This window comes from Lynx rufus, unplaced genomic scaffold, assembly GCF_022079265.1.
Source record: "Lynx rufus isolate CCGP_SWC_20201006 ecotype Redwood Valley unplaced genomic scaffold, mLynRuf1.p SCAF_17, whole genome shotgun sequence".
NCBI classification, from domain to species: domain Eukaryota; kingdom Metazoa; phylum Chordata; class Mammalia; order Carnivora; family Felidae; genus Lynx; species Lynx rufus.
The window spans coordinates 26,720,518-26,791,062 of NW_025814831.1; the positions used below are offsets into that span (position 1 = coordinate 26,720,518).

General features: G+C 49.8%; 1 protein-coding gene and 1 non-coding gene across 3 annotated transcripts; both read right to left on the reverse strand.

Moving 5' to 3' along the window:
- Positions 1 to 8,922: 8,922 nt before the first annotated feature.
- Positions 8,923 to 8,996, reverse strand: TRNAE-CUC (transfer RNA glutamic acid (anticodon CUC)). Its single transcript has one exon. It is a non-coding gene; the product is annotated as a tRNA-Glu (tRNA).
- Positions 8,997 to 27,764: 18,768 nt separating this feature from the next.
- LRRC74A (leucine rich repeat containing 74A) lies at positions 27,765 to 60,705 on the reverse strand. Of its 2 annotated transcripts, none has more exons than XM_047080306.1 (14): positions 60,589 to 60,705; positions 58,717 to 58,845; positions 55,853 to 56,025; positions 52,993 to 53,100; positions 51,899 to 51,995; positions 47,611 to 47,660; positions 47,153 to 47,234; positions 42,505 to 42,590; positions 41,872 to 42,066; positions 38,423 to 38,518; positions 35,023 to 35,169; positions 32,617 to 32,724; positions 32,405 to 32,487; positions 27,765 to 28,612 (listed from the first exon to the last, which is right to left on the reverse strand). In XM_047080306.1, exons 1-14 carry the CDS (start codon positions 60,623 to 60,625, stop codon positions 28,486 to 28,488), a joined length of 1,518 nt encoding a protein of 505 aa, XP_046936262.1. In that variant the 5' UTR covers positions 60,626 to 60,705; the 3' UTR covers positions 27,765 to 28,485. The 2 variants fall into 2 exon arrangements, with proteins under 2 accessions (XP_046936262.1, XP_046936263.1); XM_047080307.1 differs by lacking the exon at positions 27,765 to 28,612 and adding an exon at positions 28,681 to 30,054 and having other exon boundaries at positions 60,589 to 60,625.
- Positions 60,706 to 70,545: the final 9,840 nt, after the last annotated feature.

A 70,545-nucleotide genomic window follows, 5' to 3' on the forward strand; every position in this document is an offset into this window, starting at 1 on the left:
CCTGGGGCTACAATTTATTTACCTTATTATTTATTTTTAAGAAAAGATTATTTGTAAGTAATCTCTTACACCCACGGTAGGGCTCAAACTCACAACCCCAAGATTAAGAATTGCAAGTTCTCCCAACTGAGCCAGCCAGGCGCCCCTATTTATCTTATTTTTTTTTAAGTAACCTCTACACCCAATGTAGGGCTTGAACTCATGACCTGGAGATCAAGAGTCTCATGCTCTACCGACTGAACTAGCCACGTGCCCCTCTAATGTCTCTTTTAAATTTTTTTTTAATGTTTATTTATTTTTGACAGAGAGAGAGAGAGAGAGACAGAGAGACAGGGGAGGAGCAGAGAGAGAGGGAGTCACAGAATCCGAAGCAGGCTCCAGGCTCTGAGCTGTCAGCACAGAGCCCGAGGCGGGGCTCGAACTCACAGACTGTGAGATCATGACCTGAGCCAAAGTTGGATGCTCAACCGACTAAGCCACCCAGGCGCCCCCTTCTTTAAAAATAAAAATTTTTTTTTAATGTTTATTTATCTAATGTCTCTTTTAAAAGGTAGCCCCAGTTACCTGGGTGGCTCAGTCAGTTAAGCATCTGACTTTGGTTCAGGTCATGATCTCACGGTTTGTTGAGTTCAAGCCCTGAGTCAGGCTCTCTGTTGACAGCTTGGAGCCTGTTTGAGATTCTGTATCTCCCCCTCTTTCTGCCCCTCCCCTACTCACACTCTGTCTCTGTCTCTGTCTCTCTCTCTCAAAAATAAATAAACATTTAAGAAATAAAAAATAAAAGGTAGCTTCGGGGTAGGGGGAGCGGCTGGCTGGCTCAGTCGGTAGAGCGTGAGACTCTTAATCTCTAGGTCACAAGTTCGAGGCCCATGTTGGGTGTAGAGATTACTTTAAAAACTGAAAACATTAGAAGAGACATAAGAGCAGATCTTAGAAGCGTGTTCAGGAGGAAAGGACTAGAAACATGTCATGTGATGAGCAATCACAGGAAGTAAGAGAGTAATTAACATTTGGTGAGTGTCTAAATGTTAAGGTACTTTGCATGGAGGTGCTTTAATCACTCCAGAAACCCTTGAGAAAAGCACACTTATCCTCTTTAAACAAATGAGCAAAGAGGAGCTCAAAGAGCTCAAGAACATCTCCTAAAGTGACCCCACTAAGGAAGTAGTGGGGCTGGACTTGGAGTTGGGAGCCTATCTGACCACCCCTCCCAAGTCGAGACCTGAGCCTCTCCATACAAGAATTTGGTCTAGAGAAAGCTTTTGAAGCAACTGCTGTTGTCTGCCCTGTGACCATTCTCCCTTTTTTCTTTACCAATAGTGCTTGGCATCATTTTATTTTTATTTGAGGCAGCGATGTTCAAATGGAAGCAAATAAACAGAAGACGTCCTCTGCTCCGGTGCAACTTGTGGAGCCCATGTGACATAATTCTGGCCTGTAGGACACGAACAGAAGTCTGCTGGGTCTTTCTGGGAAGGTTTTGTTTCCTTGTTGCTTTTCTTTTTCTTCCTGCTTGGAGTGTAGACTGGAGTCTGGAGGTGCAGGAGCCACGTTGCAACCATGAGGCAACCCCAAGGATAAAAGGTACCTATCATGGACGGTGGAGCAGATAGGTAGAAAGGAATGGGGACACTGAGGTGGTCATGGAGCTGTCGCCCCAGCTCTGGGCCACCCACCCAGCCCTACTGTAATGCAAAGAGCTCTCTTCCTCTGCGTTTGGTTAAGCCGCCTTAGTCTGGTTTCTGTTTCCGTGCAGCTGAACTCAATCCCTACTAGTAAAAAGGGAGATGCCAGCTCTCCTTGAACACCTGAAGGACTGTCTTTGGAAGTGGGCTTGGACTTTTCCTCTGTTGCTAGTGACTGCAGAAGGTTTCGGGAAACAGAAACCGGCTTGGGCAGATGGAGGAAGAACCTTCCAGCTCTGCTCTTGGTTCTTGGCTCAATGGAAAAGTTGACAGTGAGTCAGGGGCAGTCCGCACCCAGGGGAGAGTCTGAGCAGAAACTGGATGACCCTAAGTGGGGCCAGATGCGGAAACAATGTTTGGATCAGATAACAGGCAAATCGCTGACGTCTACATATCTGAACATGTGACAGGGTCTGTCAACACATGACCCTCCTAATAACGAGTCTGCAGGATTGTATATATGCACATGTAAGGGAATAAGCTTCCCCTGATAAAACAATTCCCGGTACAGGGGTAGCCCTGGAGGGAGAATCACAGTGGTTGGGGGATGGTGGCTGGCTTAGATAACCTGGTTATTCTGATTTTGTATTTTCCCTCGGGGGTCTCCCTCTTCTGTCATGTTATCTCCCAGGGGGTCTAGCACTCAAAATCCCCGCAGTTACAAGTGGCATAAAGTCCCCCAAAGGATTATTGACCCAATTAAAAAGTCTTAGGGGTTGTGGTTTTCAGGCATGGCTGGATCGGGGTGCCCCGATGCTGTCATCAGGAACTTTTTTCCTTTCCTCTCTCAGTGCCGCTTTTCCCTGAGTGGGCTTCGTTCTGAGGCAGTTTCTCACCTGGCAGTGGCCAGATGGCAATGTCACACTTGCGTCACAGCAACCCCAGCAGTGAAACAGTCTTTTTTCTCCAGTCATTCAGCAAAAATGCTGACGAGGGCTGTCGTTGGCTCAGCGAGGTCACATGCCCTCTCTTGGCCAATCATGGAAGTCAAGGACACACAGTGCTGCCATTGATTATGTCAGAGTCATGTGCTCCTCGACGGAGTCTGGTGAGATGTCTGCCCTACCTCCACTGAAGGGAGGGAAGGAGGGGGTCCCACCCTGAAGAAGGCCCATCCGTGCTGGTCAGGGTAAAGCAACAGATATCTCTCTAGTGTAGGCATGCAGCCTCCCTTTCACAGTCTGGCTGAAGGCTAGTCCCTGATCTTGGTGTCCATGCACGTGGTCAAAACTGTCCAAGTCTTTCTCTAAGGGAGAAAAGGAGGACCAGTTAAAGACTCATTAGGAAGCATAAACGCAGCCTGGCTCACCAGGTAAAAGTTTATGACTTCAATATCCAGCTCAGCTGGGACCTCGATGCTGTTTGCAGGAACTTCTACCGGCTTTTTCTGCCTTTAGTTCTCCACCTGCCATTGCAAGGCACTGGTAGAACTTCCCCAAATGAAGACGCTAGGCTTTTCGACATGTGGATTTGATGTGACTCAGCCAAGAAGACTTCTAACCCTGCTGCCCACTTAAACCTCGCTCTTGGGGTTCTGGAGACCACCGCCTCTCCAGCCCCTTCACGGAAAAGGAAAGAGGTGCTGCCTTGACTCCCTCATCAGCAGGCCATTCTGGTATGTATGTATGTATGTATGTATGTATGTATTTTTATTGCTTTAATCAGAGTAATAGGTTTTTAAAAATCAAATACACTAGGGGACTTATAATGAAACCTCCAGAGGCAACTATCTTTATTATTATTTTTTAATTTTTATTTTTTTAACTTAAAAAAATTTTTTTTTCAGTAGTTTTTATGCCCAGTGTGGGATTTGAACTCAAAACTCCAAGATCAGGAGTTGCACATTCTGCTGCCCGAGCCAGCCAGGTGCCCCTACATTTCACTTTTTCAGTAATTTGTTATGCTATTTACCTCCAGATTTCTCAATGTACTGTATATTTTTTTATTTTATTTATTTTTTGATGTCTTTTTTTACACTTTATTTTAGAGATAGAGAGTGTGAGTGGGGAAGAGGGGTAGAGAGAGAGAGAGAAAGAGAGAAAGAGAGAAAGAGAGAGGGAGAGAGAGAGAGAATCCTAAGCAGGCTTCACACTCAGTGCAGAGCCCGATGTGGAGCTCTATTTCATGATTGTGAGATCATGACCTGAGCCAAAACCAAGAGTCAGATGCTCAACGGACTGAGCTACCTAGGCTCCCCTAAAGATGTTGTATATAATATATATAACATTTAATATGTGTTAGATATTTTTGTATATTTAGATATTTATAATATTTTAGATATTATCAGTTGACTTTCTATAGTGGAATCTTAGGATTTAGGTCTCTAACTACACACCCTACTCCTCAGCCTAACACACCTGTTCTCTGACATTTTTGCTGAAACCACTATTTAGTGTTTACATTATTATGTGCGTGTAAAACTAGTTCACAGCTGAGCCCTGTAGTGCACCATGATTATATTTCCTCTCTTATGCAACTTGGAGTTACTAGATTTGCCTCTTTCTTTCTTTTTTGTCTGCTTGGTTAGCTGTTTGGGTTTTTTTTTTTTTTTTTTTTTCTCCTCTCTCTGGGAGCTCTGTCCTGCTTCAAGCTGAACTAGCTAACTCTGCCATCATCCTAGAATGCTCCTTCCCTCCATCATCCTGGGGATCCTTTATTCCTTTCTCTTTTTGGTGGCACAAATCCTTCCTTTCTTCCTGAAAAAGTGTGCCTTAGAAGTAAATATTTTGAGGCCTTGCATGTCTGAAACCTTTGCGTTCTCACCTCACACTGACTGATAGCAGTTGGGCTGGATATAGAATTGTGGGCTGGACACAGTTTTTTCCTCAGCACCTTGAAAGCATTGTTCGTTGTGACTGTTCCAGTGTCACAGTGGCGAGGACCGATGCAAATGTTTATTGAATGAGTGAGTGACCCCGGGAGTGCTTGTCACATTCAGGTTGGTGAAGCTATAGACCTTGACACCCTGACTTAGCACGTGTTGCTCTGCTGTCATCATTGTCCACCCCTGGCTTCCGTGTTTTGTGAGGGGCAGGGCTCTCACCCTAACTGTTCTCTGGAGGGATAAGTCCAAAAGGTTCTATGGCTGGGCTCTGGGAAGCTTTCAGCCTGGTTAGTGCTGGTTCCGTTCCCCGAGCTGCTACAGAGGTCTACTACGTTCAAACACTCCCGGAGACCGCTGGTTGCCTGCCAGCCTCTTCCTTTTTGCAGGTGGAGGCAGTTCAGGCCGCCCCTGCATGTGAAGGGTCCTGTGGCCGAGGCGGCTCCTGCCAACTAGCTCCTGACTCATCACAGTTCCCTGCACCTGTGAGCCAGCCCATAAGAATAACTCTCAAGACACTTCTCCTCTCTGTTTCCACTGCCCCTGCCGTGGCTCAGGCCGTGACATCTCTCTCCTGGAGTACTCCTATAGTCTCCTAAACACGCCCTATGGTCTCTTCAAAACATGTCCACGAATCTTTGACGCTCTTCCTTCCGAAAGGCGGAGGCTGACTCCTCTCCCCTTGAGTATAGGCTGGACTTACGGACTTACTTCTAACAATGGAATTACCCTCCAAACCACGGCCAAAGTAATCTATCTAAAATGAAAATCTGAGCAAGTACTTAACATTTTTTCAACTTGAAGTATAGGTGAGGAGGTGACATATGATATTAAGTTAGTTTCAGGTGTACAATGTGTAGTGATGCAGCACATGTACATTACAAGATGCTCATCACAATAAGTATCTGACAATATTATTGGCTATATTCCCTGTGCTGTGCTGTGCTGTGCTGTGCTGTACTTCTTAATCCCCTGCACCCGCTTAGCCCACAATCAAGTAGTTTTCCTTCTAAAATTCTGCCCGTGCCTACTCACAACTCTCAAGGAGAAATCCTAACTCCTTTGCTTCGCACTCAAGGCCCCCTCTATCCCACCTGGTCTCTTGCCCTCACTCCAGGGCTTTGTTCCAGCAACACTTCTCACGCTCCCTCACGCGGAACTCGTGGCACTGCCCTAACCGGGCCATGCATATGTCTTTGGGCCCCTGTCCATGTTGTTCTCTCTGCCTGGACTGACCCACATTTCCCTCTTTCTCGAACTAACCAGCTAACTAACTAGCGTCCCAACAAATTAACTAACAAGAGTAGCTTGGGTGCTGGTCGATCGTGAGCCCTACCGACCCTTGGCACCACTGATCCTTCACCTCCTGGGATTTGAACTAACAACATAAAGCCAAAGGGGGAGGGTGGCGAGAGTACGTAGCAATGGATTCCTGCTCAGAAACCCTTTGTGACTTGTCCTTGAGATAACCAGGAGATACTGGTTGGTTTGGGCATGCTCACGCACTATCCCGTAATTGCTCTCAAGTCAGCGCATGTCTGTGCATCTGACTTCCTTATGACAAGCTCCATGGTGAAACCCATTTATTTTACCCCTTCTTCCTCTGCTGTGCCCATTCTACCCTCTCTTCCCGGTTGGCGCCTGGTACCCAGGGTGTGCCTACCTGGTGAATGTAGAGGGAGAGCTGGGTGAGGAAGGCTGCGTGGCTTGCTGACTCCGGAAGGAGAGCCACCCTCTCTGTTCCCCTCCCGGTCGCACACAGCCTCATTGCCCCACTGTCAGGTTAGGTCAGCTTGCCTAGAAGCAGTGAGGTGGGGATTCTTGCACACGTGAGTTTTTGAGGGAGGGCTCTCAGGTGACTGCCAGGGGAGTGAGGGGAGCAGGAGGGGGCAGGGAAGATCTTGGCATCTTGGTGTGTTCGGCTGAGGTACGGCCTCAGCTGTTTTTTGGGGGAGCTCTGGAGTAGGAGCAGCGCCACGAAATCGGTCACATCGTGAGGCAAGGAGACTGGCCTTTTGTGTCCCAGTATTGGTCAGTCATTGCCTCAGTCAGGAAACAACCAGCATTTCAGGCTGTGCAGCTCCAGTAGGCCGGGGGCAATTCTCAGAAGAAGGGGTCAGCTGTGAGCATCTCACCCCCACAGTGCTTGGGGGTGGGGGGGCCAGCCTGGCGCAGGGATCTGGGTCACTATGCCCAGCAACTTGGGTGCACAGCTCCCGGCCTGAAGGTGCCTCTCTGGGCCCACCGGCACCCAAGATTTAGGCTGCCGGAAGCCTGCGGCTGAGTTGGGGGCTCAAAACAGGCCTCTAGTTTGCCCAAGGAACTGCTTACAAAAGAAGGCTTTGTAGCGGACTGAATCATGTCCCCATCACATTCTCGTCCACCTGGCACCCCAGTATATGAAATAGGGTCTTCGCCGATGTTTTAAGTTAAGGTATAATTTATATAAGGTATAATCTGTCCCAGATTATATAAGGTATAATTTATATAAGGTATAATCTGTCCCAGATTTGGGATGGGCCCTAAATCCAATGGTGAGTGTCCTTATACGAAGGGAAGACACACAGAGACACACAGGAAAGAACCACGTGACAGCAAAGGTGGAGATTGGAGCGATGTGCCTACAAGGCAAGGAACGCTAGGAACCACCAGAAGCTGGAAGAGGCAAGGAAAGATGCCCTCCTGGGGCCTTCAGGAGGAGTATGGCCCTGCCAGCATCTTGGTTTTGGACTTTTGGCTTCTTGAGCTGCGAAAGAATAAATTTCTGTTGTCTTGAGCCATGTGGTTTGCAGTCATGGGATAGGCAGTCCTTGGGAACTCACCCAGGCCCTCAGGCCTGACGCAGGGGCGAATACAACACCCCAGGCTGGGAGTCTCCCTGCCACCAACTTCTTGTGTAACCTGGGCAATCCTTTGCCTTCTCTGAGCCTCGCTTTCCTCACTTGTAGGCAATCTGCCAGTCCTAAATCTGGCGTGAGGGCGTGAGGTTCCCCCGAAATTCCCAGGCTGAGAAGTCTTAAAGACACCCCGATTCCCAAGTACCCTCCACTCACCCCTGGTCCGGGGTGCGGGCCCAGACCTGGGTCAGGTGACTCCAACACATCTGCTCTGCTCCCGAGGCCCCACGTAGGCATCCCTGGAAGAGCAGGTTTCTGAGGAACCTTCTAGCTCTAGGTCTGTGAGAAAAGACTGAGAAAAGCACACCAGAATGGGTAGCTGGCTGCAGGATCTGTTGTTAAAACAGAACAACTCCCTAAGTGGCACATTTTAACGTACTAAGCTGACGTGAGGGTTTCTAAGACCGAGATGGAAAAACATCTGGGGCAGAGTTTCTCCAGCTCTCTGTGGTCATGGGCCAATTGTTAAGTGCAGGAGGGCTGTGCGGTGCCTTCTCATGGGCGCGAAAACAACGCGGTAGATCTACACTAAAGTGCCCGCAGATGCACGGGACACCCTGGAAAAGGCGGGGTGCGAGCAGTGGTCTCTGGAATGGGGTCCTGGGGCTGGCGGGCTGCCCATAACCTTCCTATTGTCTCCTCTCTACAGGTTTTGAATTTTTTACCCTCTGCATGTATAACTTAAAGAAAAAAAAAATCAGCATGCTTCAAAGCAAAAAGGAAAATGCCCTCGTGCTTGCAAATAAACACGGAAGAAAGAGAAAGGAGTTTCTCGGCTCCTCCCTTTCCCCACGTGGCCAGCCCTCTCGGCAGTTCCCCTGTGAGTCTATCCATATATTTGTGCACCTGCCTCCTGCAGCGCCAGGTGCCCGGCAAGGCCAAGCGTTAAGGGTGGGAGGTAGGCTTGGCACCCCTGGAGCCCGGGAGCTGGGAGTGCAAGATTCCACACACAGGCAGCCATGCGTGGGCAACAGAGGCTGAAAAGTAGCCACAAGAGGCAACACACGGAGGCCAGCTGGAGGGGGCCCATATTTCATTCCATAGCATAAAGCTTTGTACTCAAAAACTTTTTTAATTAGCGAAATTGCCAAATGAGTGGTGGAGACAGCAAGTCCTGTGGGCTCCAGGGGAGGACAGAGGGCTGTGAACGGACCCCCGGGAGCACTTGTCCAGGGGGAAATTCTGAGCTGGGCAGATCAGGTGGGGAGGGGAGGTGACCGGGGTCAGGTATGTTGCTGGGTCCTGGGACTGGGGCGTTTTGCCCCATTTGGGCACCCGCTCCCCAAGTGGCACATTTTAACGTACCACGTTGACGTGAGGGTTTCTAAGATGAAGAAGGAAAAAACATCTGGAGCAGAGCTTCTCCAACTTTCTGTGGTCACGGGCCAATTGTTTTCCTAATGTGTAATCAATGACGAGCCGTTTCTTTTGTAAAACATAACACAAAAGAATTGCTGGAAGAAAATGAAATGAACAAGGGACATAAAATACAAGCCAATTTTTTTTGAAGTAGGCTCCATGCCCAACGTGGGGCTTGAACTCACAACCCTGAGAGTGAGAGTCACATGCTCTACCGACTGAGCCAGCAGGCGCCCCCCCCAATTTTTTTTATTAGATTCAACTGACATAAAACCGTTCTGTCGAATTGCTGTGACAGTATCTAAATGCTTGGGGACGGTTCTCGGACTTCTCTCATCCTGGATCTGAGCAAGCAGCGTGCACGGCGTGCCAGACCACGCTTCGAGCAGCCCTGCTCCAGAGAGAGAGAGCCTCAGCGAGCGAGGTGGCGAAAGCTTCAGAGAAGATGGCCAAAGAGTGGGGCTTTGAGAGCGCTCCTTCCCAACCGCCCCCACGCCCCCGCCCCTTCCGGGCTTCGCCCACATCCTGGTGTCTGATGCTCCTGCTGGGAGAAGCCCCTGGAGAATCAGGCAGGCCAAGCTGGGATGAGTGGTGTCCTGGCATGTTCATTCTTCAGGATGCCTACACATTGTGTTATTTAAGTACTTGTTCAACATTTGTTCGGAGGAGAGGCTGAGTCCTGCCTGGGGCGCAGGGGTAGGAGAAGGAGGCTGGCAGAGGCTTCAGTTTCTCCTGGACTCTCCTTGGCGCTTTGGTCCTGCCCCCAGGTTTTCGACCCCTCTTCCTCAGTGAATGCCCTGCTGGTGACCAGACTATCCTCTTTGGAAGGTGGCTCGGGATGGAGCATATTCCTTGGTGAAAGTCTCTCCCTGGCCCTAGGCAGCTTGTCCCAGTGGGTCCTGTGGTCTCCTGAGGTCTCTCCTTCCTGGAGAGGTGCTGGAGAAGGCAGCCTGCTCAGTCGTGTTAGGACCCGTGATGTTTTAGCACCCAGAATGTGAGCCTCCTCCTGGTTTAGTATCTGGACAGCTGCCCAGCAGGCCTCCTTTAATGACTCTGTTAGGGGGTAGCTTATTAACCTGTTTCCCTGCCGTGATGCGGCAATGATAATAAGAATAAAAATAACTACCCTTGTCTGACTCTGAGCCAGGCACTGGGCTCAACACCTTACGTGCACTATCTTGTCTGTCTCACAACCCTGGGAGGGTGAGTGCTGCTCCCATTTTACAGACAAGCAAACTGTGGCTCCACTTTTAAGCAACCTGCCGAGGTCACACAGGTGGTGGCTGGGAGAGGCAGGTAAGGCCAAGTCTGTCTGACGCTGAGCCCCCATTCTGCACCAGGGCGTGCAGGCCTCCAATGAGTGGGGAGGAAGAAGAACCCAGAGTGGGATCTAGGTGTTGGTCTGAAAGGAGCTGGGCCAGCGCAGGCTACAGAAAGCTGAGCAGGGGCAGAACTGAGAGTGACGGTCACCTTCTCCATCTCCTTGGGAGAGGAAGCGGGCAGCCCCCAGCTCCCCCGCCGCAGTGCACACTTTGACTCTGGGCTCAGGGGACACTGGCGGGTACCGACCTCTCCGCCTGGCTTCCACAGGAGGTTTTACACTCAGCCCTCTCGCGGGGCTATAAGGTGCTGGGCAAGCGCCAGCTTTAGGGTGATTTTACCCCAGGACACTCCTCAGCCAGCCAGCTGCAAGATGATGAATAAACTTGGGGCTTTTGCATTTTGTAAAAGGTTAAAAATAAAATGATTGGGGGATGTGATCAGGCAAGACCCCTTCCTTTGCCCCTTTTCCCAGCAACCCCCCCGGAGAGAGAAGGTCTTCAGGTCAGAGGGAAAGAAAGCAGCTGCAGTGAGACAATGAACATCTGGGCTGGGTGTGGGCAGTAACACAACGATACAACGAACATCTGGGCGCTATGCCTGGCCCTTCTCACCTCTTCCCGGCTGCACTGAACCCTCAGCAGGGCAGACGCTGGAGGCCCCACTTATGTTTGGATAAAGAGCAGGGGGACAACCCCCCTGGTGTCCCCATGTTGCTCCGAAAGCAAAGGGACCTTCTTACAAGGTGAGAAGCTAAGATGTCTCCTGTGATTCTTTTCTGCAAGGTGCAGGGGATCCTTTCTGGTCACCGGGGAAGGAGAGAGTGACAAGTCCGTGGGGGAGCTGCAGTAATACGTCCCTCAATAACGCGCACCTCACGGGGCGCCGGGGTGGCTCAGTTGGTTAAGCGTCCGACTTTGGCTCGGGTCACGATCTCTCTGTTTGTGAGTTCGAGCCCTGCGTCGGGCTCTGTTGCTGACAGCTCAGAGCCTGGAGCCTGCTTTGGATTCTGTGTCTCCCTCTCTCTCTGCCCCTCCCCTGCTCATGCTCTGTCTCTCTCTGTCTAAAAACTAAATAAAAACATTAAAAAAAATAAAAAAAAAAAGAACCTTGTTAGACTCCACGTCAGCTCCATACGTACAAACGACGGATGTTGCGTAGAATATAAAAGTCATGAAGCACGATTGACAAATGCCATGTGTGAACCCACCATGTCACTTGAGGACTATGCACAGCGTTTTCTCCTCACCGTGACCTGTGAGGTCAGTATGATTGCTCCCATTACAGACAACTCAATGAGTCAAGTTCGCAGGAACCAGCGAGGGGCTGAGTCAGGATTTACGCGCTGTTGGTCTGATGCCAAAGCCTGTGCCCTTCCTCTTCCCTCGCTCGCTCTCTAGGGGTGAGAGTTCCCTGCCCACTCCGTCTGTGCCCTCATTTTCTGTAGGACTGTAGACTCACCCCTCCCGAGGTGTCTGTACCCTGCTGAATCACAGAGTTTGAAGGGGCTCCCGATGCTGAGCTGGGTCACCCCAGGCTCTGGGTACCCTGTGGTGTCGAGGACGCAGAGGAGCCCTCAACGGTCTTGCTCTGTACCCCCTCAGCAGCCAAATGGCGATGTTGCAGCTGCCAAGAGCTGAAAACACCCACTTTGTCAGCCGTTTCCAGGTTTAGCACACAAAGCTGCTGGCCACAGGGAAAAGACTGGGGTTTGCATCGTCCATTGTTGGGTGACCTGGGCCAGGTGTCCAGAAGCTAAAGTTTGGTCCCCGTCATTTGATTTTCTCTCATTCCCTCCCCCACCCCATGCAAATGGGGGTACCGATTGTTCCTGGCAAGCCAGGGGCTCAGTTCACTGAGGGAGGGAAGTCCCCTCCCAAGAGACCTGTTCTAAAGGGGGAGCGGGGTTCTTTTACCCTTGGCTCCCTGGCTGGCATTTAATGGGTACAGCATTGCTGAGACTGAAATACTTACATTCCAGTTGGTACATAGCTGCCCAAACCTCCCCACCAAACCCCCCACCACTGTCCCAGTCACTCTCCCAGGGAACTCTGGGACATCTCCCAGATCCCACAACTACAGGGACATCTCTGGGGCCTCCAGGACCCTGACCCACTGCCAAGGACAGTGCCCATTCTGAGTGCTGAGGCTGTGCTGCTGGGGTCATTAAAATATTTGAATATCCCCCCTCGTGGGACCTATTGTCTCAGGGTTGAGGAAAGGCCATTTTGAGGGAAGTTAGGGGTTCTGGGTTCAAGCTCTGTCTCCAGTAAGCCGTGTGACCTTGGACACACAGTCTTTCTCCTCTCTGGGCCTCAGTTTCTTTACCTGTAAAACGAGGGCACTGGACCAGATGAGTCCTAAAGGCTTTGATAGAACCCTGTGATTCCTCCCTCTCTCTCCCAAGCAAGTGTCTGGGGAGGGGGTGTAGAGAGGGAGGAGGGAGGGTGGCGGGGGGGGGGGGCGAGGGAGAGTGGCAAATCCCCAGTTTCCTTGCCACCAAGCCTCATCTCCAAAAGTGACAGGACCTGCTGCCTTCAGGCTTTAAATCGAGGTGATCCCTGGTCTGGCAGTGTCTGAGCCCCTTTCTGTGACCCTTCCCCCTTCTGCCCTGCACAGTTCACAGCAGCATGGGCCTCAGATCCTCTGTCTGCCTGGCGGGCTTCCCCAGGCACAGCCAGGCAGGGCCGCTTCGCTCTGAGCAGCTCCCCTTCCTCATTGTCACCCCCCTGCTCCTCCAATCCTGGTCCTAGGCTCAGCCCTGCCGGTCCCAGCTCCAGAGGCCCCAGTGAGGACACAGACTGTGTGCTCCCAAAGCGCAGGCTGAGGTGAGGGTGGGACCAGAGGGGAAGGGCTGGTGTGTGGCAGCTGGAGGGGAAGGGGTTGGAGGGGAGGAGGCAGCCCCTCCCCCCACCCTGCTGAGCTGGCCGTCCTGGGGCGCTGGCGGCAATGTCACTCCTAGCGCCCCCAGTCCCCAAAAGCAAGGCCAGCCAGGTGGTCCTGCCCCCACTTTTTCATCAAAGCCCCAAGTCCCACGGGCCAGGAGGCAAGGGGCTTTCTCACGGGAAGGGGTGGCAAATTATGTGTGGGCCATGTTGGGGTTGCTGATCTGTGATTTGCACCTCGAGGGAAAGAGAGCCGTGACAGATGAATCCTTGTGGATGTGGGAGCTTTTCCGCCCTCTCCAAGGGAATACGGTTGGTCTGTGGATTAGCTGCACCACTTGGGTGCTGTAAAATGCAGATCTCCGGGCCCTCGGACCGAAGGGGAAGGGCTTATGCCTTCACTTTTCATAGGCTTCCCGCCCCTCTGATTCTGATGCACACTGAAGTTTGAGAACTTGGGAGAAAGCTAGTTGCACTCTAATAAGCTTTCCAAGCTTCTCCACTAGAACATCTAGATAGAGATTTTCTTTCTTTTTTTTTTTTTTTTTTTTTAAGAGGGGGCAGGGGCAGAGAGAGGGGGCGAGGAGGGAGAGAGAGAATCCGGAGCAGGGCTCCATGCTGTTAACACGGAGCCTGCCTCGGGGCTCTAACTCACGGAGATCATGACCTGAGCCGAAATCAAGAGTCAGAGGCTTAACTGACGGAGCCACCTAGGTGCCCCCAGAGATGTCTTTTTTTGCAACTATAACCTGGAATTCTCTAGCCCTGCAGAGTCTTCTGGGCCTGTTATCTCCTGCTTTCCTCTCAGCTTAGGGTGGACCCCAAATGCTCACCAGCACTGCATTCGAACTGTGGCCTCCCCGCCCCAGTGCTGAGTCTAGCTCGGCCAGCCCGTTCCGGCTCCTCCTAGTCCTGTCCATGGACAGTCATGCCGTCCTCCACTACCACCCCACAGTGCTCTGCTTCTCACAGGGCTGGCCTCATGCCCACATTCCTTCGAAATTCCCATCTGGTGTTCTTCCACGGATGATTGTAAGCTGCCCGGAGGATGGATTCCTAATCCTGTGGGCATGTACCCGTGGGAGGTCCAAGGATGGTCTACAGAGGGTCAGCAGAACCCCTGAAATTGCAACATTGGGGGAGGCTGCGTTTTTCTGGGGCCACTTCATAGTTTTCATAAGAGTCTGTGTCCTAGAATATACTAAGAGACACTTTAAGGATGGGGACTTTTTTCTTTTAATGTTTATTTTTATTTATTTGTTTGTTTACTTATGTTGTGAGAGAGAGAGAGCATGCCAGGGAGGAACAGAGAGAGAGGGGGACAGAGGATCCAAAGAAGGCTCCATGCTGTCAGTGTAGAGCCCGACGTGAGGCTTGAACTCATGAACCGTGAGATCGAGACCTGAGCCGAAGTCAGATGCTTAACGGGCTGAGCCACCCAGGCGCCCCCAACAGGGACTTTATCTTGGACATCTTTGTGTTTCTTGAGGTGCCACTCACCATGGAGTTTTGCACAGGACGTGTGTAATCATGACATTCACTGGGTTGTTTCTGGTCAGGGGCGACGGGGAAATGCCATTACCATGGTTAAGAAGAGAGCAGTACTTTTCCTTTCCGAAATATCTTTACGTCCGTCATCTTGGGGAGTAAACATACGACGCGTGGGCTTGGCAGCAGCAGCGTTTTCCCCCGAGACGGGAAGGTGTGGGGAATGGATGGACACGAAAGACGCCCCTCGGCAGGCCTCCCATTGAATTCGTGGAAAGAAAGAGAGGTCCGCCAGCCTTACCTCCAGTGCTCCGCGCTCGCTTTTCACCCTGCGCCAGAAGGGATGCCATCCAGGAAACAAGACGTGGGAGAGACAAAAACATGGCCAGAGGAGGGTAAAGTGGAATCTGCCAGGCGGGCTTCCGCACGGGTTGTGTTGAGACAGGAGAGGATTATGAAATGCTCAGATGCGGAAGGATCAAGGACAGGATCTCTTGTAGGGGGGGCACGGTCGGAGAGGAGTGAGTCTCGGGCAGGTGGCGGAGTTTGGTGAGGAGAGGGCACAGCCTTGGAGCCAGGCTGAGCTGACGGGTGTGTAGCAGGGTCCCAGCTTCCGCTGAAGACCTGTCTGTGCAGGAAGGCCTTCTAGAAATCTGTGGAGTGGGTCCGTGAGTTATGATTCATCTCCAGGGAGAGGGTCATGTAGCAAGTGCTAGGACCTAGAGGCATCCGGGGGTGGGGGTAATACGAGGATTCCTGTCACACTTGAGCCATGTAGAAACTAGAGGCAGAAATGGAAGGGAATGTGGAAAATTATAGCGGGAAGAATTCTTATTAAAAATGGTTTGTGTCGGGGCGCCTGGGTGGCGCAGTCGGTTGAGCGTCCGACTTCAGCCAGGTCACGATCTCGCGGTCCGTGAGTTCGAGCCCCGCGTCAGGCTCTGGGCTGATGGCTCGGAGCCTGGAGCCTGTTTCCGATTCTGTGTCTCCCTCTCTCTCTGCCCCTCCCCCGTTCATGCTCTGTCTCTCTCTGTCCCAAAAATAAATAAAAAACGTTGAAAAAAAAAAAAAAAGGTTTGTGTCAGTGGGAGCGCAAGCAGCCCGGCTTTGGGGGCTTTTCCAGAGTGAGACACGGCAAGAACAGAGACATTCTCTCCCTGGAATTGGGTACATGGATAGGAGCATGATTGTAACTCCAGGTAGGGCAGTGTCCTTAAGAATAGGGATGGGGCAAGTGTCACTGGTGCCCACACAGTTAACCCCCAGGTGCCACCTGGTGATGAATTGGCCTGGTCTGTGAATGCACTCAAGATGCCCTGAATTTTCCAGAAGTTCCTGATAAGGATTAGGGGGCACTTTGCAGAGGCCTTGGGTCCTGGATTAGTGACTAGGGGTGAAGGTCAGGAAGATCTGGTGAGAGGTGGGAGTGGTCAGCAGGTGTGTGTGTGTGTGTGTGTGTGTGTGTGTGTGTGTGTGCAGAGGACCATGCTTTGTTTTCAGACCCTCAAAAGCCCTGCGGATGTGGAGGCCTGTCCAGAGGCGCCCTCCTCTTATTAAAGGAGGTGAGGAGTGAAGATTTGTGTCCTGCAGCTCTTGCAGATTTGAGAGATCAGGACATGAATCAAGGTGCTTAGCATTCTTTCAACAATGGAAGGAGCTCGTACTGGGCCTCCAGGGACAGTTGACATTTGATCGGCATCCGTGGTAGCCGGCCTCACTACTGAGGCAAGGCAAGGGAGGGAAACACAACTCACTGTGTTGGTGACCAGAGCTGCAGCCGGGCCTGGGAAGCTCTGGCAAGGACCTGTCCAGATCCCCTTCTAGTTTGATAACACCCTACGTCTGAGAACCAGGCCTGGAATTGACACTGGGCGATGTGGGGGACGCAACTTGGGTCCGGGGCAGAGTTACCACCATGGAAAGGGCTAGTATCAGTTGACCAAGGGCTTCCCTTGCAGCCAGGCCTGGTGCCAGGCCCCTCATGAGCCTTATTGAGGTTGTGTTCACAGTGACCCCAGGAAGGGGCCGTGCGCTCCTGCTTATAGGGAAGCCAGCTGCAGCTGGGGGTCAAGTGTTTGGCCCGAGCTCCCGAGGCCAGCGAGCGGCAAAGCTGAGATCTGAGTCCAGAGCTCCGCTCGGCTTTGGGCCATTGCTGAGCTGTCCAGGGAGGGCCTCCAGGAAGCTGGCAGCAGAGGCCTCGCTCTGTCCTACCACGAGCTGCTGATGTCACCCGGCGTTTCAGTGCTTCTGCTTCCCTATCTGCGAAAACGGGAGGGAAGCAGCCCGGGAGCCACAGCGCCAGCCTGAGCCGGGAGAAGGAAGGGGGCAGGAGGCGGTTGTGAGCCTTGAGAACCGGGACTGCTGCTGGGAAGCCCGGCCGGGACCCAAGTTTGAACAGATTAAGTTCATCTACCCTTCTGCCTAGGTTCTTGCCCCCTGACAAAAGCAAATCTTCACCGCCGATTACACCGAATCCCTCCCTTGCCCTTTCCTTGGGGTTTTACTCCAGGTGGGCCAAGCCCGAACTTCCCACAAGTGTGAAGGACAAAAACCTGATGTGAGGGAGGCCCGCCCTCTCCAGGCCTCCTGGGACATCTTCGTGGGAGGGGATTAGCCGCCTGGGATCCCGGGAGATGCCAAGGAGGGAGTCTCGGTGGCCTCAGGGACAGAAGGTGGGGATGTCGAGGCAGGCCCTGCCCAGTCTCCTGGCCTCTGCCTAAGTTGGCCAGTCCCTGCCAGGGAGGGCAGACGGCACTGGGCCCAGCTTCTGACAGCCAGGCCAGGCTCCAGGCTGGGCCCCTGGCAGATCCTGGAGGCTGAGCCTCCCTCTTTCCCCCTGCACAACACACACAGGGTTGGGCCCCCTCTCCACCCTCTTCTGGGAGCTTGGATTCTCCCCAGCCCTGGCCCAGGATGCAGGGCCACTCCCCTCCGGCCAGCTCTTTCCCGGCACCGTCTGACCCCAGACCAGCTGTGAGTGAGGTAGGGAGGCCGCAGGAGTCCCTGGCAGGCTTCTGGGGGATGAAAACTAGCAGTCTGCCTGGTCCAAGCAGGCAGGCTCGGGCGGGGGGCTGGGGGGGGGGGTGGAGGGGGTGGCGGGGGCAAGGCGAGCAGGCCCTGGCAGCATTCTGGAGGAATTTCTGAATTACTTCCTGGCTGGAGACCAGAGGCCAGAGCAGGCCTGGGCTGGTCCTGCTGGCTAAGGACCTAGAGGAGACTTTCTCCTGGTTCTGAGGCCTCACCACCTCCTGCCTCTTTGCCCCACTTCCCTCCGCCTGCCCGCCTCAGAACTGAAGCCTCCTGCAATGGCGAGTTCCAGCTGAGGGGGGTCACCAGTGCTCCCCACTACCTCATTTGTGCAAGAGGCAACCAGGGCCTAAGGAGGAGGGGCTTGTCCTCTCCTGGCCCCTGCCCTTCTTTCTTCTCGGACTTACGGGCAACCTGTTGAAGTCAGAGCCGTTCTCGATCTCTCCACTCTTCTGAAAACACACACTCCATCTGGCCAAGAGAGGAGGCCCTCTCTGGTTTCTGGATCTTCACTGTGTTGTTGCAGAGAGGATGGTGGGTTGGCTGTTCCCATGCTGACCTTCCACCTGGGAAAACTGAGGCAGCAAGGAGACTGGAGCCTCAGGATCCCATGCAGTCCCACCCACCTGAGACGACGAGGGAGGGCCGGCAGTGATAGCAGGGCTCAGGGGCTCCCCTTAGCTGCCCATGTGCGCCAGCCCCAGAGCTCTGGGTGGGAGGTCAGGTCCCCGTCAGTCAGCCGTCCTTCCCGAGGGGAGGGAGCAGAGGCCTGCAGGGCTGCTTTGCCAGCTCCAAACCAGGCCTCCACGTGGCCAAGTTGCTTCATTCTTTGTCACCTCTGCACAGTAGCCGGCTCAGCTACCAGCTGGCAGGGTGACTGCCCTTGGGGCCGTGGCGTCCCGAGCCAGGGGAGCGGTGGGACCTGGGTCCAGGAGTGTACTGACTCCGGAATACTGTTTTGACTCCAGGAGCTGAAGTTCGGCCAAGGTCAGGGAAAGCAGGCAGGCCCTGCCCGGGGACTGGAACCCACCCATTGGCTGCGTGACAATGCCCGGCCAGAGGGAAGGTGGGCCTGAAGGGAACAGAAACCAGCGCTGCTCCGCCCTGGCAGGCCCCGTGGGCGCAAGCCTCTGCAAGACCCTCCTTTCTGCAGCCTCGTCCCCAGGTTTCCAGGCCTGCAATCAGCCTCCTGAAGTGGAGGCTGATTGTGGCCACCATTCCTCCCATCAGGAGGCACTTAGGGCCTGGTGACGGGCTTAGTGGCCCGTGGGTGGTGTCTCATTTATTCTCAGAGAAGCCACGGGAGGTGGGTCCTATTGTCCCAGTAATGAGAGTCTGATTAACTGAATGACTGGTGCCAGTCCCCACGGCTGCCATGCTGTCCCGGAGCACTCCTACCATGGCGACGTTCGGGTGGCTGTTTGTTTCTGTGAGCCTCCCTGATTGTGGTTTCAGCTCCGTGTCACCCAGTGGAGCTGCTGTGTGAATTCACATCTGGCCGACTGTGATGCTTAAGGCTGTCACCCTCCTGCCACACGCAGCACCCAGCACGTAGCAGGACCTCATAGATGGTAAGGGGAGGAAGGAAGAGAGGAAGGGAAGGAGGGAGGAAGGGGGCGGCTGAGTGAGGACTGCGGCATAGGCCAGCCTGACACAAAGCGTGCGCCCCTAACCATTGGACGACACTACCTCGCTCTCACTGAGGGCTCCCTGCCAAGCTGACGTGGGTCCTTGTAGCAAACCCAAACGGGGCTCTGCACCCAGTCGAGGCTGGAAAGGGGGCAGGACTGACCTTGGCATCATGGAAGGAGCTTGGGGTGAGGAGGAATGACGCTTTGTCACCCTCGCCACCCCCGGTCAGGGTCCCTACCACTGAGCTCTTGGGAAGACCCCTTCTTCGTGGGAGACCCCATGGGCCAGCTGGTTCCTGGCTGACTTCTTGCCTCCCTAGCCCTGGGAGGCTGGGGTCTTGGCAGGTGGAAGAGTCTATCTCTGTGTGGGTGGGTAGCAGGGTGGGTGTCTGCAAGGAGGCCTGTTCTAGAAGAAACATCTGCGTTTACAGCATGTTTCCAATCTGGCCCCATGGAACGATTCAGTCCTCGGCTTTCCCCATGCACTTGGAATTTCTGCTTTCGGAGTTGTGCTGGAGCCACAACCTCTGGGCCAATACTTCTGTCATCTCAGGCATCTGTGGGCGTTCACCCCAGACGTGTTTACACACGGGCACTGCCAGGCGGCTGGGATGCTGTGTCCCCCAGAGCGGCTCACAGGAAACCCAACAGCTGGGCTGAGAGCAGGGATCCCTTCACTCCGTCTTCCATTCTTTCAATGTATTCATCAGATATCGCTGAGCCCCTACTCTGTGCCAGGCATGTTGCTAACTACGCGTGGAGATCGCAGATGGGAACACAGTCCCGGCTTCCAGGGGCTCTCAGTCCAGCAGGAGAGGGCCGTGTGTCACCAGACAGTGGTCGCACAGTGATGCTGTGCACAGGAAGCACGGGGAGGGTGATCTGTGTCTCCTAGGATGCTTTGGTACAAGTAACAGGACTCAACTCAAAGAAGCCTAAGACAGAAAGACACTTATTGGTTCATTTCACAGGCGAGTGTGAGGCAGGGTTGCCTAGCAACTTAGTGATGTCATTGAAGTCGGGCGAGTCCCATCTTTCTGCCCTGCTGCCCTCAGCCTTTTTGGTGATGCCCCCTCCAGTTCGCACGACGGATGCCACAATGTGAAGCATCACGTCCTCACACAGCCATGCCCAGGAGCAGAGTGGAAGGCAGGCTCTCTCGGTGCCTGTTCCTCTTATCAAAGAGGAAAGATTTTCCCAGAAGCCCCTAGTGGCCTGCCTTTCGCATCTCAGAACCCCATTGGGTCACATGGGCACAGCTCATTGCAAGGGAGGCTGGGAAAGCGAGGGCCAGGCATTGTCAGTTCTCACTAGAAGACAGGGAGGGGCACCTGCCTGCCCCCTGCTCCATTTAGTGTCAGTTTGTTGAGACTGCTACAAAGGAACAGTGTGGACTGGGTGGCGTATAAGCAACAGAAGTTTCTCTCTCCACAGTTCTGCAGGCTGGAATAATGAGGTGCCACCGCGTTTGCGGTCTGAGGAGCTGGTCCCTGGTTTACAGATGGCCATCTCTGTGTCTTCACATGGTGGGGGGGCAAGGGAACGTTCTGGGAGTTTCTCTTATAAAGGCATTATTCCCATTCATGAGGGCTCTACCGTCGTGATCTAATCACACCCCAGAGGCTCATCTCCTAATGCTGCCACCTTGGGGTTTAAACACACGGATTTGGGGGAGCACAAACACTCCATCTACAGCGGGGTTCCTGTGTGCATCACAGATTCGGCAGCACCCTTGGCCTCTACCTCCTCGATGCACCCTTCCCCAAGCTATGACGGCCAAAAAACGTCTCCAGACGTTGCCAAATGTTCTTTCGGGGTGAGGGGGTGGGATCACCCCCGGTCGAGAACCATCGATCTAGTCTTCCTTAAGCCATGTTGAGAAGCTAGGGAAGGTTGGCCCTGACTGAACTGAGCTCTGAAGAGGAGGGCTTCTGTAGCTGAGTGAAGGGTCCCCTCCCCCCTCCTCCCTCCTCCTCTCCCCGACTCTCCTCCTCCTCACATTCCGGCAAATGCATGTTGATAAACCCTCACATTTGTATACAGCTTTACAGTTCATAATGTGCTCTCGTTTATTTCCTCTTACTTGTTCCTCGGGAGGCGGGTGGGGGAGGGGTAGCGGGCAGCTACCCCAGCCGTGGAGACCATGAGGTTTACCACCTCTGGTCCCCTCCCAGCCCAAGAGTCTTTGGCTGGTGTGACAGCACCGAGCTAAGGACTCCTGCGGGGCCCCGATGGGAGATTTGATATTTAGGGCCCCCTCCTGTCCCTTTCTTCCCGTCGCTTTTGCCCTCAGCCTGTCCGAGCTCTCCCTGTCCTGCCCACCCACCGACACTGTTCCTAGGAGAGGTTTTGGAGTGAGTCTTTGTGGCTTGGCTGCTTTCCCTGCACCCTGGCCCCCCCCCCACCCCCCGTCTCTCTGCTCAGCCCCTCAGGGGCCTCCGCTGGTCTCCTGGCACTAAATGCCATCTCTACCACACCCAGTTCCCCCCAAGCATACACCCCTGTCCCGATGCTTCCCCCAGAGCCCATTCTTGGACCCGTGTGACTCCTCCCTGCACCATCTAATAACCCCCTGAATTAATTGATTTTCCTTCTCCCCACCTCCAACACCCGAATCTGCTCCTTCAGAGACTTTTCTGTTTCAGCGATGAAGACTTCATTCTTCCAGGTGCTCGGGGCCCCAAACCTTGGGTCACCTTTGGCTGCTCTCTTTCTGCACCGTCCACATCTTATCTGCTGGGGGAATCTTGTTGGCACCACCTTTAAATATACCCAAGGTTCTGCCACCCCCATCGCCTCCACAGGTCCCCCTTCACCTCTGGGTTATTGTAATAGCCTCGCAAGTGACTCTCCTGATTCTGCCCTTGAGTCTCTAAAGTCAGTCTTTTTTTTTTTTTTTTTTTTTTTGATGTTTATTTATTTTTGAGAGAGAGAGAGAGAGACTGAGCACAAGCCGGGGAGGGACAGAGACAGAGGGAGACAGAATCTGAAGCAGGCTCCCTGCTGTGCTGACAGCTCAGAGCCAGACGCGGGGCTAGAACCCACAAAATGCAAGATCATGACCTGAGCTGAAGTTGGACACTCTCCAGGCGCCTCCCTAAAGTCTGTCTTCACGCAGCAGCGGCCCAAACACCCTTCCAAAAGATGTCTGAGTATGCCCTCTGCTGCCCAAACCCTGCAAGGGCGCCCTTCACCCAGACCCCGTGTTCTATCCTGGCCTTCAGGGCCCCACCTGGGCTGGCCCTTCCCTCTCACCTCACCCCTCACACCGAGCAGTCTCCTCCCCTCACTCAGCTCCAGCTGCACGGGCTCGTTCACTGGTCCTGCACGGCTTTTGCTTGGGGCCTTTGCTCTCCCTGGAAAGCTCTTCCTCCAGACGTCCTTCAAGTCACTGTTCAAATACCTCTTTTTACACCCCCAACAATGCACCTCCTGAACCTCCTTCCCTGGCTCATCCCCCACCCTCATAGCTCTTATTATCTTCTAACTTACTGTATGACTCACTTATCGATTGTATTTATTGTTTGTGGTCAGTCTCTTCTTGCTGGAATGTCATCAACTCCATGTAAGGGATGGCTTTTGTTTTTACTAACTGATGTATCCCAACATACCCACAGCAGCCGTGGACACCAGTTAAGCCCCTAATAAATGTTTGTTGAATTTACTTGAAGTCGTTTACACTTTAGTATAAATAAATGTACGTAATTTCCCCCACCCCATCCCTCAGACTTGCATTCCCCACTAATTTTTAAGAAAAGGTTATTTCCTGCCTCACAGGGCCCTTACGAAAGGCATTTTAGGGGCTGTGAGTTTTACAGTCTTGAAATAATGGCAAGTGGATTGAGAAACCACTGTGAAGCCAGGACTCAAGGAAGAAGAGAGATCTCCCTGGTTCCTCAAAGGGCAGAGGGGACAGGCTCCAGGGTGTGGCAGAGAGGAAGGGACAGCGTCCTGCACACGTACCTGGTCATGGTGCGGCTTCAACTGGTTGCTCCGAGGACTGTGGTGGGGAGAGAGGGGTTGGAGCTGAGTCTTTCTAGCCTGTTTTCATGGCAGGATGGACTCAGGAGGCAAGTGGGACTCCCCATTCCCAAGCGTCTGGCCGCTGCTGGCGGTGATGCAGGCAGAGGCGGAATCACCTCCACCCCTAAAGAAGCTGAAAAGTCTGGAGCTGAGAAGACCGTCACTCAGTGAGACCCTCTACCAAGGCCTGGGCTGATGTTCAGGCCACTGTCAGCTTTTAGAAGATGTGTGGATTTCTCCCCAATTCCAAATAAACATCCACTTACTATACCTCATATTGTATTTGTAATTTTTTATTTCTTAAAGAGGTCCCCCAGATTGCAGAGCTCAGCCACCACAGAACCTGGACGACCCCTGGGTGGAGAAACTTGCTCTCCAGGCAGGTGGAGAGTTCCGGCCCATGCTCCTCCGGTATGACCAGTATCGCCGAAGCCGGTTGCACCGCTGCCCTTTTCGTCTGAATTTGATTTCCTGGAGCCAGTTTGGGGTCCTGCTTTCTTCTTCTCTACTCTCCCCAGACCCCCCACCCGACCCCACCCGACCCCACCCGACCCCACCTTAGAGAGCGGAAGCTTTCGGAGGTGGAGGATTTGTGAGGTTGGAGCGCCCTCTGCTGGGAAATCGGAGGTTCAGCCAGGAGAGGTACAAGCCGAGAGTGACCCGGTTTGGCCTTTAGGATGCCTGAAAGTATCCTTTCTTGCTTTCATCCTTTCTGGGGGTTAGTACACAGGTAAGCTCCTCTTGTTGGGCACCGACCCCCTCTTGTTGGTCATGGACATATTTAAAACATTTTTTAAAATGTTTATTTTTGAGAGAGAGAGAGCGAGAGCGAGCGAGAGCGAGCGAGCATGAGCGGGGGAGGGGCAGAGAGCGTGCGAGACACAGAATCCAAAGCAGGCTCCAAGCTCTGAGCTGTCAGCACAGAGCCGGACAAGGGGCTCGAACTCACAAACCGCAAGATCATGACCTGTGAAATCATGACCTGAGCTGAAGTCAGACGCTTAACCGACTGAGCCACCCGACACCCCCCGTTCCTGGACGTATTTGGGTACACGCACCATGTCTCCATAATTCAAATGTGAGCATACATTTGTACACACGTGCTCCTTTTCCATCATACCTTGGGCAGCATCTCTAGAGTGAGCTTTGGAGTCCACAGGTGAAGGGCTCAGTCCCCTACAGACTACTTCAGATGCCAGCTGCAATGGGGTCCCCTGGGATATCTGCACTTCTGATCTGCCAGCTACAACGGGGTGAGGGGGGTTCCCAGGACCCCCTCGGGTTTGATAACTCACTGGAACAATCCACAGAACTCGCGGAAAGTGCTATGATCATGAGTATAGTTTTATTAGAAAGGATCTGGCTCAGGGTCAGGCAAATGGAGGTGTGTGCAGGGCAAGCCCTGAAAGGGGGTGCAGAGAGCTTCCATGCCCTCCCACCCCAGGACATCCAGGTGTTCACCTCCCGTGAAGCTCCCCTGAGCGGCGCTGTCCAGACTTTCCACTGGAGTTAACTCTAGGGAGGCAGGATTGCACACTGGCTGCGCACTAGAACTCAATCTCTAACCACCTCTACTCCCAGGTTGGTCTTTCCCAGCTACCAGCATCCCTGAGCGATCTAAGGGCCCACTCAGCCCTCATTAGCATAACAAAGACAGTCTGGCCACTCAGGAAGTTCCAAGGGTTTTTATTATTTTTTTAGTTACTTTTTAAAATGAGACTCTTTTCTTTTTGATAAATGTTTATTTATTTTGAGAGACAGAGAGAGAGAGCATCTCAAGCAGACTCCACGCTATCAGCACTCAGCCCCATGAGGGCTCTATCCACAATCCTGAGATCATGACCTGAGCTGAAATCAAGAGCCTGACGCTTGGCGCCCGGTTGGTTCAGTCAGTTAAGTGTCCAACTTCGACCCAGGTCATGATTTCGCAATTTGTGAGTTCGAGCCCCGTGTCAAGCTCTGTGCTGACAGCTCAGAGCCTGGAGCCTGCTTCGGATTCTGTGTCTCCCTCTCTCTCTCTGCCCCTCCTCTGCTCGCGTTCTGTCTCTGTCTCTCTCTCTCTCAAAAATAAATAAACATTACAAAAAAAAAAAAAAAGAGCCAGACGCTTAACGGACTGAGCCATGCAGGTGGCCCCCAAGGGTTTTTAAGGCTTGGTAGCAGTCTGGGAGAAAAACGTGGTATGTTGATTTATACTACGACGCGTGTACACATACACACACACACACACACACACACACAGACACACACACACACACACACACACACACAGGAGTCTTGTCTTACTCATCCTGGCCACCATGGCAGCCAGCCGGTCAGCCCTCCTCCAGCTGATCCACAGACTCCCTAAGGTGGTGGCCAGACAGCAAAAGCAGTCTTCCCAGGGTCACACCATGGACCCTCCTTAAAGGCACCACTGGGCCTCAAGGTGGGCCTCCCAGCCTCCTGGTCCCCCTCCCCCTCCAGGATGTCTGCTTCCTGAAGGAGAACTGTTCCCTTCCTGTAGTTCAAGGCCACTGGTCTGCAGCCAGGATTTAGGTCGCAGGCTTGCCTTGCCAATCATTGTTTTCTTTTGCTTAAAACAAAACAAATCAAAACAAAACCAATCCAGAGCCCCCGCTTGGCAAAGCAGCCTGGTCCCTCGAGGACACTGCAGCTGCCACTGTGGCCACACAGCAACCCTGCAGCTCACCCCGCCGAGCCGCGGGTTCTGTATCCTGGCCCATCCCACCAGTACTGATGTGGAAATGTCGGGGTTTGGAGCTGACGGCCAGGAAATAATTCTTGAGACGTCTTGGGTGCAAAAAGGTGGTTTTATTAAAGCACGGGGACAGGACCCGTGGGCAGAAAGAACTGTGCTGGGGTTGTGACGGGTGACTGAATATATGCCTTCAGGTTGGGAGGAGGTTAGGGATAGAGTAATTCTCCAAGGTATTTTGGAAGCAAGGTTTCCAGGACTTTGAGGGGGCTAGCTGCTGTTAGGAAAAGGTCAGTTATTACTGTTTAGTAAACAGTCATGAGGCTCTTCAGATGTCTGTCAGTGAGCCATATGCTTGGAGGATGACGGTTAACATATATTTGGCGGGGGGGGGGGGGCGGGAAGAGATAAAGGAAGTTTCTAAAGGAATTTTTATATGTTAAAGTAGACTTAGAGGATTCTGGGAAGTAGGCTAAGATTGCCTTTTGCCTTTAGCAAAGTATCGCATTGAGGCAGCAGAGTTCCTGGCGAATGTCACTCTGCCTGTGTCAAGGACTTGTTGATGGGCTGTAGGTCGTAAGGGAATTTAAGTTTTCATTTGCCTGTGTTTCCCGCATCAGTCTCGCCACCGCTCTGAGGCCACGCATCCAGCTGCTGTGTTGCAGCTGTTAGAGAGAATTTACTGTGGCCTTTGGTTTTTGGGGATGCTAGCTCTGGATTCTCGTTCTGAGCGTCTGGTGGAGGTGTGATCCTAGGTCCCGGCTGCAAGTCACAGCCACCCCTCCCCCGAGGTGAGGCATTCCCAGCCGAGGAAAAGGGGTTCGGACCTCAGTGGCCAAGAAAAATGCCAGCTCTTTACCGTGTCCCCTGCGTTGTCCACATGGCGCTGCTAGTCCCTGGTCCACCCTCCTCCCTCTAATTCCTAAGATTCTGGATGAATTCTTTTGATTTGATGCAAGCCTTAAACCAAACCCTGAGATGAGAATACTTCCCATGATGTTTCAAAGGCCCAGTACTTAGATATTTCAAAGATGGCTGCTTGGTGTGGCCCCTCTTGTGCCCTGCAGGACCTAGGCCTCCCCTCCCCCCACCTCTCGGAAAGGAAAGCCACTGTGATGAGGTCATCCTTCTAGGAAGCACTTATTGTATGCTAGGCCTTGGGTTTCACCGGCACAATCTCATTAAATCGTGGGGGAGGGGAGACCATTATCATTTCTATTGACGGGTGAGGAAACGGAGATTCAGAAAGGTTGAGTGGCTCAAAGTCACAGAGCTGCTAAGTGGGAAAGCCAGGCGCAATTCAAACCTCAAAATGTCCGGTGCCAGAACCCCGTATGCTTAACTGCTTTATGACGCGGGTGCACAGAGCTTTCCATGTGCTTCCTTCTGTCTTCCCATCCCACCTCCCCTGGCACAATTTCTGCTCAATACTGGGAGCAGGGACGGCCTGTCAACCTGACCTTCAGCAATCAGCCACACTAGAACAGTATCTTCCGCCTTTGCCTCCCTCCTGGCCTGCAGCTCGTGCTTGCTTATCAATCTAGTTCCTCACTCTGTTGTAGACACAGTGTAGACAGAGTAAGTGCATTTAAACTCCCCGGTCTGGATGTGGAGCTGCTGCACAGAAGCCGCAGGGGGCAGGGAAGCACAGTGGGTAAGACCCCAGGGAGCCAGAGCTATATTGTTAGGGCCTGAATCTCCGCCTCCCCACTTACTAGCAAGAAAGCTTGAGTGAGATGCTTAACTTCTCCATGCTTCCGTTTCCCCAACTGTAAAATAGGATAATAAAGTCTTCCTGCACCGGGTTTCTGTGAGGAACAAAAAGCTACCACATGACGCTCACCGAATTAGGGCAGGTTAGGAGGGGCACAGCCAGGTGCTGATTCCCTCGCTTGTAGCCTGACCTCCTTCAGTGCTGGGCACGCAGTCCAATGCCTCTGGGTCATTTTGACCCGCTGGGCTCTCCTACTTTGCAAGATTCCTCTACCTCCACCTTGGGCTTGCAGCTCCCGCCCACCAGCCTCCAGACTGGGCAAGTTGATAGAGGATGAGTTCCTCGTGCAGTCCTATCCAAATGAAACACTGTCTCCTCTTGTGGTTTTGCGGGGCTCCAGGGTGGACTGACTGGGGGAGGGGACTGAATATTTACGGAGTTTTTACCCGCCCACCCCTGATTTTCTGCCTCACAGTACGGGTGCAAAGTTCCCTGTTAGAAACCGCAATTCACAACGAGGACATTGAGCGTTGGAGAGGTTTGCCCAAGTGTCAGGCTGCTGGACACTCCCGGGCTCAGATTTCATGTGTCGGGCTTTTGGGGGGTGGTGGGCAGAAGTTTGGGAGATCACAGAAAGTACAAAGGCTGCAAAGCGTTCTGTAAGGATATGGAAGCGGTGTGTTCACCAGGAATTTGAAGCTGACCTGACACCTAGTGGCCACTAGTCGGAATTACTCCAACTTTGGGAAGGTTCCCAGACTATTGCAGGCAGGTTTTGACTCTCGTCCTTCACTTTCTTGGGATTGGTAATGTTGAGGGTTGGCCTGGAGGATTGGGGGCGAGGGGGTGGATTTTAGCTTCCCTATATCTCCATAATTTCCCCAAAGCTACCCAAACAAAACATAACATTTGATCAGAAAATTGCTGCCTTTCATTTTTATGCAAGAGATGCATTAAAAGCATCTGGAGAAAACTTTGCTGTTTTTATTGATCCATAACATAATCCACAATTTTTGATACCCCCTGGCTTCATAGTCTTCAGGGTTCCACCCAGACACCAGCAGCTGCTGGACAAGAGACTTGGTGGGGGAAATTTATAGATTATAATAAACCTAAATGACACGGCTCCTGATTTTAAGGGGATTCGATTTATTTGTGGAGTCAAAGACATCTACATACCCTGACAAGTATGAGAGATGTGAGTTTCAGCCCACGAACCCCTTAGTGCATTTCTTTATTTTCTTTTATTATCCTAATTTTGACTCTGAGCCCCTCTGTCACCCAATTAATGGAAATTCAACTTCGGGCTAAGACCTTGAATAAGGAAGGGAAAGGGGAAAATGCACTGCGGGGAGGGGGTATAAATTATTTCAAATAATGATTCTGCCACACGGGCAGAGAGGCCTCAGCCTCCGCTCCAGCCCTGGTGAAGCAAAGGGAAAGCCAAAGGCAGTGACTGGATTCCGAGATGCCGTTTCAGCATGCGTCACACATCAGGGCTCTAAAGGGTCGGTTCCCGGTCACCCCCAAACTTTCCCACTTTTCCACCACTTGCCCCCCAAAATTGCCAGGTGAATGTGTTTGTTCACCCCATAGGTCTCTATTGAGCATCTCCTATGTGTCAGGCACTGTGTGGTGGTACAGCGATGTGTGATTCAGTCCCTGCCCTTGTGCATCCACAGAGACGACTGGCGGGGCTAATCAGAACCCGCCAGTTACCCATCCCCGCACCTGCTCAGCGCATGCTGTTCTTGACTATCCCTGCTCTTGTGCTCAGCAATTCGTGTCCTCTTAGCTTCCAAGGAATTTTAAAAAGAAATGTAGAACAGTATATTCCCAGAACAGATTGGGAAGCCTTAATTTCGGCTGTCCTACTTTTTTCCGATGGAAGCGTAAGGCTCCACGCTCAGGTGGCGAGGTGGCACCGGGCTATGACTACATGCCAGGTCTGTCTCCCATCCTGGGCTCTCTCCACATGACCCCTCAGCATTTGCTTCTAAAGCACCCCCCCCCCCGGGTGCCCCACGTCCTTGTTCCTGAGCATCTGCTCCCTCTCCACTGCCTCCCGCGTCTCCAAAATCTCTCTCCTGGATACAGTTTACATTTACTAGGATGACTGCCTTTGTGCACTGATCTCCAACACCACCCCCCCCCCCCAAACTGCTCTTTTCCTGCTGCCTAGCAACGCCATTGCATTCCCAATTTGTCTTCCGGCTCCTACTAAGGCCATCAAGGATGCGCCCCCTGCTGGTCGCCAAAACCAAAGGCGCTGCTCCAGTTGCGGGGGGTGGGGGGGGTGGGGGCACGCCACCTGCAGCCCAGAGACGTGGGGACCCAGGCAGACTTTATTGGCTCGCTCGCAGTCTGGCCTTGGTGTTTGTCTACGGAGGTGTCAGAACAGATCTTCGCCTCCTGAATGCCACCAATCGACTTGCCAGGACCTCTCCGTCGCGGCGACTTCTTTTCAGACCAGACTTGTTGCTACCGCTTCTCTGTTTTTAGGAAACTGGTTTGAAAGGTAAGGGGATAATGCTGAGTGCCAATGCCGCCTGATTGAAGGGAGTGTTTAGGCAGACTCAAATCCAAGCAGGATCATTTGTAAACCCATCGCAGCAGGAGGGTTGAACATGGGTAAGTTTTGGTGTCGGCCCGGGGAGGGGGCAGAAGAATCGGTTTTTGCCATTGGCAAGGAAGGGTTTAGCAGTCGACTGAAATTTAGAATGTGCACACCCTTTGGCCCAGCGATTGCCCTGGATCCGCTCCACCTTGTTAGAGAAACGTGTGGGCAAACACCATCTACAAAAGGATGCTGGTTATAGTATTATTTGTAGTAGCAAAACAATGGAAATAATTTAAATGTCCCTAACAATGAGATAAATAAGGAGACTTCTGTGCTATGAAATAGCACGCGGCAGTTAAAAAAGACTGAGATGGATCTAAATGCACAAACACGGAAAGATTGCCAAGACATACTGGAAGGCAGAGCAAATTCAGAGGAACGTGATAGCATGATTCTATTTAGGATAAACAAGAAACCGTGTGTTTGTCAGTGTGAGGGTACAATAATGTATAATAAAACATATGTGTACTCGGAGCCTAGCACATGCCAGGTAATGTTCTAAATGCTTTACAGGCATTAATCCATTTACTCCTCAAAAGCTCCGATGCCATGGGTACTATTATTAGCTCCACGGTACAGATGGGGAAATTGAAGCTTACGGAGATTGGGTAACTTGCACAGGAGTGGAGCTGGGCTTGGAACTCAGGCAGTCTGGCCTCAGAGCCCACGTTTTAAACCACGACACCACACACACTCACGTGTGCACGCACACATGCACACTCGATGGCAAGTATGGGAAAGGCACGGAAATGTGCGCTGGGACTGTTCATGGGAGGCAGCATGTACCGTGGAGAAGAGATAAAAAAAGAACCTTCACTTTCTTCTTGCTATACTTCTGTGGATTTAGAATTTTTACAAGTAGATATTATTTGTAACAAAAATGAAAATAAAAAATTCACGCAACAATAAAAATGACCGCTCTGCTCTTCAATGAGAATAGAGCTGAGGGACAATTTGAGGTGCCCACGAGAGACCGCCCCCTCAGTTCCCAAGACACGGGGACCCAGACCCCAGTATTGCCTCTTGATGGCCACTTGACCTCATCTGCAAAGCTGAAGGGTTTGCTGGACCTGGAACCTGGTCTCTTGGCCTCTGCCTGGGCACTTCCCACCAGCTTCCCAAGGACAACAAGCACCACTTTAGGGGGGGCAGGTGGGGAGTTTCAGGACAGAGACGCGGTGTGGGGGACGTGCAAGCCTGAGACATCTTCAGAAAGAGCCCCCTTGCTGGGTGACATGTGCCAGCCTCTTATGCACATTGTCCCTACTCTATCCTTACAAAGCCGCTTGGGTGCTGTGGTTACACCCCATTCTAAAGACTTGGAGACTAAGAGCCCTGTGAAGAGCTGCCCCCTCCCTAGAAGCAAGGTGTGCAGATGGGTCCGGCTGCCTTTCCTATCTTTGCCCTGGCTTCTCCCCGTGGCAAGTATTGAAGAGGGCACAGAACAGAGGTACAGGGTGGGGAGGCTCGGGGGGCAGGACCAGAGGGGGGTCCCTCTGATAGAGCTCCCTAAGGACTGGTGTCTAAGACAAGAGGTTGCTGGGTCAGTTGGGAGCCTTCATCCTTCACTGCGTACGGGTGATGACAGAACCGGGCACCTGGGCCACATATGGGTCGTGACAGTGCTGGGCACCTGGGCCACATATGGGCGATGACAGCGTCAGGCACCTGGGCAGGTTTGGGGCCCCACAGAGTACTTGGCCCGAGGTAGGGGCTCACAGGTGTTCTTACAGTTCTTACTGTTACACAGGCCCTTTCCTGTCTCTTTAAGGAATTGAGCCCAAGTCACAACGGCATCATCCCCTAGGCCACAGCAGAGCTGAGTGGCTGCAGTTTCCCAGCCACGTGAGGCTCACGCTTCTGCACTTGCTTCTTGCCCAAGTAATCCTCCTCTTTGAGCTACCCAGGCACCTGCCACAGACCTCTCACCATGCCAGGGCCTACCCACGTGCTCTGTTACGTCCCCTCCTACTTGGCTTTGACACTGTGTCCCCAGAATCTGGTCCCACAGCCAACAGCACACGGTTGAGGCTGCAGCTCTGCTGGGAGGGTGAATTGGAAGTTGAGGAGGAGGGCAGACAGTGGGGCCAGCCTCGGAAGCCAGGGAGGGTGCGGCCAGCTGCTTCAGGGGAGGCTGTACCTGATCAAATGTAGACACCACCGGGACGCCTTATAGAGAACTGGGGGCCTGCCTGGGGCAGAAGCAGGATAAGATGGGCGCTGGGCCTAGACTGACCTGAAGTTCACCATGCCTGTCTTCTCAGCCAGCTTCTTTATCAGCTCCCTGACTTGGTACGGGTTCATAGGGACCTTGTCCTGCTGAAGAAGTGGATGGAACATGCAAAGTCAATGGAGCTCTCTGCCTACCCCTTCCCAGGCCTAAACACACACACACACACACACACACACACACCCCACACTGGCTGTTGCCACTAGGGTTCAGCACACCTGTATCATAGCTTTCCGGAAGTCACCCACAGACATCATCATTCTTCCATTAGGGTTCAAGCTCTTGAAGAAGTCTATGACCGTGATTTGGTGCTGGTCTGCATAGCTCTGAGAGAAACCGGAGACACCAGAAGCAAATACTTGACTTTGTAACATCTATTAACAACACCCCACCCCATCCCCACCCTCCACTGCCACCTTCCGCCAAAAGGTTGCCCAGGCTCCCAGACCTGGCAGGCCCAAGGAGGTGAACTTGAATAGAGACCTAGAGAAAGAGTAGGAATGAGTACGACACTGAGGACAGGAAGAAGGGTGTTCCAGGCAGAGGAACCTGCACGTGCACGGGCCTGGAGCTGAGTGAGAGCTAGTGCAGAGAAACAGGGGGAAATCTTGTGGGGCTGGATTTCCGGGAACCAGGGGGGGATGGGTAGGTGGAGAGGGTGGGGCTACAGAAGACCTCCCTGTGGTGGCAGCGTCACCACCTTTATTTTAGTCCCTTGGGCTTGACGTTTTGGAGTTATCATTGGCTCGCTCCTATCATCACAGGCCTCCCTTCTCCCAGCACACACACACACACACACACACACACACGCATACTTGCCCACATGCACCATGTGCCCAGCCATTTACCAAATCCTGGAGCTTCTCCATTAGGGGATCCCCTACATCTGTCCCTCCACTTCCACTGCTATCCTCAGGCAAGGCACCATTCTAGAATACTAGTTAGCACACGGAGAATACTACCATAGTGCCTTCATTAGCATTCCCACTCTCATATTTACCCCCTTCAGTTTATTTCCCTCCCCATTGCCTGAAAGGTTACTCTTTGGTCCTACCGGATTCACCTTACCCACCGCTCAGCAACTGTAGCTGGCTCCCGCTCCCTGTGGAATCCAACCCCAGCCCTGAGCCTAGAATCTGAGGACTGCCACATCTAGCCCCAGCCTCTCTGGGTAGCCTTGACTTCCAGGCTTTGCAGGAGCCTGGAACCACACGGTTCTCCTGCTGGAGCCACATGGTTCTGTCCCCATCTCCCAAGCACACTGTGTGCACCCTGCTCTGCTCCTCTGCTAGTGGGAACCCTCTCCCCAGAACTCCCTCCCTGTCACTGTCACTGACCTGAATTCTTTCTTGCTCTTCAAGACCCTTCCCCAGGACGTGTCCCTTTCTGTTTGCCTAATCCCACAGTGGCCTCTAATCTGGATTCAGATGGTATTTGTTGCCTTGGTCACTCATTTATTTTTTATCGTATGATGCTTTCTATGAGAAGTTACTGCATCTGTCCCATCTTTGCAACCAGATTGTTGCCTGTCCCTTCTCCCCAGAGGGGAAGGACTGTGTTTTACATCGCATATCTGGCTCAGTTTCTAATTGAGATTCCTATGAGATCCCTAGAGATTTCTATGCTGTTTTAAGCAGGGGTGGGGCTCCCGCTTTCCATCCGAGATCTCCATTCCTATTCCCTGCATCATCTTCCTCCCCTTGCAAAACAGGTTTCCCCTCGGTTCCATCTGATGTCATCTGACTTGTGAAGGTACTCAATACCCCCCCTTGCCTTCTAGAACTTTCCACACAACAATAATTGCCATGCAGAGCTCTTCTGTTTAGTCCTGGAAACTGAGGCACAGAGCAGACCAACCAAGGGGCAGGAGGTAGCCCCAGCGGCACACGTCCTCTAGAATCTACATCTGCATGGGTATCACCCCAGGTAGCAAGCAGTCTGTATCCAGCTTCCCCGTCAACTCTGCCTCCAGTGAGAGCCAGGCATGGGAACACCAGCCTGGGCTGGGCGCTACTCTGTGAGGTGGTCAGACCAGAGGAGCTCCCTGGCAGCTCTAAAATTGTCTGGGTTTTCATTTCCATGGTTTTACCTGCCTCCTGTGATCTAAGACTAGAGCCAGGGGCAGGTCACCACTAGATATAAAGGATCTGAGGGTCCCACTTTAGCTGGAGCCACCAAACCGCTGTCTTCACCACAGGGGTGTCTTGGCATCCTTACTGGCTATTGGAAAGAGCTGGCATTTGTTGGGCGCTTATTATTGGCCAGGCATTGCTCTAAGCACTTCTTGTGTGTTATAGAATTGAATCTTCACAGCAGCCCTCCCGGGGTGAGTCCTATCGTTATGCCCATTTTCCAGGTGAACAGACTGGGGGCACAGAGAGCACAGCGACTTGCCTTCAGCCGCACATTAACAGGTGGAGGAGCCTGGCTGGTGGAAACCATCCTGTTCCAAGCCCCTCCCTCTTCACCCAGATCCCAGATCCCCTCTTCCTGCTGAAGGGACCCAACATCCACAGGGAATATTCCATGTCTGAGACATTCCCTGTCAGAGAGGACTGTGCAGACACTTCGGGGGAGGGGAGACGCTGGTCCTTGGGGTCTCTGAGAGGAAAGCAAGGGCTCACCTGGATCAGTTTCATGGGGTTTGTCCACAAGAGCAGCTCCTTCTTGGCAGAGAGGCCTTGCACCGCCTTGTACGTCACGTCCAGCTGGGGGTGGATGGCACACACCCCATCCAATATTTTTACGAACTGCTCAGACACCAGCACATTCTGAGGAGGGGAGAGAGGGGACCCATCGTGAGGAAGGCATCGCCCGCTGTTGTAACATCTCTACCCCCACGCCCATCCCCCACCCCCCTGCAGACCAGCCGCCCCATCCAAGCCAAAGGCAGAGAGGTTTTTTTTTTTCGTTTTTTGTTTTTTGTTTGTTTGTTTTTGTTTGGTCTTTTCCAGCTTGTTCTGCAGTGCTGCTTCTAGACTGGGAGAGTTCATCTTTCCTAGGGCTTGTGATTTGACTTGTAAAGTTTGCACATGAGTGTGATCAGATGTCCTAGTTGAGTGCCAGCAGCCTGTGTCACACACGGTCAGCTTGGCTCTGCTCTTAGATGGCGAGCATCGGTGTCTGCATGTGACAGATGAGACACAGCTATGGGGTTAGGAGACTGGTCCTGAGGCAAATGTCCTAAAATGTCCATTTCTACACCAGTGTTGGTCTTGGGAGCATGTGCCCCGGACGAGGATCCCTCATTCCAACCACCCTGTCCTGGCTCAAAACCCATTGGGAACTCCCCTTTTGGAAGTGCCCTCAGAGCTGGGTTGTAGGCCACAGGAGAAGACATGGTCTATGAAGCAGTGTTTGACCAAACTGGGCCTTCACTGGTTCAGTCAGCCTGCTTCACTCCTCAGATGTGGTTCTGACCATCTTCTGCCACTTCAAATAATGAAACTCATGCTAAAGGGCTGACGGCTTCCCCCATCCTGATTTGTAGATATTCTAGAGAAAGTTCTAGAAGCAGTGAAGGAATTCCAACGCTGTTTAGAGTCACATCAGGAGAGATGATAAAAGAGAAGGAAAAGGCTAATTCAGACCTGTCTGTCCTGGTAGGTAGATGTTGAAGTCCTAACCCTTGGGAACCTGTGACAAAATGCCAGTGTGATCCCAGCTTGTGGGTTTCTGTGCCATCTGGGGCCTCAACAGCACCATTTCTAACATTCCCTCAGACACCAAAAGAGTGCCTGACTCCATGCCTTCCAACCTGCCCTGGGGGCGGGGGGAAGGAGGGAGAGCAAATGCCAACAAAATCTGGACACATAACTGAGACCCAGAGGCAGGGTGGGGTGGGAGCTAAGGCAGCCTCAGGGGTACAAGGTCAGAGCTGTAGGATGAGCGTAGAGAGAAGCCCCCTAAGGAGAAACCGACTGAACCAGGGGACAGACTGAAAAGAAAAGCAGGTATGTTTTTCTAATGTTTTATAATCTGTGGCAAACCTAAGTCCAAATTTTACTTATTATTTAAGTTCCAAGGTGTTTGGGTTTAAATATTCAAAATATCATCACTGATATAATTGTAAGGCATTAAAATCTTGGCAAAACGTCATATTTGTGTGGCTTTAAAATAACACAAGACTTTAACACTGCACTAGAGTAGGAGGCAGAAGCCTCGGCTTTACTCTTTGTTGTGCTTTTCACTTGCTGTGTATTCCTGGGCAAGTGATCCAACCTCTCTGTTTCAGTTTCCCTGTATGTAAAATGGGAAAATGAGGGAAAGTTCTCGTTATGGGTTGAATTGTGTTCCCATCAAAAAGATGCTGAAGTCCTGGGGCGCCTGGGTGGCTCAGTCGGTTAAGCGTCCGACTTTGGCTCAGGTCATGATCTTGTGGTCTGTGAGTTTGAGCCCCGCATCGGGCTCTGTGCTGACAGCTCAGAGCCTGGAGCCTGCTTCGGATTCTGGGTCTCCCTCTCTCTCTGTCCCTCCCCTGCTCATGCTCTGTCTCTCTCTCTCTCAAAAATAATTAAAGATTAAAAAAAAAAAAAAGATGTTGAAGTCCTAACCCTTGGGAACCTGTGAATGTGACCTTATTAGGCAATAGGGTCTTTTCAGATGATCAAGTTAAGATGAGGTCATTAAGGTGGGCCCTAATCCAATATGACTGTGTCCTTATAAAAAGGGGCATTTGAATACAGAGACAGACGTGCACGCGGGGAGAACGCCATTTGAAGCTAAAGACAGAAATCAAGACGATGCTCCCACCAAGCCGAGGAATACCACAGATTGCCACCAAACCACCAGGAGCTGGCAGGAGCACGGCACGCATTCTTCCTCGTGGTCCTCTGAAGGAACCAGTTCTACCATGACCTTGATCTTGGGCTTTGGTTTTCAGGACGGTGCGACAATACATTTGCGTGGTTTGAACAGCTCTAGGACGTGGGTGCACTCTACCTGCCTCCCAGAGAAGGATCAAATGAGCCAAAGCCTATAAAATCCCTTTGGGGGAAAACCGTATAAAGTGGCGGGCGGGTCTAGGATATTGTTTTTACCAGCTACCACCTCTCTGAGGATTCAGGCAAGAATACCTGGTCCAGGGGCGCCTGGGTGGCGCAGTCGGTTAAGCGTCCGACTTCAGCCAGGTCACGATCTCACGGTCTGTGAGTTCGAGCCCCGCGTCAGGCTCTGGGCTGATGGCTCGGAGCCTGGAGCCTGTTTCCGATTCTGTGTCTCCCTCTTTCTGCCCCTCCCCCGTTCATGCTCTGTCTCTCTCTGTCCCAAAAATAAATAAAAAACGTTGAAAAAAAAAATTTAAAAAAAAAGAATACCTGGTCCAGTGAAGTCACCTCCTCACGCCTTCCTCCTCCACCAGGGGGCCTTACCCTCAAATTCTACTCAGTCAGCCAAGTCACAAAATAAGAATACAAGTTATTACATGTTTTAGGACTCAGATTCTAAAAGTTCTGTGATTCTGGGGCGCCTAGGTGGCTCAGTCAGTTAAGCATCCAACTCCGGCTCAAGTCACAATCTTACGGTTCATGAGTTTGAGTCTCGCATTGGGCTCTGTGCTGTCAGTGCAAAGCCTGCCTGGGATTCTCTCTCTCCCTCTCTCTCTGCCCCTCCCCCACTTGCACGTGCTCATGCATGCTCTCTAAATCAATCAATCAATCAATACCAAAAAAGTTAAAAGTTCTATGATTCTGGAACCATTCTGGGGCCCAGGGCTGTCCATCAGCAAAGGTGGCAGTGAACAAATTCTGTTCTGGGGGCCTCTCACCTTTGATTCTGGTGTTTCTGCTCTTAGACCCATCGGGATCTTGTAAATGATTTCACACCACAATGTTATCAACCGAACGGCTACTCCTATTAAAAGGACCCCAAGAGAAGCCCAAGTCGTACTCCAGAAGGAGTGACCTTTTCATGGAGTATTTGTGTGAGGGCCCATGAGGGGACAGAGCTGTTGGCACTTGCCAACATAGCGTGGCCGTGGTACCTGGCATGCTCCCTGGTGCAAGCAACCACGATCTAATCACTTACAGAAATGTCAATCTCCTCCATCTTGGATTTGGGGTTCCTCTTGATGGACAGGATAAGTAACGTAGCCCCATCCATACTCACAGGGTTCAGGAAAAGCTGTGGGAGGAGGGGCGAGACAGAAGGAGGATGAGCTGGCTATAGGAGAGCCTGGCTCAGAGTGTGGCTTCCATTTCTTTCCATCAAATCGTAATCTCTATCTTCCACCCAGACTCCTCTGTAGGCATCTGTCTCCCTGTCTGTTTGTCCAGTCATCCATCCACCTACCCATCTCACTGCTCATCCATCCATCCATCCATCCATCCAGCATTTATTGGAGGCCTGCCATGTGCCAGTTGCTGGGTTGAGTGCTAAGGGATGCACAGGCAGATGTGACAAGGTCTCTGCCCTCACGTAGCTTACACTCTACAGGGGGACACAGGCAAACAAGCACATGGCATCAGACGTGTGGGGAGGGCAGTGACAGAGAGGTACACACTGGTACTGCAGAAGCAAGGAAAGGGGCATCTGGTACAGTGGAGGGGACACTGGAGCTAAGCCTTGCGGGACTAATGGGGATTATTCTGGTCTGAAGAAGCAGGGTTAGGACCAGAGGAGGGAATGAGACGCACCAAAGAAGGCAAAGGGGAGGCAAGTGCAAAGGTGCAGAGGTGTTTGGGCAATAGCAAACATTTCATGAGCAGGAGCAGAAAGAACGAGGCCACAGAACAGGGCTGGGCCAGATCACAGGGACCATGTGGACTTAGCTAAGCACTCAGGGCATTATTCCAATGGGGCTGGGAGCCAATGAAGCTTGGTGTGGTGGTTCACAGCAAGGAACATAGACCCCAGTGGCTCTGCTTACTAGCTTTCTGGCCTTGGGTTATTTCCCTGGCCACTGGGCACCGATCACTTAGGGTTACTCTGAGGATCCAATAAATCAATTCAAGCAAAGTATTCAAGAGAGTGCTTGGTACATAGTAAGCAGCAAACGAATGTTAGTTAATACTGTTGAAGGCTTTCCACCGGGTGGCTTCTTGATGAGGCAGCCAAAACTTAGCTTCTAGAATCCTTTGCTTGACTCCCTTCCCTGGGAACATCATTATTTTTCCAAGAGTAGGGAAAGGAGGGTGGCACTTGATGTGTTTAAAACTTTTTTCTTGGGGTGCGAGCCTGGCTCAGTCAGTAGAGCGTGTGACTCTTGATCTTGGGATTATGAGTTCAAGCCCCACATTGGGCATGGAGCCTATTTAAAAAATAAAAATAAATCAGTACAATTTTTTTCTTTCATTTTAAAACATTTACAAATTTTTTTAAAAAAATTTTTTTCAACGTTTTTTATTTATTTTTGGGACAGAGAGAGACAGAGCATGAACGGGGGAGGGGCAGAGAGAGAGGGAGACACAGAATCGGAAACAGGCTCCAGGCTCTGAGCCATCAGCCCAGAGCCCGACGCGGGGCTCGAACTCACGGACCGCGAGATCGTGACCTGGCTGAAGTCGGACGCTTAACCGACTGCACCACCCAGGCGCCCCAAAACATTTACAAATTTTAAGTATATTTAAACACGGGACAACGTGTTTAAACATTTAAACGATGATGCATGGTCATTATAGAAAAAATCCAAAAAGAGGTAGAAAAAAATGTTAAAGTCACCAGTACCGCCACCAATTAGAGAAAATCCCTATTGCCATTTTGTTGAGGCAACCTTTCAATCTTGGAAGATGCAGGTTCTCTGCACTTTCCTTGGCTTCACGGTTCCACAGAGGCTGAGCCACTGGCAGGCTGCATCAGTCTCTCTTCTCTGAGTTACTCCTCCTCCTGCTCTGGTCAGGCCTCGTTCCCAGCTCTCACTGTCACTAGACAGTCACCCTGCTCCCTCCAGTGCTGGCAGTCTGACTTCCTTTTCGCAGCTCTAAGGTGCTTGTCCTCTCGGATGGCAGCTCATTGTTGCTGATTTCTTTCTTTCTTTTTTTTTTTTAATTTTTAAATGTTTTTATTTATTTTTGAGAGAGAGAGAGAGAGAGCAAGAGAGCATAAGTGGGGGAAAGGCAGAGAGAGAGAGAGAGAATCTGAAGCAGGCTCCAGGCTCCGAGCTGTCAGCACAGAGCCTGACGCGGGGCTCAAACTTGTAAACCACCATGAGCCGAAGCCAGATGCTTAACCGACTGGGCTACCCAGGCGCCCAATCGCTGATTTCTAACTCCCGTCCTTCTCCACCAGCACCCCCACACCTGTGGTCCTCCCGCATCGCCCCCACATCTTGAGGAATTTGAACTGCAGCGGGGAAGCCTGGCAAGGCTGACTTCCTTGCCTCTCGAGCTACATCACCCGAGCAAGTCACAGAGCCTCAGCTTTCTCATCTGACAGGGGAGCTAGTGGAGCGCACGTCGGAGGGTCGGGCTGTGAGCCAGCAGCAAACCACCTGTCTGCCCCTGGCTCACGGCAGGAGCCCCAGAAAGGGGAACCGGTAGTGGAAGTCCTCATCTTTCTTCTGTTTTCCAACCACCCAGGAGCTGCCATGTTATACATTAGCGTCTATAAGCCAATCAACTTAAAATGAAAGGTGGATCCACTCATTCACTTAGCTGACATTCATCAGGCATCTCCTATAGGCCCAGCACTAAGCTAGGCCCGGGGGAATAGTAATGGGCAGGACCAAACACAGTGTTCGCTCTCAGGAAGCTCTCATACCAGTGGAGATGACCAGTCAACTAGTCACTGAAATGAGAGTATAAGGAAGAATCTTGAAAGAAACCCCCGAGGCCGTGGCTGGACAACAAGGGAGAACATGGGGTAAACTGAGGCTGGAGAAGCACACCGGGGTGAGAGAACTGGATTTGCACCACAGGAGGCCACGGAGTGGGGAGTCTAAGCTGGAGGGGACTAGATGGGGGGGGGTGGAAGTCAGACTTATGCTCAAAACACACACTCTGGCTTCAGGGTGAAGCAGAGTCTGGAGGAGACCCAGATGGGAGGAAGGAAGACTGGTTAGGAGTTGACATCATGCACCTGGTGACAGCAGAGGGTGACATTAGGTTTACAGGAGAGAGACAGTCAAGAACCTATGCACATGTGAAACATAAGGTGAATTTTCCCAATGATTCTCTCCAGCAATATGCAACTCCATCACTCTGCTCTCCCCACCCTCCCCCCACAGATACACACATACACACACACAGATGCGTGGACGCACAAGGACACAGGGACACGCACTGATACACACACATGGGCACAAGGATGCACAGACACACACATGGATGCACACACACAGATGAACACACATAAACACGTGGATGTACACACACAGATGCATGGGTGTGCACGCACAGATATATACATGGATGCAGGCACACAAGCGTGGACACGTGGGTGCCATGGAAACACGGACGCACACAGAAGCATGGGCGTGCACACATGCACACGGACACACACACAAAGTGGCCCATCCCCAGCTTAAGTAAAGACTTTACCTTCAGAACTTTGAGGCTCTCATTGAACTCCAGTCCTTTGCTGATTTTGATGACTCCTTCGTTGCTGATGTCATTGCTGCTGACGTCTATGTAGACCAGGGAGTTGTTGAGCCTGAGGACCTCTCCCAGGGCCGTAGCCCCCTCGTTCCCAAAGCCGTTCATAGAGAGATCCAGTTTCTGCAGGGTTACATTAGCCTCCGGGGAGGAAAAAGAACAGCACCAGCATCAAGGTTGCATGTGACTCACCCAGCCAAGAGGCCCTGGTTTCTCTCCCCTGCTGCCATCCAGACTGGGTGCTCAGTGGTCCCCAGGAGGGAGAGCTCAGTCAGATCCCTCCCAGTGGGGGGAGTCAGAGTCTGGTCATTCTTTAGCCCTTAATTAAACTGCCCTCTTGAAGTATCCCCAAAGATGACACCAAGACCCCAGCAAGGTGAATCTGCTGAAGTAGGATTTATCCTAAAGAAGAAGGCACATCCAGGAATTGGGGAGGGATGCTAACAATGTGAAAGCACTTGATGAGAGCTCAGTGTGTACTCATCAGGGGGGTCATGAGGAAGAGGTTCAAGATGGTGGGATGCGAAACCCTGACCATCCTCACTGGTTTCAACACACCACTGCCAGAGAGAGACTTACCCGGAGACCATTGCACAAGGCCACAGCTCCCCGTGTGTGGAACTGATTCCAGCTCAGATCCAGTGACTGGAGTCCTATATTGAGGGCTAGAGGAGGGAGGGAATCATCTCAGCATGCCCCAAATCCCAGAGAACCCACTCTCAGAGTTGACAGATAGCCACGACATTGGGGAATAAGGACTACTCAATACTCACTCAAAGTAAAACGCTGGGGCAATAATTTTTCCATTATTCATTTAAACCCCAAATTGTAAGATGATTCCCAGTGTTGGCAGTAATGTAGTCAAATAATCATACTCCTGTATCGCAGGGGGCAAGCAAATTGCCACAATTTGGCAAATGTGAGGTGGTCACAGATATTTTGCTATCAGACTGTGTGTGCCCCCTCACACAGCAATATCACCCTGAGGCTCTTCCTAAGGAGACAGTGCAGGATATGAGAAGAGTGATTTATCAGGTGTTTATCATGGCATCACTTATAAAAGTAACACTCATGACTCACAGGGGAAGGGTAAAGTACAGAATAAACATCCATTTGGTAGAATGTTGTGCAACCATTACACTAGGAAGAGAGAGCATGGAGAACAGGGGTTGTATTTAGGGAGGGAGGCTGTGGTGGGCAGGGCATATGACCCCACGTGATGTGTTTTTCCTGGAGAACTTCAGGAGCAGAGGTGGCTCCAGAAAGCTTTCGGGACACTATCACTTGTAAGTGCTGCAGCATCAGGCTTGTCTAGAAGCTGACTTGCACAGACGTTTTAACTTGCATAGAACTTTTTAACTTAAAAATATTTTTCCTTATGTGCTGCGGAGGGTTGGGGAAAACATCATGTGGAAACACATCATCATCGTTATTTTTATTGGGGAGGGCGGATATGCTGAGGACACTGTTGGAAAGACGCTGAAGCACTCCTGAAGTTTTACTGGGTGGGAGGCATGGCCTTCAACCCTCAGGCCCAGGACGATGTCTTACTCTATTTTCTTCTCCATGGTCAGTGCCCTGTGTGCTGGTTGTGGGTCTCTTGTGTCAACAACCAGGAGCTACTTTGCATAAAGTGAACACAGTATCTTATTTTGAGAACAAACTTTCTCCCGCCTTCATCCTCTCCCTCATTCTCTCTCTCCCTTTTTAATGTTTTTTTTTTTTTTGTTTTTGAGAGAGAGAGAGAGTGTGTGTGTGCAAACTGGGGAGGGGAAGAGAGAGAGGGAGACACGGAATCCGAAGCAAGCTCCAGGCTCTGGACTGTCAGCACAGAGCCCAATGCGGGGCTTGAACTCAGGAACCGACTTCAGCTCAGGTCATGATCTTGCCGTTTGTGAACTGGAGCCCATCGGGCTCTGTGCTGCCAGCGGGGAGCCTGCTTCAGACCCCGTCTGCTCCTCCCCAGCTTGCCTGGGGCATGCTCAAACATGCGCGCTCTCTCTCTCTCTCTCTTTCAAAACAAATAAACATTAGGAAAAAAGTTGTTTTAAAATTTAGATTTTTTTTTTAAGATTTTATTTTTAAGTAATCTCTACACAACATGGGGATTGAATTTACAACCCCGAGATAAAGAACTGCAGGTTCCAACTGAGCCAGCCGGGCATCCCTGAAATTTAGTTTTAGAATATTTAAAAATCAGTTTTCAGATGGACTCAAATTGCCCCATAATGCTTGCAGACCTTGCTCCTTCCCTCAAACCTGCCGGCCTGAACCCTCTCTCCAGGAAGGTGCTGTTCATACATCACTGAGGGGGCGGCAGCAGAGAGATGGGAGAGCTCCCCCCTCCCGACAGGACAGACCCCCTGCCCCCGCATGCTCGCTCCTTCTCCTCGCTCTATTAGCGCTGCGCCCTGCCTGTCGGTTCCAGTCTCCGTGGCCGCCAGCCTTTTCAAGGATTCTGCTCCTGCCACCATCTCCCCTTCCTTCCCCAGACGTGTATCTTCCTTCCTTCCTATCAGCATCTTCCATCCTTGGGAACCTTCCTGCTCTCAAATCACCCATCTTTCTGGCGCAGCCTCGTCTCAGTGGGGCTTCTGCAGGTGCCCACGTTGCCTTTCACTTCTTGGCGTCCCATTTTCAACTCCACCCCCTGGGGGCGGGTCTCCACACTCATGGCACTTGTCAAGGTCACCAATTATCTCCATGTTGACGAGTCCTGTGGTCGCTTTTCTGACCTCATCTTATTTAACCACTAAGCAACACTTGACCCCGCCGAAGATTTCCCCCTTCTTGAAAGAATCCCTTACTTGGCTCCTGGATACTTCACCTTCCCCTCCTTGACTGACCACTCCTGCTCAGGTTCCTCCTCCCCGCCTCTGGTACACCTAAAAGTGTCAGAGTGACCCAGGCAGTGATGGGACGGCTGCCTTCTCAACTCTATCCACACTCCTTGCCAGGATCTCATCTCGCCCTGTGGTTTTAAATGCATTAGAATGCCTATAACTCCCAGATGCGTGTATCTCCAGTCCTGACCTGCTCACCAAGCTCTAAAATCATATAACAAATCAGGTGTCTCCATGTAGATGTCAAACAGGCAACACAAACATCACATGGCCAAAATGGGAATTTTGGCTCCTGACTCATGTCCCTCCATACCTGTTACTCCCTGAGTTTTCCCTCCAACCAGTTCCTGAAACAAAATAACCAGGCATCTATCTTTCTCCCTTTCCTTCGTTCTGCACATCAGCAAGTGGGTTTGGCTTTACTTCCAAAGTAAGTCTGGATCCATTCACTCCTATTACTACCTCCTCCCTCAGCTCCAGCTATTGTCCTGTCTTGCCTGGACTACGGCATTAGCCTCCTAACTGGCCTCCCTTCTTCCATTTTTTTTTTTAAGTGTCATTAACATACAATGTTATGTTACTTTCAGGTGTACAATGTATTGATTCAACAATTCTATACACAGCATTTACCACCGTAAGTGTATCACCATCTGTCACCAAACAATGCTATTACAGTACTGTTGACAATATTCTCTATGTTACACTTTTCATCTCCATGAACTGGAAGTTTGTACCTCTTAATCTGCTTTGCCTATTTCACCCATGCCCCCCCTTCCTCGCCCCCCCCCCCGCCCCCCTGCTGCTCCTGGCAGCCACCAGTTTGTTCTCTGTATTTAAGAGTCTGGTTGTCTTCAGTTGTGTTCTTCATAAAACTGCGTAAAACGTCACAAAACAGTTCCTTAGAGGAACTGCAAATCAAGCCATGTCACTCCCCTGCATTAACGTCCTTCAATGGCTTCGCAGCACATGGAGAATAAAATCCAGATTTCATGCACCTCATGGCCCACAAAGCCCGACCTTAGCGGCTGCAGGCCACCTTGGTGACCTCCTCCTTCCATTCCCTTCCCCTGCTCTGCTGCAGCCACAGGGTTCCAAACCCGCCCCCCCCCCCCCCCCAGTCTGTTCTTTCCGCCTGGAATGCTGTGCTTCTGGAACTTAGCATGGCTGACTCTTCTTTGATATTCAGGTTTCAGCAAAAAGCCACCTTCCCTGTAGGGCTTTTTCTCACTCCTCCACCTAAAGTAGCATCTCCTTTGCTCATAATGACCCCCCCCCCTACTAATTTCCCCAGGAATGAACACTTAGGTTCTTTCTTTTCTTTCTTTTTCTTTCTTTCTTTCTTTCTTTCTTTCTTTCTTTCTTTCTTTCTTTTTTAAAATTTTATAACAAATCTGCAGTGAACCTCCTCGGACATCTCTCTCTGCATACGTGTGAGAGCTTCTCCGAGACATGCACAGGTGAATTGCTATATCAAAGAATACATTTTTAATTTCACTAAATACTGTCAAACTAATCTCCAAGGTGCCTTTACCTAGCAGCTTCAGAGAGTTCTTATTTCTCCCTTGTGTTTACTTCACTGGATGTTCTCTCACTTGTAATTTCTGCAGCTTCGGTAGATGACAAGGGGAATCTTTTTGTTTGTTTTGCATTCCTCTAATTACTAAAGAGCTTAGGAATTTGGCTTTCTGTTTTCACTGTCCATAGGCCTTGACCATTGTTTTATTGGGAGTATTTATCATTGTCATGGATCTGTAGGATCTTTTATCAATATTCTAAAGACAAATTTTTTATATTATACAAATACTGCAACTATCTATTTTCTGTCACTTATCTTTTAACATTGCCCAATCTTTTATCATAAATAAGTTTTAAACTTATTGTTGTCAAGTAAATGAATCATTTTTGTTACAGTTTATGCCCACTGTGCATATTTAATAATCCTTTGCTTCCTTGAGGTCAGCAAGTTATGTTTTTCTAGTCATTTTATAGTTTTTAAAAAATGTTTTATTTGTTTAGTTATTTGAGAGAGAGCATGAGTGGCAAAGGGGCAGAACGAGAGGGGGACAGAGGATCTGATGTGGGCTCTGCACTGCCATGCCGACAGCAGTGAGCCTGACGCGGGGCTCAAACTCATCAACTGTGAGATCATAACCTGAGCCACAACTGAGCCACCCAGGCACCCCTGTTTTTCTAATCATTTTAAAGTTTTACTTCCCGCATCTAGGTGCTCGCTCCACTTTAAATGTATTTGGGGTGTGGTTTACATCACTTTTTATAACCAGAACGTTCAATAACAATAAAAACCAGGAGATGCAGCTCTGACAGGTGACTGTCTGCCGAGTGCCCTCTCCTAGGCTGGCCCCTTGCCCCCGTGGGGGACTCACCCAGCATCTGCCCCAGGTGTTCTCCTCCCTTATCAGAGAACTCGTTGTGGCTGAGATCCAGTGTCTTAATTCGGTAATTGGCCTGGAGAGAGAAACGGTGCAGAGAGAGGTGATTTTTGTCTTTTATGTGACCGCAAATACCTCTCTTATCTCAGGGCGTTGTGATGGAGGGCTCCCACACACCAAAAATCGGGTGGACTAGAGTTTTTAGACTGAAGATGACTTCTTGTGCATTTTTTTGTTTAACCGTCGGTGACTGCTAGGAGGGTCTAGTCCCATCCAAACAGCCCTCCCTCTGCTGCGCTTTGGTCAGGATCGGCAGAGTTCAGCCACTCACCAGCTCCCTAAACATTCAAGTGACCTCACTTCTCTATACCAAGAGCCACCCTCCAGATCCCCCACATCTCCCAGGGCCATCCCCCACAGGGCTGGGTTGCTCCTGCCCCCTTGTTACTTACCGAGAAGGCTTGGCAGAACAGCTCTGCGGATTCGTCCTTGAAGTTATTTCCTGTAGTGAAGGTGGGTGTTTGCAATGCTGTCCAGACTAGGGCTCCCTCACCCTCCTGCATTCTAGCCCTGCCAGTCTCTCCCCTTTGCAACCATCAGCCACAGGAAAGGTGGCAAGTGCTTAAAGCAAATATATGGACATGGAAGAAAACAAGAGAAAAGAGGGCAACTATTTGCCATCCCCTTTAACATCCCTTCCTTTCTCTGCCATGATAGCTCGGGGAGTTCCAGAAGTCAGTACAGCATGCCCTGTGCCCCCACTGGCAGCATCGACCCCCTAGCTTAGCGCCTAAATTCTGTAACATTATTAAAAATATGAATCCAGCGGCAGGGCCATGACCAGAGAGGCACAAGTGAGGCACTCCCTCTGTGTGCAAAATCTAAGCTCCGTAATCACAGGGAGTAACGTCTTAATATTTGTAAAAGTCAAAACTAATGCAAGACATCTATGATCAACAAAATTGTATTTTTTTTAATGTTCACTTATTTATCTTGAGAGAGAGTGTGTGTGTGACCAGGGGAGGGGCAGAGAGAAAGGGAGAGAAAGAATCCCACGCAGGCTCTGAGCTACCAGCACAGAGCCCGCCAACGTGGGGGCTCAAAGCCACTAACCATGAGATCATGACCTGAGGTGAAATCAAGAGTCAGATGCTTAACTGACTGAGCCACCCAGGCGCCCCTCAAAATTTTTAAATTTTAAATAAAGGCAGGATCTGACACTGTACTTGAATGGTTAGGCCTCACTCACCTCACCAATAACCTGTCCCTGTTGGATCCTATTTTGTATTTAAAGTGTGGATATTTTGTTCACCACAGGCATTTTTCGCATTATTTTTGACTTTGACAAATATTGCAACAGGATATTATTTACTTAGTTACTGACTTTTTTGAGCCCCTTGAGTTCTGTGATCGAGGTGTGTGCCTTCCTCATCTTACTCTCACCCCAGCCCTGCTGAATAGTTTAAAAGATTTCTGGAAAATATATGCGATTTCTGGGAAATAAATGATATAGAGACTTATCCCCAAATTTCTTCTTTAAACCCTTAATAATCTTTGTATCTCTAGCACCTAAATAGTGCCTGGCACATGATAGGTGCTCCGTAAATGTTTCCTGAATGAATGAATGAGTCCACCTAGACACAAATGCTTCTTGGTTGTATTTGTACCAGTGCAATAAAACGAGATGATAAGCTAGTCAATGTGTAAAATTAGGTTATTACCTATTCAAATTGTTGTGTCTACATCAGTGGTTACAAATAGTACGGAGCTGGCAGTAACAGAGTCATTTGGGAAGTCTGATAAAATACAGATTCCCAAACCCATCCCTTTCAAGATTCTGATTCAGCAGTCTGGGATAGGGCTGGGTAATTTGTATTTTTACAGAGCTTTCTGTATTATTTAATGTTATATTAGAGGTGTTAGCCAATGCGACTAGAAAAATCATTAGGAGCTGCAGCTATTGGAAAGAAGAGACAAAACTCCTATAATTTACAGACATGATCGCCTGCCTAAATAATCCAAGAAAATTAACTGACAGAATGTTAGAACGAATAAGATAATTCAATAAAGTCACTGGACATAGGATCAACGTACAGAAATTAATAGCTGCCAGACATATCAGTAATAACCACTTAGAATATATGATAGAAAAAACATTCTGTTCACACAGGAATAAAATGATAAAACACCTGGGCCTGATATGAAATGTGCAGGATTTCTAATGGAATAAAAGCATAGGACTTTATTGAGGAAGATAAAAAAAAGACTTGAAGAAACAGAGGTAAACCCAGTGCTTGAAATTTGGACCCAAGCGCTGACCTCAACATCCACACTTTTAATCATTCTGATTCACAGATAACTTGCTGATAGCCAAAACGGACGTAGTACAGGGAAACAGAAAACAGTTCATTGTAGAACTGTAACCTGGTACCATCTTCTTTTTTTTTTTTTCAAATGTTTATTTATTTTGAGAAAAAGGGTGAGCGGGGGAGGGGCAGAGAGAGAGAGAGAGAGAGAAAGGGAGAGAGTCTCCCAAGCAGGCTCCTTGCTATCAGCACAGAGCCTCATGCAGGGCTCCATCCCACGAAACACGAGATCATGACCTGAGCCGAAATCAAGAGTCAGATGCGTAACTGACTGAGCCACCCAGGCGCCCCTAGGCCTTTTTTTTTTTTTTTTTTTAATGCTTATTTATTTTTGAGACAGAGAGAGACAGAGCATGAATGGGGGAGGGTCAGAGAGAGAGGGAGACACAGAACCCGAAGCAGGCTTCAGGCTCTGAGCTATCAGCCCAGAGCCCGACGCAGGGCTCAAACCCACGGACCGTGAGATCATGGCCTGAGCCGAAGTTGGACGCTTAGCGGACTGAGCCACCCAGGCGCCCCCCTAGGCCGTTTTTAAAAGTTATCTCTACACCCAACGTGGGGCTCAAACTCACAACCCTGAGATCAAGAGTCACACACTCTTCTGACTGAGGCAGCTAGGCGCCCCTGGCACGGTCTTCTTGAGGGGAGATTTGGAAATTCTTTTCCAACTTCAGAAAAATAGGTGTATCTTTTTATATTCCGTAATTTTGCTCTTGGGTGTCTATCTAGAAATACTAGAACATATGTCCAAAAGTTGCATGTACAAGAAAGTTCTTTAAAAATTATTTGAAAGATTGAAAAACTGGAAATGTGCCCCTTCCATACACACACAAATGGAGAGAGGTTAGATAAACTATGCTGTATCCATCCCACGGAATACTATCCAGCTGTTCCAGAGAATGAGATAAATCTACTTGCTATAGAAATAGGAGATATATTTAGAGTGAAAAAGAGGAAATTGGAGAAGAGAACCTGATATGTCATAACATTGATATTAAAAATTACACAAACTCTATTTTTGCATTTTCTCTCTGGATACTTTTTTTTTTTTTTAATTTTTTTTTTTCAACGTTTATTTATTTTTGGGACAGAGAGAGACAGAGCATGAACGGGGGAGGGGCAGAGAGAGAGGGAGACACAGAATCTGAAGCAGGCTCCAGGCTCTGAGCTGTCAGCACAGAGCCCGACGTGGGGCTTGAACTCGAGCTGAGAGATCATCACCTGAGCCGAAGTCACTTAACCGACTGAGCCACCCAGGCACCCCCATCTTTATCTTTCTGTACTGCAAAGGATTTTCAAGGTCATTAATTTTATTCACCCGATTCTAATTTGCTGTTAAATGTATCCATTGAGTCTCTAGTTTGAATGATTATATACTTGCCATTTCCAGAAATTCTATTTTGGGGAGGTCTTTTAAAAAATAGTATTTTGTTCTTGTGTGTTTTTATTTTTATGTTCTTAATCATATTAAACGTAGTTTACTGTTGGGGTCAAGATATCTGTTTGCTTGCAGTTTTAGTTAATTAATAGTGCTTCTATGCAGTTGGAAGATAAATTATATGGTCACCAAATGTACAGTTTATTTCTGATAATTCTATTTTCTGTAGTCCTTGAGGGTCTGATGCTGCTGCTTGTTAGAATCTGGCTGCTCTCACGGTGTTTTGTGTCCTTGTTTTGCAATTTTGGACTCTGAGCCCATCTTCATGGGAGCTTTATCTGTGGGAATCCCAAGCAGCCTGCAGCCTGGGTCAAGGGTCATTCCTCCAATGAGGTTTTCTGTTTGTGTCTGTTGCATGCCCCAGGGTATTACCAGTATAGGACGACTTAGGTTAATTTCTTAGGGGTTCCAGGACCCTGAAGACAGTATAAACTCAAACCACAAACCTGGGTTCTCAAGTGACTTTTTTTTTTTTTTCTGTGAGAGAGACAGATAACAGACTAATTAAAAAGTGAGTGTACAATAAGGGGCCAGGGGGCAATAAATGCTGTTAAGAAAAAACAAGTAATGGAAACAGGATAGTGATGGTGATGGAGGAGAGGGGAGGGAAGCCCCCTCAGGAGATGACATTTGAGCAGGAGCACGGATAAAGCAACAGAGTGAGCCATGCAGTTATCTGGGGTAGAGACTTTCAAGCAGAGGCAGGCATGCTGCTGAGTGAATCAGAAGTTTCTTGTTTGGGAAAGCCAGCACGCCAGTGTGGCCATGGGGAGGGGGAAAGGATGACTGGAAGGGTTTAGCGGGTGTGGACACAGTTTTCTGATCTCAGAACTCGGAGGGGCCTGGTCTGGCTCACTTAGACCCTGGATTCTCCCTGCCCTTCCCCTTCTCTTCTTTTCATCCCTTTGTCCTTTCCCACCTCTTCCGAGGGCTCACCCGAAAGCTGGAGGTTCAAGAGCGAAGAGGTATTTCTCTGAAGAAATTCTGAGATGGTGCTGGCCCCCTTCAAGCCAAGATCATTGTTGGAAATATTCTAAAAGGCAAGAACACATTCATGTGTGTAAAAATCCCACCCAAGGGCCCTTACTAACGAATGGTGCCAGTGTGAGCCTTACTTGAGGCCTGCACCAGGGAGTAGGGCTGGGTGGGGAGAGGGGCAGGAGAGGAGGGGCAGGATGGATTAGGAAGAGCAAAGGAGCAGAGGACCATGGGAACTCAGCCCTCCTAATGCCTGGCTGGAGGGCCCCTCCCACTGGTCTCAGTTTTTCTGAAGTTGGCTTTGGTGACTCCCCACCTCTCCAGTTCAGCTCTAGCACTTTAGATAAGCACACTGTACATTTCTTTTTTGAAATCCAAGAGAGCTTTGTTTAGTTTGGTGTAAGGCAATTGAAAAATTAGCTTTGAGTAATTCATTGTTATAAATTCCATTCATTGATTGGTGAAGCATGAATGAATCTGCTGGGGATACGCAGGGATACAAATGGACACATTCCTTTCAGGCGAGTGGGAGGGACGTTCATATAAACCAGCCATTATTATCATAATTGTTTCTCCCCTCTCTTTTTCCCCTTTCTTTTTTTTTTTTTTTTTGTGGTAAAAATAGACATAACACAACATTTACCATCTTAGCCGTTTTAAAGGGTATAGCTCCGTGGTCTCAAGTATATTCACCTGGTTGTGCAACTATCACCACCATCTATCTCCAGGCACATTGTGTTTGATGAAAGTATTTCGTGTCTTTATTTTAGGTTCACTTTAGAGTGACTCTGCAGAAATAAGGGCTTATAAGGTGCAGACAGAATTGGTTTCTTAGGGTTCCTGGGACCACAGGGAACACAGCTCCCCTCCCAACCCTCCCCGCGGCCAGCCTCGGATGTGTGGCCCTCCTCTGAGGAGTCACATCTGGAGGAGAGGGCCTCCAGGCTGCAGAAAGCCGGAGGCTGGCCAGGGCTTGGGCAGGGGCCTCTGGCCCGTGTCGGGTGTGTTCCGAGAGCCCAGGTGGTAGGGATCGGCAGAGCAGAGCACAGTACCAAGTCTTGCAGGTAGTAGTTCTCTTGCAGCATCTGCACCAGGCTCAAGGTGCCCTCCTCCATGATACAGTTGTCTGCCAGCTCCAGGGTGACAACACTCGTGTTGGACTTCAGCCGCCACAAGAGGAGGGGGAGAAAGACAGAGGTAGTCGGCGACCTAGTCAGTTCCCTGCCCTTTCCCAGAACCCGTCCTCTCTCTTGACCATCCCAGCCTTTTCAGAGGGTACGGAGAGGCAGGCTAGCAATTCTGGAGAAAGCACAGGGATGATCCATTCCGCTGAGTTTTGCCAGCACAATATGCTTATTCTGGGCACCTCCACCAAAGGGGGCTCTGCAGGGGAATTTAGAAAGGGGACATTAAAACGATGAAATCCTGGGGCGCCCGGGTGGCTCAGTCAGTCAAGCCTCCAACTTCAGCTAAGGTCATGATCTCAGGGTTCATGAGTTTGAGCCCCACATCGGGCTCTGGGCTGACAGTGTGGAGCCTGGAGCCTGCTTCAGATTCTGTGTCTCCCTCTCTCTCTGCCCCTCCTCCGCTAGTACTCTCTCTCTCTCAAAGACGATAAACACTAAAAAAAATTTTTTTTAAGTAGAAAAAACAATGAAATCCCTAAAAAGTGTGGGGCACAGGGATGAGCTAAACAGACTGTAGCTCTTTCTCAGGGAGGAGAGAAGCTGTGACCTACTCTGACATTAAGGAGAAGTTGATGCCTTTAATAAACGTATTTAAACATAAGGCATTTACTGTGCCTGTTTCTTTCACAGGTCTTTCTTCTAGTTTAGGCTCTGGCTTATCTGGTACTTTCTTTCAGTCAGGACGTTGTCCCAAGGCTGTTTGGAAGGACCTGGATTTCAGTCTTAAGTATCCATATCCAAGCTAGTCAGCACTCCCACAGGCAGCAAGGTGAGAGGAAGCGACGTGCAGCATGAGGGCCCGGGGTCAGCTCTAGTCAGGACTGTTATTCTTCCCTTCCCCACCTCAGTTCCGGTGCAGAAAGGTATGAAGAATAGACACATCTTTGGATTTGGGTATTCTCAAAGTGCACCAAGCGGCAGGAGAGGCAGCCACCGGGAAGGAGTCCTAGCCCCCCCGCAAAGAGCAAATGTGACAGCTCGGATAACACAGCGCCTAACAGTCCACCCAGGGCCTTCACCAAGTGCCTTCTGGCCTCAGCTCTCCGAGGTGGGCAAAATTCCATTGTGTGCAGAGGCAAGGGTCAAGGCTCAGGGGGCCAGGTGTCAGTTAGTGCCCAGCATCGGGGGCCGGACGACCAGTTGCATAGTCACCCTGGGGACTAGCGCAGTGTGTGGGGCAGCGGGCAGAGCCCGCACCAGGCCTGTCCACATTCACGTCACACAGGCCAGTGGCCGCTGGTTGCTCTTTGTGCCAGTGTCTGGAGAAACAAGGATGAGCAGAGGACATCCCTGCACCCCGCCAAGCACGAGGGCGTCGAGGCAGGCAGGTGAGAGATGGACGGGAAGCATGAGATATGAGCACTACCATCAGCGTGCTTTTAAGCCGAGCCAGGGAAACACAACATGTGCAAAGTTAAACAGTACAAAAGATAAATAACAGTTCAGTCCCCCAGCATGTCACAGTGATTAATTGTCAAATTAGTGACACAGAGAATCAGGGAAAAAGAAACTCCCCCCAAACAGAAACTGTTGTCACTAAGAGGCAAGCAGCCCAAGTCCCGAGAGAATTGCATTATCCGTTTTTTTCGTGAAACTCATGCCGTAATGGTGCATTCCTAACACCTCATTAATCAGTCTTTCAACACTCAATAAATTTCAAGATGCCTTTGTTCTTTTTGTGCTCTTCCCCTCTTTCCTCCCTCCTCCAGAAAGCAGCACGATCTCGTATTTCACGTGGCCTCTTAATGGGCATGTGCCAAATGCAAATGCTATGATATTTCCCAAAATGAATGAGTGCTTTTTTTTTTTAAATCAAACTTTCTCTTTACCGTCCTAAATGAACAAACAGTGTTGTGCTGACATACAGTTGTTACATGATCTGTTTTTCTGGGATGGAAGCTGGTTTGTATACAATCAATTATAATTATATAAGGCTATGATGAATTCAAGGTCAAGTCCTTGGTTGCTCATGCCAGGCTGAGAGAGAGAGAGAGAGAGGACATTATTCCTATGCAAAAACATGAGTTATTTTACAGTGTGATCTTTTTAAGAATTGCAACATTGCAAAATGGGGCGCCTGGGTGGCTCAGTCGGTTACGCGTCCGACTTCGGCTCAGGTCATGATCTCACGGTCCGTGAGTTCGAGCCCCAAGTCGGGATCTGTGCTGACAGCTCAGAGCCTGGAGCCTGCTTCCGATTCTGTGTCTCCCTCTCTCTCTGACCCTCCCCCGTTCATGCTCTGTCTCTCTCTGTCTCAAAAATAAATAAACATTAAACAAAACAAAAATAAAGTGGCTGCACTATTTAAAAAAAAAAAAAAAGAATTGCAACATTGCAAAAGGCAAACTTTGAATAGAACAGCTCAGTAGTGAACACCTTTATAGCAAAGGTGAGCTTTGGAATTGAGATCCAGGCTGGCATTTTGTATCATGCACCAGCATTAGTGACAAGCCGAGCCACTTACCTGTGGCTGCTGCCTTTACTTCCTGAATCAGAAAGAGCATAGACTTCCAAAGCCAAGGTCCCTAGCAGCCCCCTTCCCAGGAGCCAGTGGGGCATCCATGCCTATTACGTAAATCGACTGGCAGTCAAGCAGAGCCTAGGGCAGGGCGGGCATAAAGCTTGCAATTTAGGATCCCATGGGGGGTCTCTCTGAGTCTTGAGCCCACTACTCTGTCAACCCCCGCCTCTACCCATCATCAAGGGCCCCCATTAGCATGCTCACCACCAGGGCTATGGCAATAGCCTTGGTACCACTGGGTCCCAGCCCATGGTGGTTGAGGTTCACGTAGGACTCCTCCATGTTCCGGATAAAGTAGGAGACGGGCACTACACCCACCAGTTTGCAGGCCTCCAGGTACAGTTCCCTTTGTCCGGTGGTGAAAAGTTTCTCCGTATCTACACAAAAAAATGGAGGAAGTGGGGTTTTTCTTCCATCTTTGCCTCATTTCTCCTCTAACCCTGGGCCAAGTACGCTTCTGCCCGGTGTCCCCTCTGCCTGAGGATGTCCCTGTGGGTGTGTGTGGTGGAGGGCAGCTCTAATCGGAAGACGGCCAGAGGCGGGAGGGGGAGACCCAAACTCCAGAAAGCCCCAAATCTCCCTCTGAGTAAGAGATAAGGCCCCTGGTTTTAGGCCCCAAGCCTTCCCAGGAGAGGGAGCAGCGTGCCCACACCTTCCCGTGTTGCCCACATCCAGGACTGATTATCAAGGATGCATAAAGGCCAGCTCTCTTGTCCACCTTGGGATGGCTCTGAAAGGCCAAACCGAAAGCTGATTTGTGACGGCTGAAGGAACCTCTATTTGTTTCAGTTTCACTACCACTATTGAACTGAGAGCCACGAATAAAGCCTTACTAAAGATTTAGAGAGGTTCCAACTTTCAAAACCCCAAGTGGGACTGAGTGGGTTTCTCAAGGTGGCAAATCACTGCAAGATGGAGAGACCTCCCCAAATCACGTGGAAACAAACAAACTTGTATTTGAATTGATACTCCTCTTTCAAAGACTTGTATGTCATTTTTCCTGACAAAAAGGACTATTGTGTCTACTTTACCAATGACAAATCTAGCCGCAAATCACACACAGCTCATCGGTGCTAACACCAGCTACCAGAATTGGGGACTTTATCTCTCCGTTCCAAGCTCTTGGGGCCTTTGTTCCTTGGACTTTAGATGGGCCTGGCTCGTGGTCAATGGCCCTCCCTGGATTCCATATGCCCTCACAGCTGTGTCCTCATTAAGTGGGTCCCTTCAACAGCTGGGCCTCGCGTGGCTAGCTGGGGTCTAAGCGTGCATCTGTGATCCCTTTGGATGCCAGGGCCTTTAGCCAACCCACCTCGGACATTTTATGAGGCAGACAACGTGAGATTTGTTGGTGAACAGACAACTTTACGAGGAGGCTCACTCTGCAGGCACAGCTTCTAACTGGCCTTCTCTTTGGGATGGTTGTAGGGTAGGCTCTCTCAAGCTCGGCGCTGCTGACATTTTGAGTTGGGTCATTCTCTGTCACAAGGGGCTGTCTTGAGCGGTGAAGGATATTTAGCAGGATTCCTGGCCTCTGCCAGTGAGATGCCAGTAGCATCCCCTCCCCCCCCCCCAGGGTTGCCAAATGTCACCTGGGGTGCAAAATCGCCTCCGACTGAGGACCGCTGTCGCATAAGCAAAACTGCACGTGGCAGGTGCCCAATTTCTGCCTTCTCTCCCTCTTCTGTAGCCTCACTGCCAGCTTGCTGTTCCACCGGGGGCTCACGTCTCAGGCCAGCTCAGAGAAGCCCTCCGGCCCCATTCCCAGCTCCTCGGCACCAGGGGGCACCAGCTGCTAGAGCAGCTGGGCCCTGAGTTTCTGCCCCAGCACAGCCTAGCTGCCTGTAGAGATTCTTCTTTGCCAAGGCAGGCGGTAGGTACCCCCCACCTTTGTCCTCGACACTAATTCTGCTCTGTTTCACTCTGCTGACCCTTTCTAGCTGTAGTCGCTATGGTTATATTTTAGAGGCAGCTGGCAACCGTGTTATCTCTTGTGGGGAGCTGGGGGGGGCAGGTGGGGGGAAGACGCGACAGAAGCAGGAGTCTGGGACAAAACATCCAGTTTCTATCTGCCACCCCCCCCCCCCCCCCCCCCCCACCAACCAGGTAAAGGTCCGGGTTGAAACCAACATCAGCACACTAGCGGCAGCCTGGACGTGGAAAAGAAGTCAGAAAAAGCAACGAGATGAGGGCGGGGGCAGGGAGGAGGCATATGGGGAGGGGAAGTTGTACGCTGGCCACGGTAGGGAGGTTTATGAACGGACTGACCCAGCCGCCAGAACACAGGAGACGAAGGCAGTGGGCTAGCCTCAGCCTGGAAGTTCTGGGCTGAGCTTTCAGGTGGGGCGAGCCATGTGCTCACCTTGCTTCACAGGTGTTCTTGGCACTTCCCTCCCTGGGGAAATGGAGAGGGCGAAGAGGGTGGAGGCATTGTTTGCAATAACAGCTCAGCCGGCCCTCTTCCTCCCCACCCCCACAGGGCACACTTGGCTTTGTCCAGAGCAAACTCTCAAGTAGGGTAACCAAGAAGTCTAATGTGAGTAAAGAGAAAAGTCACCGGGTTGCAAGAGGGGCCACAGACGGTCCAGCGGCCCCACAACACCGAGCACGAAGGCAGATCAGCAGAGCAGCGTGAACAGGGGATCAGCAAACATTGGCAGCTCTCTGTGGCCTTGGGCAACTCACACAATCTCCTTAAGCCTCAGTCTCCTCCTCTTTAAAAGGAGGGTAATGATGACAACCTCCTGGGATTATTGCAAAGAGGACATAAGATGCCACACGTGGAAACATTTAGAAAACCGGAAATCCCTGTGTAAGTACTGGTTCCACTTTCAACAAGCTGATGCGACCACTGTGCTCAGCAGGTAGGCCACGAGCATGGGGCAGCTGCTGCCACCAGGCCAGCCTCGAAGAGGACGTGGCATAGGACTGCCCCAGAGGTTGCTGCCACGTTCCTTCTGTGGGGTGGCCCACTGGGCAGAGCCACGGCCGACCCGGGAGAGCTGAGGTCTCCAGCTTCTGAGGAAGGAGGCGCACCCCCACCCTGTCCACTAAGCGCCCATGGTCACCTTCGATCTCCAGGTCTGTTTCTGAGCTCTCCCCGCCTGGCTTCTCTTTTTCTACAGCCACAGTGGCCTCAGCCTCACAGTAGAAGGTCTCGTCACTGTTCCGGGCTGCTGGCTCGGTTTCAGGTTCATCTAGAAGAAAAACTCATCTCCTTGATTCTGGAAATGAAACCTGAGGGCCTCTCAGGTGTGAAGTCTACCTGTGGCTTCTCCCCCCACCCCCACCCCCTTCCTTTGCCAGCTAGGTCCTGGAGGACCTCCCCCCACCAGCCAAGGAACTGCGATGTGCATTCAGTCCCGTCAGGGACTACATTCTACAAGCCCTCCCTCTCGGACGCAGGGCCACCGCCTGATCGTCTGTAGAGTCTTGTGCTAAACACCCCCTCATGTCCTCTGCAGACTCCCTGCTCATTCCCTGCTTTGGGCCCATCTCAGAGATTGGCTCTTTGCCACTATTTTCCTTCTTGTCGGCTTGGGTGGGGTTCAGGGCCTGCTTTACTCTTTCAGGGAGAGGATGTGTGTGGATGCCTAGGCTGCCTCATTGGCAGGCACAAACGATGTTGCAGAAGGCGAGGGGCAGGGCAGAGTGGGTGACTTGGGACATCCATAAAATGCAAGGGAACACAAGCAGTCCCAAGGAGAAAGAAGGATAATTTGATTCCTAAGAATTTGACCTAGCTTCTCTTCCTTCCAATCCAACATTTATTTTAGGATCATGAAGAAGGAAGAGCTCAGGGGGTACCCGGGTGGCTCAGTCGGTTAAGCGTCTGACTTCGGCTCAAGTCATGATCTCACGGTTCATGAGTTTGAGTCCCGCATCTGGTTCACTACTGTCAGCGCAGAGCCTGCTTGGGATCCTCTGTTGCCCTCTCTCTGCCCCTCCCTGGCTTGCACTCTCTCTCAAAAATAAATAAACATTAAAACAAAAAAGAAGGAAGAGCTTTCAAAATCTTGCTGGGGTTGAAACTAATTGCTATGATTAAATACACGTGTCCTAAGCTTCCCTTATAGCAGTCCCGATACTTTGCTGGACCTGAGTTTTCTGCGGCTGGACCACTGATCTGGGACTAGGATGAGTTCCTGAAAGCCACACATAGGAGTCTAGAGCTACTCCTCCCACATCCACAGGATGCAGTGTTTGGGGGAGCCATGCTCTACCAGCAGGTAACCCATCAAAACTTAGCCAATCTACTCTATGGGTGGACTGAGCATTTGTGGCAGGGGTCCCCAGTTTTAACCACCCAAGTTCTCAGATGGCGGGCTTCCTAATAAGTTCATGCAGATGTTTTCTTAGTCCTTCTCCGTACACCAAGCTCCAGGAATTATTTCCGAGACTGTAAGACAAGGTCTGTGTGATAAGGGGTGGAAGTAATAGTGGCCCAGCAGTTAGAAGATATACAGCAGCTTAGCCATCAAATGCAGCCATCAAAAAGTTATGACTTTCTGAGTCTCAATATTCTCATTAGACACACAATTTTGGAATTCCATCCAACCAGTAGAATGCTATTACGTGTTTAACTGGCTCTCCGGAAAAAAAAAAAAAAAATCCTTGATTTGTAAAGTTAGCTAATTCAGGTGGGGTAAATATTCCCAGCATGGCTGATTTCAAACTACCAACATGATGTCAGACAGCTCACAAAGCGGAAATTAAAGTTGGCCAGAGCTAGTACGAGCCAATTCCAGCATAGCATTGCCTCCAACTGTCTCATTCCCTGTTTGGGAGGCCCTGAGGCCAAGTTGACGTAACACATCATCCCAATTCTAGAGGATCCCGGGTGAGGAGGGAAGGGGGCTTCAGGGTCCCTGTGATCACTGGGTGTTATACTGAGACAGCCCAGAAGGGCCCGAGTGGTGAGAGATGGGATGCCTGTTCACCTTTTGTCTCAGGCTCAAGAGGTTCATCATTGTCCATGGTGCCAGGGCCCTCTCGGGGGCCACTGTCCACTTCTTGTCACCTTTCTGCTGCTTCCCTAAGAAGCACACCCGTCCATTCACTTCTGCCTCAAACTTCGTGCACCCTGCCCTCACACAGACAAATCCCAGGGGGGCTGTAGTTATTCTTCCTCCCCAGCAAGCCTGGAGAGAGTGGGCTTTGGTGGGAAGAGGACATGCGTGGATTTGACCCCAACTCTGTCTGGGAGAAGCAGCTAATTGCTGAGATCATCAGGGAGAGTGGTATGGCTCTATTCCCGGGAGCCCTGTCAAAAGGATGCCCACCCTCCTGCGACTTTGTGACTTAAGAGCCACTTTAATGTCACCTCTTCAACATTCCATGACCTCATGCAGCCATTGTGATCCACATGGGTGGACCTGGCAACAGCTAGCCTCCCGCCCTCTTGGTGGCTCTGGCAGTCCTCTTTCCTCATATGTCCACTGGGGCCGAGCCCGGGCTCGGCTGTGAGTGGGCAGGTGTTGTGGGGGGGCTTCTTGGTGGTGGCGTTTCCCTCTGAGTCAGGAACAAATCCAAGCCCCTTAATCAGGTGACTGTGAAGACGCACCACCATGTTCTTCTCTCAAGGTGGTTGTGCTTCAGGTACGAAATATTTCAGTGATGGGTGAAGTCAGTTTTCTTCTACCCTGTTCTCATTCCTTTTTTCTTTCCCCCTTGGGAGAGTATCCTCACATTGGAGCAGAAGATCAAAAGCAAAGCACGACAAACATATGCTCTATCACTACAATTTGTTGCAGCCGAAGTACTGTTCAATCCAAACTACCGGGCTGCCTAACTTGAAACCACTCAACCATCATTCCCGCGCTTGGCTGTTTTCACATGTCTTGGAGTTGAAGTTCACTTGCAGTTTACTATCAAGAGAATCTGGAGGCGTGTTTGTTCCTTCTTGATAAGCTTCCAGCACATCAACGGTCAGGTCAGTGACTGGAGGGCTTGGGGACACGGAAATCCCTCTCTGCCACTCAGAAGAATGAGGAACATCTGGGAATTTGTGTAGGGAGAACATAGTTAGAGGCTTGGACCAAAAGAAACGTACATCTGACACGTTACTCATTCCTTCAGGCATTTGTTCTGAAAACTATTTATAGAGCATCTATTATGTAAAAGGCACTATGCTAGGCACCACTGTGGGGAGGGAATGCAGACATGATTATGGCTTGGACCCTTCAAGGCATGTATGATACAAGATAGAAATTGACACAGCTACTCCTAGGGTATGAGGGTTGTGGGCAAATATTTTTGGCAGAGCTCCTGTTCACATAAAGAACTGGAGTCACCCCAAATCAGCATGGCCACACAGTCTAGGGGTCCCATCTCATGTAGTTCCTTGAAAGAAACACCAAATAGACCAGGGGGACTAGTCAACTCCCACGATGATTTGGTAAGCATGAGTCCTGGAGACTCTTTGGGCATCTGGTCTACACCATGCTGGCGAAGAGGATAGAAAATGTCCTTAAAGGAGAAAAATGGGGACGGGAAAGTATGTAGATCCTGGTCTAAACTCTAGGTGCTCTGCCTAAACAGCACCATGTGGTCTCAGGCCCCAAGGGCAAATTAGAAAATTTGGAGGAAAGCACTCTAGCCACCAGGCAGAGGCACCAGGCAGTACTGGAAATTGATAAGGATCATGAGGGAGATTTGCTGGGAGTTCAAGGGAAAGTGAGGTTTCTTCACGCTGTGGAGCATTTGTGGGCTCTGGACAAGTAGAGTCCTGGCAAAAGGCATTTCTAGGAAGGCAGAATAAAGGAAGGAAACAGAGCCCAAGGTGGGTTTGGAGGAGTATAGGGTGCAAAGAGTAGTGGGAAAAAGAGGCGCAAAAGGAACACGAGCTATTTCACAAATAGATTCAAATGCAGTGAAAAGTCAATAGAAAGCCACTAAAGATTTTTGAACAGGAGCACGATTTAATCAGGGCTTCTCTTTATAATGATGAGCAGCAATTATTTCCTTATTTGGGGAAGAGTTCATTCTGGAGAAATAAAAATGTTCAGGAACCACAATTTAAAAATTGTGTATCTTTTTAGAAATCATGAAATGTAATACCTTCAGCTTCTTTTCATGTGTTATTTTGAAAGTTTATTATTATATCCTGTTTTAATTCAAGTTCTAATTTTGAAATATTTTGGATTATAGCAGAGTTACAAAAATAGTAGAGTTCCTGTATACTCTTCATCCAGCTTTCCCTTGTGTTAACATCTTGCACAGAAACATTACCAAAACTGAGGAATTAACAGTGCTACAATGCTATTGACTACATTACAGACCATTTTTATATTTTATCAGTTTTTTCACTAACGTCCATTCTTTGTTCCAGGATCCAATCCAGGATCCCACACTGTGTTATCACGTCTCTCCCAAAGTATGACATTTCTTTAGTATTTGCCTCTCATGACCTTGACCCCTTATAGAAAGTACTGGTCAGATATTTTATGTAATGTCCCTCAATTTGCGCTTGTCTGATGTTTTCTCATGATTACTGGGAAGGGTGCCAAAGTTGATGTGCCCTTCTCAGTGTGTATCAGGGACACATGATATCAATATGTATCACATCGATCTCTTGGTCAGGGTGGTATCTGCTGGGTTTATCTACTGTAAAGTTCTTTTCCCCTTTGTAATTAATACATATTTTGGAGAAGATATTTTATGCAAATATCTTATTTCTGCTTAAAATTTTTGCTCAATAATTTTAATATCATAAAATTAAAAAATTTTTTTAAACATTTAAAAAAATGTTTATTTATTTTGAGGTGGGGAGAGGCAGAGAGAGAGAGAGAGAGAGAGAGAGAGAGAGAGAGAGAGAGGAGGGAGAGAATCCCAAGCAGGCTCCATGCAGACAGTGTGAAGCCTGACATGGGGCTCCCATCTCATGAAACTGTGAGATCATGACCTGAGCCGAAATCAAGAGTCGGATGCTTAACCAACTGAGCCACCAGGGCACCCCAGCACCCATGGATTTTATTGAGATCTTGCCTCAACAAGTACTATTGTCGTGTTCTAATGGTGATTTTCTGTTCCTACCATCCTTCTTTGTTAATTGGAATTTTGTAAGAAAGAGTGGTCCCTTTCCCTCATTTATTTATTTGGTTGTTTATATTAATAGGGATCATGGATGCCTATTTTATTATTCGGGTTACAATACAATACTATCATTATTTTGCTGTTCACATTCCAACTTTGGCTATGGGAGCTCATTTAGGCTGGCCCCGGTGCCCTTTTGACATGCTCTTTGCCTTTCATTTTTATTTGTTTTCATACCACAGGCATCAAGCACTTTTCCCAGGAGAGTGAAAACCTAGTGAAAACCTAGATGTGGGTGCTGGCATGCTCATCAGCGTTAAGTTCTTTTTCTTTTTTCAACGTTTTTTATTTATTTTTGGGAAAGAGAGAGACAGAGCATGAACGGGGGAGGGGCAGAGAGAGAGGGAGACACAGAATCGGAAACAGGCTCCAGGCTCCGAGCCATCAGCCCAGAGCCTGACGCGGGGCTCGAACTCACGGACCGCGAGATCGTGACCTGGCTGAAGTCGGACGCCTAACCGACTGCGCCACCCAGGCGCCCCATCAGCGTTAAGTTCTTACTGCTTCTAGTCCTTTTCAATGGGTAGAGCGAGGAAATGGGTGCTAGCATGTATGTATGGGTACTGACCTGCGTATAACACACATCTGTATTTATTTCCATACCCATCTATCTATACGTATGTGAAACAGAAGCCACGGATACGCCAATACCTCTGCTTGTAAGCCAGCACCACAGGAGACATTCATGTCTTCCCCCAGTGTGTATTTGTCATTTCTTTCTCGTCAAGAAACCCGGCTCTTGTTTTCTACCATATACTTACTTATTTGCTCATCTCTAGTATACATATAAAATAGTTTCAGGATTGGTAAACCATAACAGGGGAAACAAATTTACCAACTAGAATACAGTGTTTATTATGTAGGGGTTTTTGTGTTTTGTGAGTGTGTGTTCATCCTTACGTATCCAGTTAAGACACTTGCCCTGCCCCCCGAATTATCTAGGTCTACTCTTTCTTCCTAGCCCCTTCTTTGTGGTTATTTGATGCATTTGTGACATAGGTGCACTTGTCACAGCCTGCGTTTCATCTTTCTCTGCTTTTCTTGGTTGATTTTACTTGATTTACATACAGCAACATCCACTTCGTGCAGCACGGTTCTGTAGGTTTCAACAAATGCAGAGAATCATGTGTTTACGACCATGCTTCCACTCGAAACAGTTCCATCACCCCCAACTTTCCCTCATGCTGCCCCTTTATGATTAAGCCCTTCCCCCAACCTAACCCCCAGCAATCATTGTTCCGTTTCCAACATCATGGTTTTACCTTTTCCGGAGTCATATAAATGAAATCATACAATGTGTAGTTTTGGGGGTGGCTTCTTTCATTTAAGATTTATCCTTATTGTTGCATGAAGCTGTAGCTTGTTGTTCCTTTTTATTGCGGAGTAATATTCCACTGTAGGATGTCCCACACTTATCCATTCACCTGCTAGCTCTGCATCTTTTCCCTTTCTTGGTGATTATGAACAAAGCAGCTATAAACCATCACATACAGGTTTTTGTGTGAACGTAAGATTTCATTCCTCTTGAGTATTAAATACCCAGGAGTGGCATTGTCACGTGTATATAGCAGGTGTATGTTTAACCTTGAAACCACCATGTTGTTACCCGAAGTCCAAAGGGGGTGTACCGATTTGAATTCTCAGTAGGAAGATATGGTAGCATCAGTTGCTCGACATTCTCGCTAACACTTGATTATGTTTTTGGGTTTTTTTGCCATTCATATATCTTCTTTATCGTTTGTTCAGATCTTTTGCCCACTTTAAGTTGGGTGGTTTATTTTCCGATGGAGTTTTGAGAGTCCTTGATATATTCTGGGCAGAAGTCCTTTGTCAGAAATGTGGTTTCGCTTCTTATCCTTAACAGCGTCTTTCACAGCGAACACACTTCAGTTTTGATAAAGTCAAATAATTTTGATAATTTTTCAGAATCCATAATCAAAGCATTTTCAAAATTTATCAAAATTATCAATTTTTTTTCTTTTATGGATCATGTTTTTGGTGTCATAGCTAAACTTTCTGCCCACCCCAAGTTCGTGTAGATTTCCTCCTGTGTTGCATCATAGAAGCTTTACAGTTTTAGTGTTTACATTTAGGTCTGGGATCCACTAAAATTTATGGTAACATAAAATGTATCATTTTAACCCTTTTAAAGGACACAATTCAGTGGCATTAAGTACATTAACAATGTTGTATAACCATCACCATTTGTTGTTTTTTCTCCATTTAATTGCCTTTCTACCACTGTCAAAAGTCTGTTGACTCTATGTATCCTTTGGTGTTATTTGTGGGGCTAGCATTTCAGACTGTATAACCAGCATGTTACATTCCATCTAATCAAAATGCTGTACTTTTAAACTACTAATTTGTGAGATGAGCCCCTGAGGCGCTCGGAGGTAGGCATAGGCATTTAGGGGGCGGCAGGTAAACTAACTCCACAGTTAATCCACAGAGCAGGGACAAAAGAGAGTCCCTGGGGAGGAGGGGAGCTGTGATTTTGACTTGGAATGAGTCAAAGAGAATGTCACCCTGGGTGAGGTATGGCCAGTTACTAAGAGAATGAAAATTTCTTCCTTTATAGCCAATTTTATTGCTACAACACTTCCACTAGTGGGGAACACTGCAGAGGGACCCTTTACTATCCTATAAGCTACCATTTATATGGCACTTGTAAGTGACCACACTGTTCTGTAGAGTTTACATTTAAATTGTCTATTATTATGCTATTATGAGATACTATGTTTAAAATTTTTTTTTAATGTTTATTTTTTGAGAGAGAGAGAGAGAGAAAGAGAGGCAGAGTGCCAGTGGGAGAGGGGCATATGAGATACTATTTTTTAAACTTTTATTTATTTATTTTGAGGGGGGAGGGGCAAAGAGAGAGGGAGAGAGAGAACCCCAAGGCTTGGCACAGAGCCTGATGCGGGGCTTGACCCCATGGCTCAGACCTGAGCCAAAATCAGGAATCAGATGCTCAACCAACTGGGCCACCCAGGTACCCTGAGATACTATTTTTTATTACCATTTTACAGAGGAGGAAACTGAGCACAGACAGGCTAAGTAAGTAGCCCAAGATCACACAGCTAAAAAGTGGCAGAACTGGGATATAGATGAAGTCTGGCTGCAAAGCCCATGCTGCCTCTCTGCACTGACACCCTTGCTGTTAATTTAACATGACAAGGTTGTTCTCCATTCAGGACAGCTGCTGTTCATGGTTTAGAAGGGTCTGGGTGCGGGTGATATATTTCAAGAATTGTCAAACTATAGTAGAGTATATATAGAGGACCAACTCTGGACCACTGCTTGTTTTGTAAATAAAGTTTTCTAAAAATACAGTCACTATCACTCATTTAGGTATATCTGTTGCTGCCTTCATGCAGTCACATGGCAAAGTCAAGCAGTTGCTACAGAGACCCGTGGCCTGCAAAGCCAAAAATATTTCCTATCTGGTCCTTTAAGGAAAAGTTTGCCATTGTATTTGATAGCCACTAGCATAAGATCATAAGATAATGAAGGTTCCAGCTCTCCAAGGAAAGAATGGAGGGAAAAGAATCCAAGAAAGTTGGCAGAAACCATGTTAGAAGGCAAGATGAGGAAGCACATGGTCACCTGGGTAGCTCAGTCAGTTGGGCAACTGACTCTTGGTTTTGGCTCGGGTCATGATCTCACGGTTCATGGGATCGAGCCCCACGGTGAGCTCTGTGCTGACAGCATGGAGCCTGCTTAGGATTCTCTCTTTCTCCCTCTCTCTCTCTCTCCCTCTCTCTCTCTCTCTCTCTCCCCTCTCCTCTCTTTGCCCCTCAAAATAAATAAACAAACATATTTTAAAAATTAGGAAGCACAACCAAAGAAAGAAACAGATGCCATTATTATTAGATGTAATAAGATCCCATTTTATGCAAGGGTTTTTCAAAACAATGATAGTTGTTGGGGAGCCTGGGTGGCTCAGTCGGTTGAGCGTCCGACTTCGGCTCAGGTCACGATCTCACGGTTCCTGAGTTCGAGCCCCACGTCAGGCTCTGGGCTGACGGCTCAGACCCTGGAGCCTGCTTCCGGTTCTGTGTCTCCCTCTCTCTCTGCCCCTCCCCCATTCATGCTCTGTCTCTCTCTGTCTCAAAAATAAATAAACATTAAAAAAATTTTTTAAAAAAAAAGAAAAAAAAGTGGCTGCAGGGATGAAGTGGACTTACTGAATAAATATAAAGAAGGCCAAAACACTCGGACTCGGAACAGCTCGGATATGAGAGTAAAAGGGAAAATAAAAAGCCTGAGGCCAGGGTAACTTGGTAGATGACTGTGCCATTCAGAGCCAAGAGGACAGAAGAGCTGAGGGGACAGAGGGGCAGTCATTTTTGGAGAATGGTGGGGAAAGGTGCTGAATGCAATTTGGGGTGTGTTGAATCTCTAAGGTGCCTCCGGGCCATCTATTGGAGAGGCCGATAGGCAAAAGGATTTATGAGTCTGTGGCCCAGGGAAAGGATTAAAAATGTAGATATGTGAGTTGTTGGTAGGTATGTGAATAGTATCTGAAGCCATTGGAAGGGTGAACATTTCTCAAGGAGGGATTTTAAAGTAAGAAGAGGAAAGAGACCAAGGGTGAAATCCTGGGAACACCATCATTGAAAGGGGGGTGTTCAGAGGAACAGAAATAAAAGACACTAGGACAAATGTCCATAGTGTCAGAAGGAAAACAAAAATGTCAAAGAAACCAACAGGAGAGAATCTTACAAGAGGCGGGGAGTTAGGCAAGATTACAGAACATTCAAGAAATAATAAAGCCTGGAGGGTGCCCATTAAATGTGGCCACAAGGAAGGCACTGGGAAATCTGGTGGGGAGTTTCAGTGGAGTGATGAGGACAGAAGCCCGACTGCAGTGGGATGAAGATGAGACGAATGAGAGATGAGGAAGTATGGATATCAGGAGTGGACAACTCAAGAAGCCTGGCTATGAAGGAGACGTGGGGAGATGAAGGGATGGCTGGAGGAGGACTTGGGCTGGGGGAGAGTTCTGTATAGGAGATCCGAAGCATGGTTAAATGCTGATGGGAAGGAGTCCAGGAAAAAAAGGAGAGTGGTGAGCAGAAGGAGCATAATCTCTGAAGAAGCAGGAGGAGAGGATCCTATGAAAGATGGAATGGCCAGCCATCGTGTTGGGAGGGAAGGAAGGCAGTTAGAGTTGCCTGTCAGTGAGTTGGTGTGGCAACAAGCAGTAGAGAATTTTCACTTGGTGGCTCTAGTTTTTCTCTCAAGTTGGTAGGGAGACGATCTCCAGAGAACAAGAAGGAACATCACAGGACAACAAGTATGAGAAGAATGGTCATCGTGGAAAGGGAGAGAAACCTAGTTAAGAGCACAGGATTGCTGGGGAGGGTTGTGGGCTGAAGTGAGGTTGGAGGCCAGCGCACTAGGAGCTCCAGTCCAAGGGGCGGTAATTTTATTCACCAGTGCTCAGCAGCCCAGATGTAAGAGCCAAGAAGGAGAATGGTTTTACTTGACCTAGGAGTAATCAAAGAACAATGGGCAAGAGAGATGATACTGGGAAGACAGTGATTTAAAAGATGGCTCATGGTGGGGGGGGGGCACCTGGGTGGCTCAGTCAGTTAAGTGTCAGTTCGGCTCAGGTCATGATCTCACAGTTTGTGAGTTCAAGCTCTGTGTTGGGCTCTGGGCTGACAGCTTGGATCTTGGGGCTTGCTTCGGATTCTGTGTTTCCCTCTCTCTCTCTCCCTGCCCTTCCCCTGTTCGCACTTGTGCCTCTCTCTCTCTCAAAAATAAATAAATATTAAAAAAAAAAAAGATGGCTCATGGGGATTCCATGTTGGATAGAGAAAGAAATAGTGATTGAGGGAAAGTGTGAGGACAGAATAGAGAACCCGAGGGTTTGATGGAGTTAGAGAACTGCTGAAGTAGAAGCAAAAGTGGGCCATGAGGTGATCTGTCAGAGTGGGTGTGTGAATTTATGATTTCGGAGGCAGGGCAGTACCCCGTAATGATACTCCAAGGGTATGTGATGTACAGTGGGAATGAAGCCACCGAGGAGGTGGTGACAGTGAGCTTCTAGGGCTTGGGATGGCTCATCCACATTGGGCATAGGAGGATTTGAGGTAGGAAAAACGGAGTCTAAGGCTAGAGTCTGCAATGAAAGAGGAGGAGGGTGCTGGAGGTCAAGAAAACACAGGATGAGGCTGGGGTAACACTGATGAGTGCTTGATAAACATCTAATGGATACATGAATGTGTGAACGACTGAATGAGTGAATGTATCAATTCAGACTAATCTGGCACATTCTGGGAATATCTAGCCATAAATCCCAAGATCCAGGAGGAAACACTAGGCTAACAGAAGCCAAGGTAGGAGAAGTGTACGGGTGTCAGGTTATCCTAAGATTTGAATGGAGGCAGTTCTTTTCAGCGTATCCCATCTGAGAGGCTGTTGAGCCCTCTAGACCTGCGCAGGTTCAATACGATATCTACAAGCCCCTTGTAGCCACAGAGCACTTGAATTGTGGCTAATCTAAACTGAGATGTGCTATCACATATACTGGATTTCAAAGACTTAGTACAAAAAAAGAAGAAAAAAAAAGAACATAAGCTGCCTTATTTTAAAATATTGATGATGTTGAAATGCTGATTTTTTGGATAAATGGGGTTAAATAAAACATACTATTAAAAATTAATTTCACCGTTTTTTTTGTTGTTTTTTTGTTTGTTTTGTTGTGCTTTTTATATGAGGCTACTAAAATTTTCCAATTACATATGCGGCTCACATTATATTTCTCTTGGGCACCTTTGCTCTAGGCCTTGCTC

Excerpts from the sequence above, each read along its gene's own strand:
- LRRC74A (XM_047080306.1), bottom strand. The coding sequence starts at position 60,625 with ATGGACAATGATGAACCTCTTGAGCCTGAGACAAAAG. Across the intron at positions 42,067-42,504 it reads CCTTGTGCAATGGTCTCCGG|GCTAATGTAACCCTGCAGAA; the intron begins GTAAGTCTCTCT and ends TCCTCCCCGGAG. Across the intron at positions 28,613-32,404 it reads ACAGGCATGGTGAACTTCAG|CTGCTGGTGTCTGGGTGGAA; the intron begins GTCAGTCTAGGC and ends CTTGTCCAGCAG.